This window comes from Cryptomeria japonica, chromosome 3 (assembly GCF_030272615.1).
Source record: "Cryptomeria japonica chromosome 3, Sugi_1.0, whole genome shotgun sequence".
NCBI classification, from domain to species: Eukaryota; Viridiplantae; Streptophyta; class Pinopsida; order Cupressales; family Cupressaceae; genus Cryptomeria; species Cryptomeria japonica.
This window is the reverse complement of record NC_081407.1, coordinates 529,575,014-529,647,102: the sequence shown is the minus strand read 5'-3', so window position 1 is coordinate 529,647,102 and position 72,089 is coordinate 529,575,014.

The window sequence follows — 72,089 nt, the reverse complement described above, 5'->3', positions numbered from 1 at the left end:
TGTATCACATCTATCTCTCAGTCCCGTTGGTTGTAAATGCCTATTCAAACCATAAACTCTTCTAAAAATTCTGATGTCAAGTAAGAAGCCCATGGCTACCTTGGCCCAACAAATTCAAGATCTCAAGAGAGAAATATATGACATTCAAGCTTGATGAAAAGATTCAATGACCCCTCTTGAGATAAAAATTCATGATATTAAGAACACTAGACTTCAAGAAATGCTAAAACAATTACATAAGGTGGAACAAAAATTAATTGAAAATAAAAAGCCACCTTCACCAAGACAAAAATACATCTATCCCCTAGATAGACAGTTTACATCTTTAGGGCAATCTATTTAGTCAGCTTTGGAATAGCTTCTTAAGAACAATCGTATCATATTGCCTAAAAAGACCACATGGGGATGTGAAGTTTTGAGTGATTATTGTACATACCATAGGCATAACAAACATAAGACTTCAATGTGTATGGAATTAAAACATAAAACTCAAGACCTCCTTGATGATGGTGTTATTGAAATTGAAGATCATAATAATTCACCTAAGGAGAAACTAGATGTCATTACCACGCATGATCAAAACTATGAACCTATGTCTAGCAATGGCCCACATGTAGCCTCCATCTCTTCCATGATGCCTCCATCTCCTAAGGCTTCTCAACAATAATCCATATCATATCTGTCATGCCCAACTTTTGGGCACAAAAACGGAACAACAAATTTTTTTCTTTTGACAACATGAACTCGCAACATATCCTACATTATAATAACTTTATTAAAGTTTTGTCTTATCTAGGGTGAAAATAAAATTGTTTACTAAGGTTGGGTTAATTAACCAACTTGAATGAGCGACTCTATTTGGTGGAGATTAGTTAGTGTCACAGATTAGTTAGCTAGCTCAATTACCTAAATCAAGTTGTCGCTAATTAAAAACGAGGGTTAATTGGTTATCTTAATGTATTAAATCATTCCCGACATACAATGATAATGTTATAAATTAATTGATGCACAAGCAAATTTATTATTTAAATCCAACCGATAAGGGTTCGAATTCCTATAATGCCATTTGCCCACTAAAACCGATATTAAGCTAAAGCCAATTCTAATTTTCCCTAAACCCTTAATTTTGACGATTTAATTTTAATCCGGCCAAAACCGGACTCAAGGGCTTAAGGTTCATAAAATTAATTTTACAATTTCTCCTTTTAAATTTTCCCCATGCACAAATACAACCTAACATCCAAATATATTGAGGAAAATCTATTGATTAATTAAATAAATTAATTTGATTTAGTATCTAGTGTTCCAAATATATTAACTCCTTACTTTTAAACCCCTTTGAATTAACTATATTAAAATTTTAATTCTCTAAAGAATAAAAACATATAATAATTCAATTATTAAAATAACCCTAATTATTAATTAAAATTAAATTTTAAAACTCCAATTTAAATTTCCCATCTCCAATTTAAAATTCTTTTAAATAAAGAATTCCCTTATTCATAAAATGCTAACCCTAACCCTAAATTGGGTTAGGGTTGCATTTCTATTTATTCCCATTTTTATTTTATTTTCTTATAAATTTATACCCTAACCCGAAATGGGTTAGGGTTTATTATACCACTTTTTTTTGTTTTGGAGTGTGTGTGTGATTACAGGTACGGGGCGGATTAGGGCATGGCAGAGGGTTTCGAAGAGGGTGGAGGAAGTGGCGCGGGGATCTCCCAGACGCCGCTGTGCATACACACAGTGGCGGGCAACGCCGCCCACTGTGTGCACACAGTGGCGGGCAGCGCCGCCCACTGTGTGCACACATAGTGGTGGACGGTATAACTACCGCCCACTGTGTACACACACAGTGGCGGGCGCCGCGCACTGTGTGTAGCATAGTGGCGGCCGCGACCGTTCCACTATGTTTACACATAGTGCAGTGCCTTCCGCGCTGCCCACTGTGTGTAAACACAGTGGTTCGGCTGGTGCCCTCGTTTTCCCTTTTTTTTTTGTTTGATTTATATATGATATATTTTTAAAATATATATATATATATATTTATGTGCACATATTTATATATATATATATATATGTAAATATATATATTTGTATATATATATATATTTATATATATATATATAAGCACTGCTATAACCAGAACATAAACATATATATATATATATATATATATATATATATTTTTAAAAAGGTATCCATAGAGTATGTTTTCAGATGCAGGGATATATATATATATATATATATATATATATATATATATATATATATATATATATATATATATATATATATATATATATATATATATATATATATATATATATATATATATATATATATATATATCAACCTGATAGGGTTAGGAACTTGTTTTGAATTATTTTAACACAGAAGCATGCAATCCTTTATATTTTTTTTTTGTAACAAGAATACACAAGTCCAAAATATGTTTCTTCTTTTGTTTATTGTTGCAAGGATATACACATATAGAAATTTATACATATTTATATATATATAAGTATATATTTTTCAATATATATATATACTTATATATTTATAGATATATATAAATAAATGTTAAGACAATAGGGTTGGAAACCCTTATTTTGTTTTGAAGTTCTAACACCTAAGCATACAGACCTTTGTCTTTTAACAACAATATGAATAAGTCTTATTTTTCTTCTCTTTTTTTTTTTTAACAGTCTTACAACATGTTTTCTACAGCAATGTATGAATGCTAGTTCCTTTTCAGCTATGCCTAAACAGAGTTCAAATCAATATAATAGCAGTAAATAAACTATACAAGTAAATATTTAAACCTAATGCATCCCTTTCTTTTTTCTTTAAATTGCAGAAAATAAACAAGATAACAGACTTCTTTCTGAGACAAGATTTAGATGTAGTCTACAACAACATAATAGGCATCAAAATTTAAGTAAAATTTACATTGCTTACAGAATATTTAACTACAATGGCCCACATTTAAAATGGGTGACTAATCCAACCAGTCTCTCATTCTTAATCTTTATACAGAGAATAAAAGAAAACAACTTAAAGCACTTGATTTACATATATTTTTTTTCTGCAACAATTCATAAAATTACATTTTTGCTTTTCTGCATCTAAATAGAAAATCTGTATCTGAATAAAAATCTGCAACTCCTAGATTCTTTTCCCAGCAACCTGCATGTAAAATTTTAGGGTTGTGACCATGGGGTGCTCACCTCCTAGCCTAGGTTTACTAGAAGCCACCCCCGAGCTTGGAGAATCAAGAACTAGACGGGGTTACAACCAAGCATTATAACAAGCAAAGGGGAAAATCAACACAACAGACACATCCCTTCCCAAGCTGAAACTCCATCACAAAATGTGATGCCTTACTAGGGTGGAAGTGGACCAAGTACCCTAGGGGAGAAATCTGCTAAATAGAACTTATAGCCAACTCATGGCACCCATGAAAGCATAACCAAAAATCATCCTTAATCCCTACACCCTTATGACCCCCAAAAAAGGCAAACATGCCATATTTGCTCCCCCTTATGACCCCCAAGAGAAATAACACAAAAGAAGGCAGCAAGGATCTCATGGACAGACCCTTGAGATCACTCTCAAAATGAGAGCCTCTCACCCTAAGGGTTGTCAAGCTCCTTCCACCCCCAAGACCAATCTTTCCTCCCAAGGAAAGGATGGTCTTGAACACTCCACAAACACCACAATACATAAAATAGAAATAAACAAGAAAACACATAGATTTTTACAAATACAACACAAATAAAGAGTTACAGCAATTTCCATTCAAGCATTCTATAACATTTTTACATTTACATAAGAGGGAACAATAACACCAACCTTGACCTGCCAAGGGAAATCTAGGGGAAAGCTTGATGAAGAGCTACCCAATCCTCAATCTTTTCTCCAATTCCTTAGCCCCAATTTTGCTATCCTAAAAACTGGTTTTCCTCCAAAATTTCTCCAAAAATCACCAAGGATGGAGAGTGGGTGATTAGCTCACTAAGCTTCCATTCTTAGCCTAAGAAGGCCTCTCTCACTCCTTCCAACCTCTTGGATAGAGTGAGGGATCCCCCATTGGGTTGGTTTTCCCTAAGTCTTACACACTCCCTAACCTAGGTACCTAGAGAAGGGAAGTGGAATGGGGAAGAAGGATTACTCCCTTCAAGAAGGTTATCCTACCAAGGAGGGCACTCCTATAGATGGAATTCGTCCATCTTGGGAAAACCACTTTTTTGGGTGGTTAAACAAGTCCTAAGGGAAAGACACATGGCCAATTTTGGCCTTCACCCATAGGTACCCCATGAGGCCTAATAGAAATGCTCTAAAATTGACTCTAGGAGTTGATTTGACCCTCAAAAAGTCCACTTGAAGTTAACCTACGGGTCAACTCTGAGTTGACCCTCCTTGTGGCTCACTAACCTAGATTTCTTGGTTCCTTCAAGGATAATTAGGAGATATAACAATTAACAAAAAATAAAACTCTTCAAAAAGGTGACATGACAAATTGCCAACATAACATACTACATAGGTGTCAAGTGACACTACAAAATAATTCCACATCACAATACACACGTGGCAGTTGTCCCTTGAATGATTTAAACAATTCAATAAATACAATTTACACTCATGCAACATTTTACATTTACGAATAAAATACAATACATACGGGGTGTTGTCTCTCCAAATAGACAACCCCTGGTTTTACTAACGCACATAGGCCTAGGCTTGATTCTCCATAATATTTCCATGGTCACATGGATAATTTCCTGCACATCTCAATTTAAACATTAGTACTTCCCAATAGCCTCATATAATATAAAACACATAATTAGAATACAATACATTCATTCTGCAAAGACTGGTCATTATAAAATATGATTTGTCACAAATCAAAGTAATTCATCATAATCCTCAAAATTTGATCCATCTGCAAGATATGCAAACATATTTCTAACATTATAACAAATCCTAAAATTCAGATAATAACATACATCATCACAATATTACCCTAATCTACAATCATATAATATTCTATAATCCACAAGGCATGGAAATGGAGCATCAAATATATATCAATATTACCAAAAATCGTGGGACCATATAAAGTTCTATATCCATAGTGTGTCAAAACTAGCATCCATAATAGTTCCAATATGAAAATAATTGAAGAGATAGGATGGGTTGGGCCTCACACCCTCCCCCTCTAGGCATGAAAGTCCTCCTGGAGCTCATCAAAAAGATGAGGGTACTATGATCTCATATGTGCTGCATCCTCCCATGAAGTTGTAACCTCATCATAGCAATCCCACTGGACCCTAACCTGGTCCAGCTCTCAACCTCAAAGGGCCAATGTCCAGCGAGCCAAAATGCAAATGGGCTCCAAAGCTAGCTGCCCGTCCGACTCCACCTGCAAGGCATCCCAATCTAAAATATGAGACTCATCATAGATATACTTTCTCAAAACTGACACATGAAACACATCATGGATGCGTGATAGTCTAGGTGGCAAAGCTAGGTGATAAGCAACTGGTCCTATCCTCTCAAGGATCTCAAAAGGTCCAACAAAGCGAGGTGTGAGCTTAGAACCCTTTCCATAGCAGATCGGACTCTTATGCGGTCGCACTCTCAGAAATACTCTGTCCCCAACCATGTAACTCCGGTCTATCCTCTTTGCATCTGCATATTTTTTCTGCCTATCCTGTGCCTCTCTAAGGCGTTGTCTAATCAAAATTACCTACTGCTCCATATCACGAACCATATCAGGGCCTATGGCCACTCTATCCTCAAAACGGTCCCAACTCAAAGGTGTCCTGCATGGTCTACCGTACAAAGCCTGAAAAGGTGGCATCCCCAAAGAAGTGTGATGCCCATTATTATAGGCAAATTCTACTAAATGTAGGTACTCCTCCCATCAGGTCTAATGATCCATGACGTACATGTGGAGCATATCCTCTAACACCTGGTTAACCCGCTCTGTCTGTCCATCCGTCTCTAGATGATAGGCTGTGCTGAAATTGAGCTTGGTGCCCAACGCCGCCTGTAATGCCTTCCAAAAGGAAGAAGTAAAGAGGGAATCCCTATCAGAAATAATCTTGCGTGGAACACCATGAAGCCTGACAATGTCCCGCAAGAACACCTGTGCCACTGCTGGAGCTGTGAAGGTAGTCCGGACTGGTGAGAAGTGGGCCACTTTGGTCAATTTGTCAACTATCACCAAGATAGCATCATGGCGACGAGATGACATAGGAAGACCAATGATGAAGTCCATGGATATAGTATCCCACTTCCACTCTGGTATAGCATGGGACTGGAGTAACCCACCTGGATGGTGGTGCTCCGCCTTGACTCTCTAACACTCAAGGCATCGGGCTACTAACTCGGCGATAAGCTGCCGCATTCCTGGCCAATGATATAACTGCCTCAAGTCAGCATTCATCTTCTTAACCCCGGGACACACTGCATAAGGGGCTCTATGAGCCTCCATGATAATGAAATCTCACAAACCCCTAGGAGAGGGTACATAGATGTGCCCTCTATGGTGTAATAAACCATCAGACTCTAAAGAGTAGTCCACAAACTTCCCCTCCAGGGCCCCCTGAGTTTGGATCCTCTAACAAACCTCTAGATACCAACCATCCTCTAGAAATTGCTGCAAAATACAGTCTCTCAAATCTGTGTTCATGGATATGGTGTAAACCTCATGTCATCTCCTACTTAGGGCATCTCCAACCACATTCTCCTTTCCTTTGATGTAGTGAACATCAAAATCATACTCACAAAGGAACTCCATCCATCTCCTCTGACGTGCATTAAGGTTAGGCTGGGTGAAGATGTACTACAAACTCTGATGGTCTGAATGAAGCTCGAAGTGATGACCTAAAAGGAAGTGTCTCCACCTCACAAGTGCATGTACAACTGCTGCAAGCTCTAGGTCATGCGTAGGGTAGTTAAGCTCGTGAGTCTTAAGTTTCCTAGACTCGTATGCTATAACCCTACCCTCCTGCATAAGAACTACTCCCAATCCATCTAAGGAAGCATCTATGCATACCATGAAGTCGGTCGTGGGGTCTAGCACAATAAGAATAGGTGCACTAGTAAGTGCCCTTTTTAGATCCTAAAAAGCCCTCTCACACTTCTCTGTCCACTCGAATTTCTTCCCTTTTTGCTGGAGGGATGTGATGGGGTGTGCAACTCTGGAAAATCCCTCAACAAAGCGTCTATAGTATCCTACTAAGCCCATGAAGCTCCTGACCTCTATCACACTGGTAGGCGCCGGCCAATCCATAATGGCTCTAATCTTTGATGGGTCAATTAAGATCCCATCACCGGATATAACATGCCCTAGGTACTTGACCTCTGATCTAAAGAAAGCACACTTCGACAAACTGCCGAACAATTGGTTGTCCCTCAAACACTGCAAAACCTGCCTCAAATGCTCCTCATGCTCCTGCTCATTCCGGGAATAGATCAATATGTCGTCGAGGAACACTATCACAAATTGGTCGAGGAAGGTGTAGAATACCCCATTCATGAGACTCATGAATACAGCTGGAGCATTCGTAAGACCAAATGGGACCACAGTGAACTCGTAGTGGCCATATCTGGTGCGAAACACGGTCTTGTGGATATCACTTTCCACAATCCTCAACTGATGATATCCTGACTTCAGGTTTATTTTGGAAAACACTTTAGCACCCTGAAGCTGATCAAACAAGTCATCGATCCTCGACAAGGGATAGTGGTTCTTGATGGTTACTTTATTCAATTGCCTATAATCCATGGACAACTGAAGGGATCCGTCCTTCTTCTTCACTTAGATGACTAGTGCACCCTAAGGGGAGATGCTAGGACGAATGTGACCCTTCTCTAAGAGTTCCTCTAGCTGCATCTTGAGCTCATTAAGCTCAAGAGTGGACATCCTATAAGGTGCTCTCAAAACTGGCTTGGCTCTCGGTACCAAATCTATGTGGAAGTCAATCTCTCTGCTAGGCGGCATACCGGGTAGCTTAGCTGGAAACACATCTGCAAATGCCTCAAGGATGGGATGATCATCTATGGAAGGCTCCTTCTCATTTTCTTCCTCTTTGTCACTGACCGTGATAGCAAACAACTGGCATCCCTTCTACATGCTCCGCTTAAGCTGCATAGAAGATATCATACGAAGAGACACGGGTCTCTGAATCCCAGTGATTACTATGGGAGCACCATGATCATCCTCACACTCAACCTTTTTCAAGCAACAATCCATCTTGGCTATGTGGGCGTAAAGCCAATCCATGCCAAGTATGATGCCATAAGATCCGAGTGGCGTAACTCTAAGGTCTACTAAGGTGGTGGTATTACCAATCTAGAGCGGACATCCCCTAAACTCTGAATCCACTGACACTCTAGCCCCTGAAGCTAACTCCACTTCCCAGTTGACACTTTGCCTTACTGCCACTAGCCCGCAATGCTCCACAACCAATGGAGATATAAAGGAGTCAGTCGCTCCTGAGTCAAATAATATAGAAATACTACTACCTCTAATCTTACCTGCAGCCTCGATGACTGTGGCCTGGTGCTCTGCCTGGCGGTTGTCAACCGCTGCGAAGAATCTATGGGACTTGCCCATATCCCCAACTATAGGCTCTGATGTTGCCATCCTCTAATTTCCTATCATCTGACCCTATGGACACTCTCTCGCCATGTGCCCCATGGCTCCACACGTGAAGCAAGCACCGCGTGCCTGGAACTGTGCGCCCTGCGACTTGGAAAAAGGATGCCCACCTGTCTGGCTAGAACCACTGTACCCACCCCTGGAGGACTGCTGAGCCCGTGTCGGGGGTGTGTATGTACCTTGTGCTCTCTGGTCACACCTAGGACCCTGTGACTGCCACTGCTTGGGCCTGGAGCCCTGCTGTCCCTAAGGGGGCCTCTATCTCTAACTTTGCTATGGAGGAGGGGGCTTATAGGACCCCGAAACATTTCTGTGGTTGCCTTTCCAATGGGGTTTCTGAAACCCGAAAGACTGGGGAGCTGGGTTTTGGTTCTGGAACCGATCCCTCATGTATTGTGGCTTGATCTGAATCTCCTCGGCTATAAGGGCCTTCTCTACGGCAACTTAAAGGCTTCCTGGAGTAGCCATTCTCACTGGTCCTGCTATCCTAGCATTAAGTCCCCTGAAAAATCGGTTGACGAGCAGCTTCTCATCCTTCAGGTAATCTACATAAGGTAGGAGCTCAATAAACTTACTCTCATACTGGGTCACTGAGAGACCCTTCTGCTGGAGGTCGTGGAAATCATCGATCTGACGCTGCCTGAAGTGCTCTGATAGGTACCTCTCTCTGAACCTCTCTATGAAGATTTCCCATGTGATGGTATCTGCAGTGAGTCCACACTTGAATTCCTCCTGCTTCCACCATGTGGAGGCTGTCGATCTTAGAAGGTGGGCTGCAACTCATGCCTTCAGATTGCTTTCATAAGATCGCAATGCGAAGCACCGATCTAGGCTCAAAAGCCATGCCTCAGCCTCTACTCCATCAGTAGTTCCTCCAAAAGATGGTGGCTGGAGGTGCAAAACCTCTCTAATCAGATTTCCTGGTTCCTGATGTGCTCTCTCAAAGTACACATGTGCTACTACTGGAGGTGGTCCGGGTAGGTGAACAGACTCCGACTCATGCTCTGCCTCGCCCTCTATGGGATTAGGAGGTGGACTCCTACTCCGTTCCCTCTCTACTAACCTATGACTCCCTAAGTTCTGATTGTCTGCATGACGGTCCACTGCTAGAAGCCTATCCTGCACGATCCCAATCAAGTTCTGAAGAGCTAGCAAGATGTCTCGGTTAGGGTCAACTGGTGGTTCGGGAGGCACTTCCGGGTTCCCTTATGGAACCGGTTCCTCCTATCAACATCCTCGCATTCCATACGTGTACGCTTAGGACCCCTTCCGCGCTTGCGAGCTTGTCACGTAGTCGGAGGCATCCTAATGAGAAAATAAAAATAAAATAAATAATTAAATAATTTAATTTTCATATATTTATATTATTATTTTTTTTGGAAAATATTTGATTAATTTAGATAATTAAAGCGAAACGTAATGGAGAAAGGTTCCTAGTGTCGAAAACCTTGCTCTAATACAAAAATGTTAGGCACGACAATATCCCTCAAATAATGAACCTAATGATGAAACTTTTCATGTTGATCCTCAAGGACCATCCTATCCAATGGTTGAGAAAGATCCTATCTCACTGGAATCCCATGATGATCCCCTTATACCTTTCCATTTCTTCCAATATGATACCCTTCCATCTCAAGAGAAAATAATCCTTCCTAAACAAGATCACAATGCCTCTTCCACCTTTTCAAACAATCCTATTCAAAATGAAGAGTCAAACACCATTCCTACTCTATCCAGTGGTCCTCTTGGATGTCAAGATCAAAGTATACCTTCATCTCCTTGTCATAATACTCCATGTTCACCTCAAGGATCCATCATTCCTATAAAGCCCTCTCATGATCCTACAAGTCAAAATATTTATAAACGCAAAGGGATAGACCTTCACAAGCAAGAATCCCTCCACGTTAAAGAAAATATTAAGGGTCATGGCCTCAATGACATTCCTCAAGATGTTGGTATCCCTACTATACCAAAATCCAAGTACACATCTTCCCCTTCATCTCTTCCATCCATTTTAGGACCCTATATTCCTAAATCCCTTGTACAAGATTAACAAAGGCGTACATCTTCGCGTACCTTACATCCATCTAGAAGGACACAAAGGCTCACTGAGAAAAACAAAGCAAAATCAAAAGCCATATGGGTTCCTAAGGAACTTGTAGAAGCAATGCATTCCAAGAAACTGCAAAAGCATGAAAAATAAAAAAAAATCATGTGGATCCCTAAGCATCTCCTTGAAGCACAACAGTCTAAAGAAAAATCCAAATCCACAGCCAAGATTGTTGTTCCTCCATCCAAACCTTCCAAATCTATTTCTCCATCACCTCTTTCATCCATTTTGGATCTGTATGTCCCAAAATCCCTGGTTGTTCCTCTATCCTCCAAATCTCAAAATCTGAGATCCACTTTTCTGCCATCAATCCACCATCCCTTAAGATGTGTGCCAATGGTGATCCCACAAATGTTTCCATTCGCTCTTGCGCCAAACTTTTCATATTTGATCCATTATCCAACACCTCTTTTTCATCTTCCCATACCACTTATCCGATCCTTTGCATAAGACTTTACCCTAGTTTCATCAACAAATCCAAAAACAAAAGAAATCAACATTGAAGATGTTGGACATATACACTTAGCTGAGTCCTTCTTGGAAAAACATCTTTATGCTGGACCAATGAACTACCTACACAAAACTCCCTGACCCTAGGAACAACATGCACCTTAAACGATACTATATCTAAGGGTTGTTTTAGTTCAGGTTTTTCTTTTTGCATTGCATATCATTTTATTCAAAGCACTGCATCGCATATAGTTTCTTTTTTAATGCATTGCATTCACAAAAATTTTGCATTTGCATATAGCAACATTAATAAAACAAGGCAACTGTCCACATTTATCATTTGTTTGCATTCAAGACAAATAAGGGTTGTCTCCTTTCTTAGATATTCAGACATGAAGTCCTTGAGGTCATAAGGTCATTCATTTTTAACATTACCCTGTGATGATGCTTTCCTTATCGTTGGGTAGTGATTACACTCTTTGAGACTTGTTAACCCAAAATCTATCAATTGCTATATCTCAAACACATTAATAAAATCTCTAATTCATTCTAGACACCTAGTTGATCATATGACTAGTGAAAAATCTAAAATTCTACTTCAGCGTCATTGTAATTGTCACACCAAAGTAGATTTCATTACTTACAAGTCAAGGCAAGAAAAAATAAAAGAAAAAGTGCTATGCAAAATATCCATCTCAAGGCAAAAGAGTAATGATATATAATTTAAATATCACACATACAAGTGCAACAAAAATCTTGACTATGGGAACATGCGAGTAACTCCATTAGGGCTATGGATGCCTACTGGCAATGGAGCCATATTTGATAAATTACAGTCTATAACCTTGTCGGAGGTCTGAAAGCTTGCTGGCAGCGAGGCTCTATTAGGGATGGATTTGAAGTTAGAATAATCCACGTAGCTATTCATATAGGATACTAAGGATCTTTAGTGAACACAAGAGAAGGAATTAACTCATCTGCACTCACATGGGCAAAAGAAGATCAAAGTTTCAAGAACCAATGGGGAATTTTTTTGCATCTCCATTTGTAAATCCTAGTCACTAAGTGTGTTAGTTTTGATGTTCCAAGGGACCTTAAGGATCGATTGACCACTTATCTATGAAATTTTTTGTACCTCCAATTCGATTGGTGTATTACAAAGTGCTAAACAAACACGGTCATCTTGGTTCAAATAGGAAATGCATCTTCATCATGCATATTGCATTAACATAGGCCATATCAAAAATTCATTGTCTCCACATGCATTTTGTAGATCATCATTTCATATAGGTCTGCATACTGAGGGCATAGCTAAAAAAATAAATAAATAAATAAATAAAATAAATCAAAAAAAATAAAATCTTTGCCAAGCAGGTGAAAACCTGGCAAACAGACACCTTGGTAAAAAAAGAAGAAGAAAGGATCTTTGCCAAGCAGGTGAAAACCTAGTAAACAGGCGCCTCTTGTACTCAAGCACTCCATCTATCAATGCAAATTTGGTATTTTCTATTTTCATTCCTTCTTTCTTGCATCTTTGCTTTCACTTGTCCATATCTTTTAGTCGCTTTTGTGACATCTGGTTCTTTTGGAACCCTCATGGCTTGAAACCGATCAAAGTCCTAGTCTTAGGGTAATCGACTAATCAATTCACATGTCCTAAGCAGTATCAACCAATTCATCTTTCTGTCGGTAGTACCAGGTCATCCAATCTAATTTAGTCACCTGTCTCCTATCCACTACACAGTTTTATCACTGAGTAAACAAGCAAAACAAGACTACTAAAAACAATCTATTTGAGATATGATTGAAATTTTTCTTTGTGTTGTCTTATAAATTGGTTTTCGATTATTATTCCCTCTGATTAACTCGAGGAAGTCTATCTTGACTAAGAGGAGCAAGGATTGGGGGCATAATACTTTTTTTTATTTTCTGCTTGTAGGAATGAATCCGATGATCTGGAAACATCTAATTAAGCTAGGTGTTTGTGATAAGTACTTTCATATCAAAGTGAAATCACCACACATACCTTGACTCCACTTATTTGTATGCTACAGGGAGGTTGGATTCATTTTCTTGTCTACTTTGAGGAAATTTATTTAATGTGAAATCCGGATGCATGCGTAATCTGTCCAAGGATATGAACGAAAAAAGGGTCATTGTGGACAAGATAATTAATATTGCAGATGAAAAGGATGGAATTCTATTTTTCCTATTGTGTTTGTAAAACACTCAGTGATGAAAATTAAGCATGCCAAATCCAGTGGCTAGGTTTAGGTCACATTCATTCTAAATTTATGCATTTCAAGTGATTTCAGCATGATAACAATGATCTGTTTATCTTTTGAATGAGAGTCTAAAGTAATCGTCATTTCTTCGATCGAGTACTTGTGTATTGAGATGTTATCTGCATACATGAACATCTTATATAGATCCATACATTTCATTATATATTTATTTACATTCATATTATTGCATGAAAAATAAACATTTGCATTACTAGTTACTCATTTTCATCATTTATTTGCATATGAAAAAGAAGAAACAAAAAAAGCAAAAATATCCATATTCATCTACATTACATACATCCATACTGAAAAGATATGCATACATATGAATAAATCATATAAAAATAAATCTCATAATCAATCAACACAAATACGATGAAATCAAATCAAGAGCTCGTATATATCGTCATAATCTCAATGTCTAAGAGTACAAATGATATCAACTGCAAATACAATCGAAGAAAGAATTGTATAGGCTACAAAAATGGGGTATATAACAAAATCTAAGAGATATAACAAATCTATCTCTCTGCCTCTCCCTCATCATTGGGTGGAGGAGGTGGTGCCTACTGATCGATGTCCTGTCTAGGTGCCCTAGCTCCCTCAAACCGAGCCATATATTGAGAATATGGAACAACGTGCTGCGCTACTGGGACCGCTATACTATAAGTTGTCACATAATAGGGTTAATGACTCGTATAATGCAAAACCTCTCACTAAAGAGCATCACGCTCTGCTCTGACCCCTACAAGTTGTCACTCTCGCTTTGCAAGTTGTGTCTATGCCACTATCAACTGTGACTGCAAGCCTGCCAACCTCGATCTCAAAGACTGTACTACATCTGTTGTTGGCATATGATAAACCGGTATGATAATATGATAATAATATATGTTGTCATTGATGTCAATAAGTACAGGTCAACTGGTATGAATATTGGAAGAAGTTGTTATTGATGATTAAATTGGAGAACCGGTATGAAGAGATGTAGTGAATCGGTGTCAGGGTTTCACTAAGTGTGACTACCGGTTGGTAGTCTTAGCTCTAGGGTTTTCGGTTTTGGCAATCTATCTTTTGTGATGCAACTGGTGATATTTTGTGATGAGTTAGCTAATAAATAAGGATGAGATCGAGATGCCACATTAGTTTTGTGCATGTGAAGGATTTCCTTGAGGATCTTGCATGTGAAGATCGACTGCATTAAATGTCTACCTCGGGAATGAATATTCTTCTTAGCGGTATGAGAAGAAATCATGATGGGTTACTAATTTCTATGTGTGGTGAAGAATGGATGATGCAAAATGACTTCTCATCTATTTGAGATTGTTTCATTCTATGTAATATGTTTGGACGGTCAGGATTGGACCGCTTGTAATTGTAAACCTAAATTGATTGGGGTTTAGGGTTTATGCTACCGACCTAATTGTTGTCTATAAGGTTGATGATGTATGTTATTGTAAGTGTTGGCAAAATTTGTGTGTGTATTCGAGTGATGAGATACTTGCCAGACCAGTGAGTAAAAACTACAGAGTGTGATTGTAGAGTAGAGGAACTGAAAAGGATCTGCCTTAGCATGTAGTGCTATTATCATATTAGAGTTTTACCTATTGTCTTCTAACCATTTCAATAGTAGGAAAATCCCTTGATCAGGTAGCTTTAACAGGCTTATTGTAAAACCTCTAACTAGGTGACTCAAGTTCATTGAGTTCTTTAAATCCTCTAGCAAGGTAACCTTTAACAGGGTATATAGCCATCCCTTAACTGGGTGATCTTTAACAGGATCGGTTCCTAACAGAACCTTATTGTAAATTCTTTTACCGGACTAGGCTCCTAACAGAGCAGACTTTAAAAGAGTTCAAAACAAGCTTGTGGGTATTCATCCCCACCGTGGTTTTTCCCATTTGGGTTTCCACGTGAAAAATCTATGTGTCATGAGTTGTGCATTTTTCATGTGATGATTGAGTATTCTTTATTTAAGTGATTATGCATACAGAGCTAATGGTTATGGTAATATTGATACAACACTTGCACATGTGTATGGGTGAAGTAGTTATCAAGTGTTGAATGATATTTGAAGCATTCAGTTTTACTGGTTTAAGTTGTCTGAAGTTTTACTGTGTTTAATCGGTATTGTCATGGTTAAGTTCAGTGAAGAAGACAACCAGTTAGCATTGTTTTAGCTTGATAAGTTACTGGAGAAGTTTTTGTATGTACTAATTCACCCCCCTTCTCAGTACCAGTTAGGATATTTGTTGTTCATCATTATTCATCATCTATTACTCCCTACTCTCTCCCAACATCTCCCACTCCACCTCCCTGCTCATCTCTCTTTTTCCTAACCTATCTAGGAGTCACTCTCTCCTCCTCATCTCCACCCTTTGCTTCCCTAGCACCGCTAGCCTCAACCCCAAGATCTCCTAAGGATCCACCCTCCCCTCTCTGTCAATGCCTAACTCTTGCTGGTACCCTACTGCTACTAGCACCAGGATCACCTCCTGCCCACCTAGGTACATCCGCTCTCTCTCCCTATATCTTCCCTCGTACCTGACCCAATAGTTGTGCCTATACTGGTGCATCATCCTCAACCTCCTCTATAAGAGGTTCATGCTCTCTCAGATTTATAAATCAAGGGAATGGATTTCTTTGAAACTAATCTCTTTATTGGGGAAATGTTCCTATGTCTGCTACATCCTCTAAGTAATCCCATCTCTATGGTTGTAAACCCACTAACTCCTGCATTCTCAGAGCATATGATAGTCTTGGTGCCCATCCTTGTCTCTCCTCCTCTCCATATCATGCATATGCTGTGAACTCCTAGGATATACCTTGCAGTCTCCCATACTACCTCATTACCCTAGATACTACAAATTGCTCAATAATAGACCCCAATTTGCTAATGAGAGGTTGAGTCATGGACATGTCCTTCCTCTGATCTCTCCAATAATCCCACAACTCTAGACCCCTATATGGTCTCCATACTACAACAATCAGATCATCTAGTTGTCTCCTCCAATAGTCATTCTTGCCCAGGTGGGGCTGAGTAACATAACCTGAATAATGACATACAATAGGTTGGTGCACCTCTCTAGAATAATCTACAATAGGTTTGCATATTGGGATGTGCTCCCATGTCATATCTGTAGAACTAAAACATGTGTTGCCATGATCTTCCCCTCTGGATACATAATCTCATGCATATCATGATGCATATGAGCAATTAAACATGATCCCCACCCTAATCTCACAGGATGAGTCAATAACCTCTCAAGCATTCTATCCCAACCACATAAAAATCCCTGTTGTCCTCTATCAGGCATCACAAAACAACCAATCATACCTACCAAAATAGAAGCCAGAGGGTAATTCTCACCATATCTACTCATCAAATCATCCCACGTAATAGCATGTTAAAGAATAGTCTTGTCATGGAATATACATCTCAATGCCAAAACACTTGGTCGTTGCATAGAATCATATCAAAATCCTGTATATTTCCTCTAGCGTGATAGTCATCTCTCCAACCGGTAGATGAAAGGTGTTATGATCTGAATGAAAATGCTCAACTAAAGCAGTCAACATACCATGATTCACATGGATATCAGGCATCTTTAATAGGTGTTTGAATCCATACAAACCAATATGATCTCTCTCTGCATCTGATAACTCGTGAACTAGCCTCATCATCGGTGAAAATGTATAGCGAAACTGAATATCCAGCAACTGAATCTGCAAAATCTAACATACAAATTGTCAGCACGTGATCAAATTTTTACTAAAAATATGTTAAACATGCTCACGAATCTAAATATACAACATTCAAAAACAAAAAATGTTGTTTACATTCTCAAAAATGCTTGTTTTTTATACAAGTTTTCATAGACATGCGGAAACTTGTACGAGAAAATATTACATCCCACATGAGTAAAAATTCTCATATGACAAATGATATCTTCTCGCATGACTAAATGGTTTTATAAAAACATTTTTGTACGATTCATGGGATAACACTAGACGATAAACCCTACTTTCTTAAATGATAAACTATCAAAGGACAGATACTCATATGATAAATGGTCATGAACCGCACGACAAAATGACATAAACGACTTCAAACAAAAAATAATCTGTAAAAATTCAACAATAATTCAAAAAATAAGAAATGCACAAGTTAAAGATCGATCACTTACTATTGGGTCGTAGTTCTGTGTTTGATTATGTCATCTTTGCGCTCGAATTGATGCTCCTGAATTGGAATTTCCATTTTTCTTCGCAGGAGGTTTTTCAAATTTTAAACTTTGAGAGGTAAAAATGAATTGAAACTGACACATTGAACCCCCTATATAGCCCAAACCCTAAATTTTCAACTTGCTCTAATGGATGTAAAACTTGTAGCCTAAGCTAAATCAACCGTCCTGAGTCCATTTTCATGATCAAAATCAAAATCTGACATCATTTCTCTAGTCAAAATTTTACGATGTTAACCACTTAGCACTTTCATCCTTAAGTCAATTTTTGAATCATTTTGTGCTCAATTCTAAATCTCAATTTTTATTCTCAAAACAACTGATTTTAATCTTCAACATCAACCTTCATGCTCAAATAATTATCATCACTAAAAATTGCTTACAATCGTTGTACCCTCGCTATCTCTCAATTTCACTCCTAAGGGGGCATACTCATTGCACCTTTTCAATGATTATCATCATCAAAAGTCAAGAAATTTTTCAAATCCTCTTCATAAATTCGAGCAAAATTCTTTTCAAACAAAGAAAATCAGTTAAACCTTGTTACTAGGGGCATCTTAACTAGATCACATTGTATAAAGTTGAGATTCTTCGATGTCAAATAAAGCAATCTCTAGGGGCATATCACTCTTTGTCCTTATCTGAATCAATCTTCAAATCGGTGTTCAGTTTCATCACATCAAAATCAAGCTGGACATTTTCTCTTCCTAATCGGTTCTTGTTCAATCAAGTTCGGAATCAGTTTTATCGCTTTGCTCAATCGATTCTTGTTCAATCAAATTTTGGAATCGGTTGTGTCTCTCTCTCAATCTAGTTTGATCAAGTTCTAGATCGATGCGCGTTTCTTGATCAATCAAGTTCAAGAATGGTATCTTGCTCTTTGTTGATTCTTGTTCAATCAAGTTCAGGATTGGTATCACTTTAATCAAATCTGTTTAGTTTCATCGCTTCAAATCAAGCTGAACATCTCGCTCTTCATCGGTTTATGATCCATCAAGTTCAAAATTGATATTTATTTGATATCAACTATTCTTTGAACCAACGCGCTGCTCGCACATTAATTTCAAAGAGGGGCAAATGTAATATCCTAAAAATGGTCACCTAAACCATGGGCCCCTAATCTCAACAACATCACCAAGGTCCTAACCAAAAGGCAATTAAATCAACCTCGAGCACCTAATTAATTAATTCTTAATCATTAATGTTAAATGGCAAATAAATCACTCAATATTAATTAAATATTTATTTAATTAATTAAATCGTTCCAAGTAAATCATTTTGATCAATTATTCTATTTATTTAATTAAATATCCTAGCATATTTAATTAATAAATAAATTTGCCATTTAATCATAAAAAAAGGAATTAATTTACAAAGAGAGATTTATCACAAAAAGAGGAATTAATCTACAAAAAGAAAGAGTTAAATTGAAAACAAAAGAAAAGAATTAAATTGAGAGAAGAAATCAAACTTAAGATATTTGTTTTTTCTAAAATTGAGATAACTTGGAAAATAAGAAAAACAATTAAATTGAATTAATCATTTTCTCTAAAATTAAAACTCAAGGCTTTTAAGAAAGAAGTCCAGTTGCATTGAAAAGCCTTTTTCTAAATAAAAATCTTGAGCAAATGAAAGAAAAGTGCATGGAATCACCTATTTTTATCTCAAGTGCATGGAATCAACTAAATTTATCTCCAATGCAAACTCGAACTTATATTTTGAATGCATTCAATCAAACTATAATTGGAATCTATCTCAAGATTAACTGAATCTGATCTCTCAATTATTTTAATTATCCTAAAAAGTGATTTTTATTGAGGAATCTCAACCGCTCATTGCTAATCGATCTTGACCGTTGGCCTCTCTTTTGAGTCTCTATAAATTCAGCCTTCATCTCTCATTCAAAACACCCTGGAGATTTACTGTTATTATGCAGTTTTTGCTCTGGAGTCATTGAAGATATTATGCTTTGAGATTATTGCATCTTAGTTTAGCTTTTGGCATATTTAGTTTAATTATAATTGCTTGAATTCATCTATCTTAATATTCATTCATGTAATTTAATCTTGCATACATTTAACTTATTCTTGTGCTCATATAGATTAAATCCTTTGTCTTGGTGTAGTCTAGTCACTAGAATTTCTTATACAAATCCGAGAGCAAGTCTATACTCACATCTTTTACAAGGCAATAGGTTGATTTGTTATGGTTTTCATATTCATGATTATATCTGTCTAACCATGCATGCAATGACTTAATTGAAGTGTTGTGTCTTAAATCTTGTAGATTCTTATCCACTTTTCACACACACAGTTGACAATTTAAATAATTAAGTTTTTTCAGCAAAGTACATGTAATTTGTAAATTTTGTTTTCATTTCTCTATATTCTTACGGGGATATTTTTTCCATGAGTTATTTTTACCATGTTATTGTTGGTATTTGACTAAACCGGCAAATATTGTTGGTGATATGCAACCAGTAAATGATTGATTGGTGAATGTGATGAAGAGATTGAGATTCATGTTTGATGACTAAGTCTTGTGTTGTCATTAATGGCAGTAATGTTTTTACAGTCATCTAAGTATTGGAAGCCAACCAGTAAGGTATAACCGGTATAGAAGACAATTTAAGAGAGAACCAATAAATAGGTCCTCAACTGGTAAATAGGGATAGAGTTGCATTCGGGAAATCGGTACAGGTGATTCATAAAGAGTTGGATGACGCGGTTTTAAACTAATGATGGAGATAGGTACTTGGACCTATGTTCATGACCGCATTGGCAGATTCAACTGAACAAGCAATATTTGATGTACAGAGCAAGAATTCTGATGAACACTTAACAGGTAGTGATAAAGTCACTTAAATCGGTAAACCGACATAGGTTTTGTCTTGTTTTTGATTTTTTATGTCCGTGGCCGATATAAGTTCAGCATGCAATGTTAGTTTTTCTAGATTCATTGAACCTAGGAAATTGTTCCAAGGTTGTTAGTTGACTAAGTTGATGTCTATAAAAAGTGTGATGACTTATGAATGCATGTATGAGATCGAAGGTGAATATTGAGATTCTGATTGTGCGGTGATTAGTGAAGCTCTGTATTGATGTGTTGTTGAAGTTTTGAGGAAATGAAGTGGATCTAATCAGACACGAAAGTATTACATGAAGATCATTTGAACTGTTGTTATCCTAACAGTTACAACAACAAAATCCCTTAACTGGGTAGGTCCTAACAGGCCTTAATCTGTAAATTCCCTAACAGGGTATGAGTTTAAATCCTCTTGCAAGGTTGATCCTAACAAGTCAAAGCTCCTAAAAGGGCTCATCATATTAAATCCCTTAACTGGGTGACTCCTAACTGGTATTCTCCTAACAGGGCATATTTGTAAGACCTTTACCGGTCAAGATTTATATTTTGTAGATAGTGAATCTTGTGGGTATTAACTCTCACCATGGTTTTTCCCTTTTGGGTTTCCACATATAAATCTCTTGTGTTATGTGGAATTTTTTTTATTGGGCATTATCTTATGTGGTGATATTCCTCTTATGCTTGTTAAGTTTTAAGTTGTTTAAGTTGGTGATCAGATTCATATTATTTTTCCTTGCATTGATTCACCCCCCTCTTAGTGCCTCATAAGTTTATCAATTCATATCAAAGCCAAACTTATTTGATTCTTAACTGCTTGAGAAGGATTCCTAAGGAAGACATGGGGGATATGATTTATAAAGAGATATCTAATAAACTTGCAGAAACTAAGGAAGCCCTAGAAACATTGAGAGGCAAGTATAAAGCTTCACTTGCTAAGAGAAGAGACCTAACTGGACAATTGTTGGAGGTTTTTGAGAGTAGTTCTTCTGATGAAGAAAACATAGGTGCATTGGTTGATGAAGTGGAGAAATTGAATGATGAGAAGGCTAACTTGAGGAGAGAGCTATAAGCCCTAACCATCTAGATGAGTTGGGAACTTGAAGCAAGGAGGGCAGTAGAAGACAAGATCAAAGAGAAAGAACATGAGATCTTTAAGATATATCAAGAAAATGGCTCTCTATATGCACATTGGCATGAGGATAAAGAAGAAAAAGAATAAATAAAGGAAGAACTGGATATGGCAATGTCTCTTAGAGAGACTCTTATGAAAAGGAATGAAGACCTTACACAAGAACTTGCTGATGCTAATGAGAATCTTGAAAAGTTTAACAAAAGTTCTACCATTCTTGATGAATAGATCCAATCTCAAAGATCGAAAGGTGACACAACTGGGCTAGGTTATACTAAATTTGAGAAAGGTGAGTCTTCCGATACTAAGAACAACATGCATGAAGGTAAATCGCACCTAAGACTTAGAAATCCACTGGTAAGAAACCTTATAAAACTGTATGTTTCAATTGTCATAAGCCAGGACATAGTGCTAATGTTTGTAGAAGTAGATCTAATGTTGCTAATGGTTATAGACCTAATAATATCAAGGATATAAGCCTAAAACCTTTAATGGTTATTGTTACACTTGCAACATGCACGGGCACAGAGCTCTTGAGTGCAAGTTTGGAGCAAATAATCTGGCACCTCACATGAGTCAGAGGTCTGTTGGTGGTTGGCAAAGAACCTTTAATGACTGAAGAAGTCCTAACTAGCAGAGACCCTATGCTAACCGGTCTAGTCCCTATGAGATGGAAAAGAGGATGAATGTGGTTTGCACAATTTGTCATAACTACAGTCATGTAGCTATGAACTGCAGAAGAAGGACTGGTAGAGGCAATGCTGGACCTTGGAGAGCATCTGGTATGGCTTGTTATCATTGTCATAAACTGGGACATATTGAAAATTTTTGTAGAGCTAAGGTGAACCAGCTGGTGAATCAACCTATTGACCAAAAAGGGAAGATAAAAGTTGATGTGGAGGAGACTAGATCTGAAATAAACAAAATCTAGAAAAAGAAGGATGATGAGAAAACTGAAGACAAACCATCAGAAGATCCTAATTCTTCACCTAGTGTGGAGAACCCTTCACCAACAAACTAAGTTGTTAAAAATCTTAGGGGGAGCTTAATGTTAGATCTATTTAAGAACCCCTTGAAGGACCATGAGGTATGTTAAATATACATACTTTGATGCATTATGATATTGTGAAGTGATTTTGTGATCAAACTGGTAGGTTTGATGTGTTATGAGAACCAGTAGTATGTTGGAAGATATTTTAGGGTTTTAGCGGTAATGACATTTAATGCAGTAGATAATGGGAAAATAAAAGGAACTTTTTGAATATTATTTGTCACATTGCATTCTTGTGGGCACTCAGAGAGTGAATAGAGCATAGTAGGGTTTTTCGTTTGCAGCATTGACAGAGATTTGAAGTGATCTGGTGTGATTTGTGATCGACAATCTGTGAGAAAGCTTTGTCAGTGTTTGGAACCCTAGTGCAGGAGCAGTAAAAGGAATTTATTCAGAAATCTCATTATCTGCTTATCTTTCTAAATCATTGAAGATGGACACCCCACATCTAGTTGATGTGACCAATAGACCCTATCCTGAATTTAAGAGGCACCTGTTTAAGTCTGAGGCAATTGATCCCTCTGGATCACTATCTAGAGTTCCTTATGGTGTCTTACATGTTGAAGATGTTAGATCATTATATCATTGCAAACTGGAGGATCTTGGTAATTGTTGGTATTATGGATATGTTGCATTGGTTTTGTCATTGATGTCAACACTTATCAACATTTATCCTTCTAGGATCTTTGGTTATGTTCACCAGAAATTTTAGTGACTTATGCATAATCACTAGTATTTGGTTCACCAGTAGGTTATATTATTCACTATCACTTAGGATGACTTGTTATCATTTGGAGATCACTTGGTTATGTCGAAGACATGGTTTGGACACTTGGTTTTGGTGATTTGATTATTGGTCTAATCGGGTTGACATATTTGATGTTATCGGCAAATTGGTCTAGGTTATGGACCGGCACGCGTTATCTATTCCAAATCAGCACGACACATTATGGAGATGGTTTAATTAATTAGTATTATTGTTGAGCCAACATGATGCATCACATCTTGACTTACTAGTTGTAATTGATTTTATTGTAATATTCTTAGTGAGCTGACCTACACATTTGGTCTTAGGTTTTGGTATATATGTAAGATCTCATTTGTGAGATAATGTAAGGAAGAAGTGAAAAATAAGTAGAAGGTATATGGTTATGGTATTGTAACATGGTATGTGTGAATATTGAAGATCATATGAGCAAACCATAGAGAAGGTTCAAGGAAGGTTTGAAGAAGACAATCAGAGCTTAACCGGTACTAAATCCAGCATTGGAGATGCTACTTTGAGCAGTACATTATCATTGGATTTAATCATCCAATTGTAGTCAGTAAGACTCCCATTCTACTGATTGAACAGTGAGCTCTAGGCAGTTGGCCTTTCTGCACGTGCAAACCCTATTTGTATACACATACTATCAGCAGTAGTATCATCTGATTATGGGTAAGATTTCCCACCGTGGTTTTTCCCCTTATAGGGTTTCCACATACAAATCTCTATGTTATGTGTTGTGGATGTTGTTTCTCTTTCTGTCTTATGCATTAAGTTTCACCAGTATTGATATTAACTGTTAATCTATTTACTGACATTAAGTTTGGTTTACCAGTATTAAGTATCAAGTTTGATTAATTTATATTTGGGATGCAATTATTAGACAACTGATTCACCCCCACCCCCTCGCAGTTGCCTCCGAGTCTTAACAGTTGGTATCAGAGCTAAGTCCTCTTTTTTGCAGAAGTTTAACAACTTGAGGAGATTCTATGGCAACTAACTATTTCAAGAAGGATAGTCCAAAACTTGATGTAACTAACTATGGTATATGGAAGATCAGAATGGAGACACATCTGAATTGCATTGGAAAAGACATATGGGATGTTACATAGAATGGCTATGTTGGTCCTCTTCCAAGTCAACCTAATCCACCTATATTGGGTAAGGATCAAGAGAATGATTGCAAAGCAAGAGAAGCACTTTTGAGTGCCTTGTCAGATCAGCAAATCATGGGATTATCAGACCAATCTACTGCTAAAGCTATTTGGGATAAATTGGAGACATTGAATGAAGGTGACTCCACTATCAAAATTGAAAAACTTGAATGCTTCTGGGTCACATATGAAAATTTGAAAATGGAAGAAGATGAAATAATTTTTGCTTTTATGGAAAGGGTTAATGAATTTGTTTTGGGAATACAATGTTGTGGAGGTTCCTTAAGTGAAGATGAAATTTTTTCTAAAGTTTAAAGAGCATTGCCACTGGAATACAAAATGAAAGTAACTGCTATTAATGAGTTAAGAACTATGCCTAATACATCAGTATCTAGAGATACCTTGGTTGGAAAACTTTCAGTATTTGAGCTTGAGGAATTTGGTCTTGTTGCTACAATTAAAACAGATTTAGCTTTCAAATCATCATCATCTGTAGCATCTTCATCATCAACTAATAAATCTGATTGGAAAGCACTTTATGCAAGACAACTTGAAGACATCGGGAGGGAAAATGAAGAACTGGAAGAACTTGAAGCACTATTTTCAAGGAAAATGCCTAAAGGTCCTATTGGAAGTAAGTATGAAGGTAAAGCACTTTTTAAATGTTTTAACTGTAATATAATTGGTCATATGGCATCTAGATGTCCTAACAGACATGTAAGATTGAGAGAAGAAGCTAAAAGAACATATAAGCCTAACCCTGAATATCAGAGATACAGATTTAAGAATAATAGAGACAAATCATGTTATTATGTTGATGAAGGAGTTACTGAAGATTCTGATGAAGAACCAATAGACAATGGATGGGTTTTTGTTGCAATAATAGAAGATGAACCAGAACCTACTGTTCCACTGGTAGAGCAGAATCCAGCAGCTAAAATTGAAGAAAAGGATGAATGGATTATAGATTTTGGATGTTCACATCATATGACCAGTGATAAAAGTAAATTCTTATCTTTTTAGGAATACAATGGAGGTCTAGTAAGATTTGGAGATGACAAAGCTTGTTTGATCAGAGGAAAAGGCACTATATCTTTGATGGTAAGCACAATACTGACAATGTTTATTATGTTGAAGGTTTGAAGCATAATCTTTTGAGTGTTGGTCAATTAGTTGAAAAAGGATTTCAATTATAATTCAAGAATGGTAAATGCAGAAGCATGAATAGAACTGGTTTGGAAATTGCAACCAGTAATTAGACTAGAGGTAATATCTTTCATTTGAATAACTATGAAAAGACATGCTTGATTGCACATATTGATGAAAGTTGGTTATGGCATAAAAGACTCTATCATGTGAATTTTTATTGCATTGTAAAGATTAGTTCCTCTAACACAATAAGGGATTTACCTAAGATTGTAAAACCTCATAATTTGGTATGTAAGGAATGTCAAATGGGAAAACAAGTTAGAACAAATTTCAAGAGTATTCCTAAGAAAACCAATGATGTTCTTGATTTAATTCATACTAACTTATGTGGTCCGGCAAGAACAAGAAGTCTACAGGGAGATAGATACTTTATGCTAATCATTGATGATTATTCTAGAATGTGTTGGGTTACCTTTCTCAAGGAGAAATCAGAAGATTTTGGGAAATTCAAATTATTCAAGGCACTTGTAGAGAATGAAACCGGTAAGAAAATCAAATTTTTAAGGTCGGATCAAGGAGGTGAATTTACATCTAAGGAGTTCAATACATTTTGTGAAGTGAATGGAATTAGAAGACAACTATCAGCACCTTGGAAACCTTAGCAAAATGGAGTTGTGGAAAGCAAGAATAGAACTATTCTGGATGCAGCTGGAAGCATGGTATCATAAGAAAATCTACCTCATGTGTATTGGAGAGAAGCAGCGAATACAACGGTTTACACTTTCAATAGAGTTCACATCAAAGGTGAAACTGGTAAGGCACCCTATGAACTATGGTTTGGTAATATTCCTACTCTTAAGTACTTCAGAATATTTGGAAGCAAATGTTACTGTAGACGTCTAAAAATGGTCAATGCTTGCGGAGTCATATTTTAACATTGGCGCATTGCCTTATTTTAGGTTTTTGCATCGCAATTACATTTCTATGTCATGCACTTGGTCTTTATCATTTGCAAGCATCGAGTCCTTCTTCTGCATTCTTCAGTTGTCTCGCTTTCAAATTTGGTCTTGTTGACAACAATCTTCAATCATGATTTTGGTCAATCTTATCTTGTCGCATCAATGTGCGTGCTCGTTTGTCGTATTTTGACATCGTTAATTCGATTTCATTTTGGACATCGTCAATCCTAATTAGGGTTTTGTCCTATTATCAATCTTGTCATCTTGTGATTGATTTGTCATCAATCATTATCGTTATCAATCTTGTCATCTTGCGATCGATTTGACATCAATCATTGTCGTTTTCAATCTTGTCATCTTGTGATCGATTTGTCATTGATCGTGGTCATTTTCAATTTTGTGATCGATTTGTCATCGATCGCCATCTTTCTCAATCATGTCAATTTGGATCAATTAGTCATTGTTCCTCGTCAATTGGTGCACTTATCAATCAAATCATTTGTCAAGCATTGGTCCTTTGTCAGTCAGAATCATGATCAAATCGAATCGATATCAATGATCCTTTGTCAAGACCTAATTGTCATTCTTGCATTTTCTAATTCATCTTCTAGGGTTTCATGATTTATTCATTTAACCTTGTTTGTCATTTCTCCCTTTAGGTTAAGTAGTTTATTTATCCTAAGTCTTCTTATCACAATTAAATGTTTATTTAATTGGCTAATTAATTCTTCCCTCTTTGTGAATTAATTAATAAATGAAAAATTGTTAATTAATTCACTTAATTCCTAATTTCCTAATTTTCATCAATTTCTAATTCCTAATTACTAATTCATCTAATTTCAATTTTCTCCTATATTTCTCCTAATTTCATGGGAATGACATAGCAAATTTGTCATAATTTGTCATAATTGACAATCAATCAATTTTGACATAGTAATTTGTCATAATTGGCAATCAATCAATCTTGCATAGAAAGTGCAAATTTGTCATAATTTGTCATAATTGTCATTCTTGATTTGAAATTTCCATTCAAATCTCTTCATGCTAATCTTGTCATTTCTCCAATTTCTCTATAAATTGGATGAATTTCTTCAATCAAGGTCCCTGATCCCTGATCCTTGGTTGAATCAATCACACTTTGAGTATTCTTGCGCTATTGTCTTGTCTACTTGCTTTCACATCATGCTTATGCACTAGTAGGTGAGATCCACAACAAAGCTATTTGAAGGAGAAAGAAGGACAATGGAGCCACATGAAGGAGACATTCAAGTTTACAATGGTTTGCATTTGAATTGATGTCTTGTTTTCATGTCTTTATTGAGTGTTTTTAGGATTGTTATCATTGCAATTGAGTTTTCGTGATTGAACTAGGCTAATATTGATTTGCTCTGATGATTTCCAGAATTCCTATTTACATTAATTGGTGAACCTGACATGAACTAACCCCCTAACCATGCTTTTGAGTGCTTTTGAGATGATTTGCAGGTCAAAAACCCAAGAAACAGGGTAATGCAGGGCTTTTTGAGAACTTTTGCGCCTGTGTAGGAGCAATCTGCGCCTGTGTAAGTAATCATGCACCTGTGTGAGTAATCTTGCGCCTGTGTGAGTAATCTTGCACCTATGTAAGCAATCCTACACCTGTGTGAGTAATCTTGTGCTTGTGTAAGCAATCCTGCACCTGTGTAAGCAATCATGCACCTGTGTGAGTAATCCTACACCTGTGTAAGTAATCATGCGCCTATGTGAGTAATCTTGTGCCTGTGTGAGTAATCTTGTGCCTATGTAAGCAATCATGCACCTGTGTGAGTAATCTTGCACCTGTGTAAGAAAGACATCTTGTGCCTGTGTAAGACATTCTGCGCCTGTGTAAGGCCAGAAACAGAGGTAAAAAGCACTGTTTTTACTTGCAAATTGCTTTGTTTTGCATTCTGTTTCTGCATTTTGGTTTTGCTTTGGTACTAATTCTCTATGTAGCACCTTGGCATTATGCATGACAAAGACAACAAATGAAACTACTAACACATTTTATGCAGGTTCGCTAGTCAAAGACTAAGAAAATCAAACTTCTGGCTTGGTGGTTTTGCAGGTTGCCTTGTACTCCAACTAAACTTTGTGTTTGTAATTCATAATTAGGCACCTAGTATGATTGCTAAATAGGATGGAATGAATGTGTGTTTGCTTTGATTGTTGAGTTTGACATTGGAGTAGGAGAGTATGCTCTCATCCTTCTTAGGGTGATCAGAAATCCAGATCTTCGATACCATTCTCAGGGCTCAGATTGTTTGTTACCTTTAGAGGGCTTGCCTTCCTGACCATTTGCTTTCTTTTGCAAGCAAGTGACAATTGTGAGAAGGGAATGACCCAAAGTGAGTACAGCTAGAATACCTTGGCATTCTAACTCACTATAAATAAATACCTAATGGGCGAAAGCTTTGAAGGAAGGGTTACGTGGGAATTGTAGTTACTTGGGAAGTGATGACCCTTGGACTCTTTCTCATATCAACATCTAAGTAGGGCCTCAAGGTCTAAATCATGCTTGCGTGACTAAATTTGTTTGGTATCTTGGTGGGCTTAATGTCTCAATCATGCTTGCATGACACCAAGGAGTAACGCTTAATAGAAATCCTTACTAGACACCTTGTTTTTAGAGGCCAAAAATCCTTCTAGTTGCTTGAGAAGGACAAGTTCGGATACTTGGAAGAGCTACTAAGTTTTCCATGGGGAGATTTCCATGGGGACTGATGCTTGGCTGCCCTGAGAAGTGAGTGTCATGGAGGGGAGCCCGTGGGGTCAAGCATCTATGTATTCTCCTTGAATCTCATAATGAGTCTACCTCTCAAGTACCTACTGTCCTTGCCTACCATAAGAAATGTGTGAATGAGCATGATTGTCTTGAGTCTAAGTTAAAGTATCTTGTCTTCTTTACTTTTCAAAAGTTGAGTTGTGTTTCATTTCAAAAACAAGACAAATTGATTCAAAACAAGGTTAAACACAAGAGTATTTCATTCAACAAAGTTCAAAACACCTTCAAACATGGTTGTCAAAAATTTGTCAAAATCTTGTCTCAACATTCATGTCACTTAGATTTAGGTTCATCCTAGGTTTGCATTTTGCAAAGTCATTGTCAACTACCAAGGTTAGGTTTCACCTAGGTCATACCCCTATGCATATCAATAAGGGTCATCCATTTGCATGTGTCCTCTTGCATTAGAGTAATACCATTTCATAATTCAACCTTAGGTTTTTGCCTTAGGTTGACATTGTCATACATTTGCATTTGCATACCCTAGGTTTCTTCATTAAGCTTAGGTCATTATCATATCATATTAGGGTCACTTGCATAGTAATTGTCCTTTAGCATATAGTGTCAAAACTAGGTTTTTTCATACTTGAGTAATCCAAATCTTTGATAAACCCTAAGTCATTGTTAGGAAGTCTAGACCTTATCAAACCTTTTCTCTTTTTGTCATTATTGTCATTTGGTCAAACCTAGCTTAGTATCCAAGCATTTAGGGCAGACATTGTCATTTTGTCCTTTGTCACTTGGTCCTTTTGTCCTTCGAGGTCTAGACATCATTTCAATTTCCTAAGGGTCTCTTTTTTAGATTTGCATTCCAAAAAGTTTGTCAAAATCTTGAAAAACAACAAAAACATTAAGTTGCATTGTCATCCTTTTAGGTTGCATTTGTCAATCCCATTAGTTGCATTGCATAGTGACATGTTTGTTGAAATGAGATCTCAACCTTCTTATGAAGCCATGTCATCACAATTGAGCAATCAATCATGTCAATCCAATCTCTACATGTCTCAGAACTTGGATCAAACTTATCATAATGATGTAAACGTCCAAATACAAAAACTAGAGGAGAAACTAGCTCAAGAAGAGGAGATATTGGAACAAAGAGTGAAAAACATTGAGAAGAATAGATCACAAATATCCAAAATGTTTCAAAAATTTCAAGGTCAAAATCCAAAGATTGAACCAATTGATGTAAGATCTCTTCTTGAACGATCAGACATACCAGCTCTCCTCTCCCAAATAGAGATGATGAAACAATTTCAAGAAAGGAGAAAACATCAATTTCAACATTATGTGCCTCCACAATAAGAACAAGAAGGTGTTTACTATCAATTAGATTTTCAACCAATACAACCAATGGTTCAACCAATTGTTCAACATATACAACCAATACAACCAATGGTCCAATTTTAACAATATGTCCAACCAACTATACAATGTCCACAAATGGTTCAACCAATGGTGGAATATCAATGTCAACAACCACAACCAAACATTCAAAAACAAAGGTTGCAACACACACCAACCCAAGTTTCAAACATGTCAGAACAATTGAACCAAGTCCAATATCAAAACATGACATCAGATCAGAATCAACTCCTTGCCAAACAAGTTCAAATTCCAGATACAACTATGTCAAAACCTCGAAAGAAAGGTGGCTTTATTGCAATGATCTTAAGGAAACTACCAAGTGAGTTCTTTGAGGAAGATCAAGATAATACACTTATGTCTAGCAATGCCTCATCCCCCCACAAGCAAATTGACTCTCCAGTGGCATCTATCCCTACACCTCTAGAAGTTTCACAAGAACCTTCCATATTGTCCTCATCAAACAATACACCCAAGGATACAATTATCCAAGGGCTATCCATCATTGATTGCCAAGATAATCCAATTCATGATGCACATCCTTGTCATGTTTCAGAAATACAAGACCCAATGCCACCATGCACTTTATTGCCATTACCTATTTTAGAGGACCCCATTCGAAGTCCCTCTTCCTCATGTTCAAGCATTGATTCCTTACCAAAATCCATCACAAATGTTCAAAGTTCATTTCCTTCATGCCAAACCATTGATCCCTTATCAGAATCCCCCATGCATATCCAAAGTCTAACCCCATGTCAAGAGGATAATTTAGAGCATAAAGAAACGCGTGTTAAAACAGATCAAGATCAAGATCCCGAAACCTTATCATCCCATCCAATTGTTGACCAAGATCTCATCTTCCCAGAAACTCATGATGATTCCCCTATTCTTGTCCATCCTATCCAAAGTCCTATTGACACTCCATTCCTCGGGCAAGATCAAGATATCCCAGTTCATCCAATCCCAAATGATCCCCTTCCATTTCATGAACACAATGTCCTTTCAAATCCCATTGACATTCCACTTCCTGAGAAAGATCAAGATATCCTTTCCATCCTTTATGATGATCCCATTGAAAGTCAAGAGCAAAGCACCTTTAAAGAGGATTCCAATGATCTTCCTCCTTGTCAAGATCAAATTATTCCTTCAGATCCTCCACAAGATCCACTTGTTCCTCCATCTCCTTGTCTTAATGCTCCATATACACTCCAAGATCGTATTTCTTGTGATGATCCCATTATTCCTCCCATTCCATCTCTTGAAGAGCCTGTCATTGAACCATGTCCACAACACAATTCTAGTCCCCCTCACGATCCTAATCCCACTCATGATTCTAAAGTGTCAGTGCAAGATGTTCATGAACCCTCGATATGCATAATGGGTTCTTCCACTTTGGTGCAATCCGATCCACTTCAAGATCTCATTATTTATCTCATATCATATCCACCTCATAATGGACTCACGTCTTCTTCCCAAAGAAAAGATTATCCTACAAGTCAAGATATTCATAAAGGCAAAGGAGTAGATCTTCATAAGAAAGAATCCCTTCATGTTAAAGAAGATCTTAAGGGTCATGTCTACACAACTCACTCTCAAGATGTTGGTATCCCTCCATCACAATCCAAACATATCCCTTCCCCATCATCCCTTCCATCCATCTTAGGTCCTTATATCCCTTCATCCTCTATGCAAGGTTAGAAAAGGCACACATCCTTGAGTAAATTCCCTCCATCCATGCATTCCTTTCCCCCTCCAAGCAATTTGGATGCCAAGTATAAATGTCATAAGTCTAGCAATCCACATGTATTCAAGGATCAACATGTCCAATATAATCGACATGTCAAAACAAAGAACAATATGATCTATAAAGAAAAAGAAATATCCAAAAGGCCACAAAGGCCCACTGAGCAAAATAAAGCAAAGTCAAAATATATATGGGTTCCTAAATCCCTTGTGCAAGAAATGCACTCCAAGGAATCACAAAAGCATGAAAAATCAAAAACCATGTGGATCCCTAAGCGGCTCCTTGAAGCACAAAAGCCTAAAGAAACATCAAAATTGGCATCTACAATTGCTATTCCTCCATCCAAACATTCCAAGTCTATTCCTCCATCACCTTCTTTATCCATTTTGGGCCCTTATGTCCCAAAATCCATAGCCTTTCCTTCGTCAAAATCTCAATATCCAAAATACATCTTTCCTCCACCAGTCCATCACCCCTCAAGGTGTGTGCCAATATCGACCTTGCCAACATTTCTATCCACTAAAGCACAATTCTTCCAATACCCTATCTATTATCCAATGCATATTTTCCATCCTTCGATCCCTTTGATCCAATCCTTTGCATAAATCCTTGCGTTAGTTTCATCTTATTTTCCATGTCCTTATCCTACCAACATCTTTGAGCATACTTTTAAAGGTCATGGTCCATTTTTTTTCAAGGCTACTATCCAAACAAAAAGACGCTTGAGTCCTTCTTCCATCCCCTATCATGTGTCCATCTTCTATTGAAAAAGTCAAAATCCAAAAAAAAGTAAAAAAAAGTGAAAAAAAAAAGACAAAAGAAAAAAAAAAAGTAAAGCAAAAAAATAATTCATCCACTGGTGAAAACCTGGCAAACAGGCGCCTTGGGCAAGTATCGTGATGAAAACCTGGCAAACAGGCATCATGCGTAATTTATGAACTTCTTGCACACCACACTTGGGGACAGGTTTCATCCTATCATATCCTTTTGTCCTTCATTGTTCCATTATCCTATCGAACCCATGTCATACTCCTTCATATCCTATTGCCCTTCATTATCCTATCATACCATGTCATACTCCTTCATGTCCTATTACCCTTCCTTGTCCTATCATCCCTCATGTCCATTTCCTCTTTCCACCTTTGATCTTGACAAGGCTGAGGATCATCATGAGCATCATGCATCTTGTTTGCAGCTTTTAGTCCATCATAGCTTTTGGTCTTTATCCATTTGCTTATTATAACCTTTCATCCATATTCCCTGTCTTATTGCAACTTTCTACCACTATCCCTTAGCCAATCTCGACCTTCAATCCATGTCCCTTATCCTTTCTTGGTCTTGCTTATCCTATCCATATCTTATCACTATCCATACACTCTTTTTCATTCCTTGATCTTGATCTGACATAAGGATGCAAAATTTAAACATGGTTTCAAACACCTCTTGACATGTCCCTCATGCCATGTCACTGCTTTACATTGTCATATCCAGTCTCTTGTCCCATCACGCAATAGCCCTTGGAAATTGCATCCGTATTGTCTCCATGATAAAAGGCCTTTGTCTTCCCTCTATCCACCAACATTTCAGAAAGCCTGTTTATTCACCTGTCATATTCCTTGCCTTGCTAGACACTGGGGGCAAAATCATAAAAATTGAAAAAAGTTCTGAAATAATCCAAAAAAATTGAAAAATGTCCTAAAATAATCCAAAAAAAAATTTGAAAAATGTCCTGAAATAATCCAAAAAAAATTGAAAAATGTCCTGAAATAATCCAAAAAAATTGAAAAATGTCCTGAAATAATCCAAAAAAATTGAAAAATGTCCTAAAAAAATCCAAAAAAATCAAATAATGTCCTGAAAAAATCCAAAAAAATCAAAAAATGTCCTGAAATAATCCATAAAAAGCCAAATAAAGTCCTGAAAAAATGAACACAAATTTTTTTTTCAAAACATTAAAATCCAAAAACAAGCATTTTGCAATAAAAAAATATCCCCTTTGTGCATAAGACAGATCACTGAGCATCCCTCCAATGACACGCAATCACACATTGTGCTTTAATGAAATCATGCATAAATAGATGAACTTTTTCAATCAAACCAGACATTCAAACTGATTAAAATTGTCATATCAATCAATCAACATCAATATCATTCGTCCTTGGCACATTATCATGAGTCTTATACAGGGTGTGGTATGCTCGAAACTAGACTGTGTCCTGTCTTAGACGGAGTACCGCATGTCCTGAAACCAGACAGCATGATCATCCAATCAACACTTTCAACTTTTGACAATGAAGATCAATATGTTTGTTTGACTTGTTGGAATTAGCGAGTCTTATCATTTATTGATTTATCTTCGATCATGTTCCTATGTTGCTCGATGATGTCACTGAGTGATTTAGAGTGACCGGGATGGTTCATGGTCCCTTTCTTTTTTGTTGTGATTGCTGTTTGTGGAATGATTGTTACAAACTGGGGCAACTATATCCTTGGGTGTCTGTGATAAGTACGTTCACTTTGTGAACACCACACATACCTTGACCCTTGATGTATGCACCCTAGGATGCTTCACTCATTCCTTGTGTGCAATGTGTCTGTCTTTTGCAAAAAGGGTTGCGTTTCAGCTCTGGCCTTCAATGCCATGATGCTCTACATCCATTTTGCTACATTAAATAAAGGTTCTCACCTACTTCTGTGCATTTGTGAAAGCAAGTTTTTCTTCATCTCTAACTGTCCTTTGTCTAATTTCTTCTTACTAACATTTCTTCCATTAGTCTTGGCAGTCCGTTCGATCCTATCATGTTCTATCATTCTTATTGATCAATTGGCCTCTTTTTTGGATGTTTCCAGCCAATTCCTCGAGGGGGCATGCATATGTCATTGTCATTATCTGGGGCATTTTCATTATTGTTCTTTGAAACAACACTTAATATCGCATTGTCTCAAAGAGGGGCAAAATGTAGACGTCTAAAAATGGTCAATGCTTGCAGAGTCGAATTTTAACATTGGCGCATTGCCTTATTTTAGGTTTTTGCATCTCATTAACATTTCTTCTATGTCGCGCACTTGGTCTTTATCATTTGCGAGCATCGAGTCCTTCTTCTACATTCTTTAGTTGTCTCGCTTTCAAATTTGGTCTTGTCAACAACAATCTTCAGTCATGATTTTGGTCAATCTTATCTTGTCGCATCAATGTGCGTGCTTGTTTGTTGTATTTTGACATTGTTAATTTGATTTCATTTTGGACATCGTCAATCCTAATTAGGGTTTTGTCCTATTATCAATCTTGTCATCTTGTGATCAATTTGTCATCAATCATTGTCATTATCAATCTTGTCATCTTGCGATCGATTTGACATCGATCGTTGTCATTTTCAATCTTGTCATCTTGTAATCGATTTGTCATCGATCGTGGTCATTTTCAATTTTGCAATCGATTTGTCATCGATCGTTGTCTTTCTCAATCATGTAAATTTGGATCAATTAGTCATTGTTCCTCATCAATTGGCGCACTTATCAATTAAATCATTTGTCAAGCATTGGTCCTTTGTCAGTCAGAATCATGATCAAATCAAATCGATATCAATGATCCTTTGTCAAGACCTAATTGTCATTCTTGCATTTTCTAATTCATCTTCCAGGGTTTCATGATTTATTCATTTAACCTTGTTTGTCATTTCTCCCTCTAGGTTACATAGTTTATTTATCCTAAGTCTTCTTATCACAATTAAATGTTTATTTAATTGGCTAATTAATTCTTCCCTCTTTGTGAATTAATTAATAAATGAAAAATTGTTAATTAATTCACTTAATTCCTAATTTCCTAATTTTCATCAATTTCTAATTCCTAATTCCTAATTTCCTAATTTCTAATTCATCTAATTTCAATTTTATCCTATATTTCTCCTAATTTCATGGGAATGACATAGCAAATTTGTCATAATTTGTCATAATTGACAATCAATCAATTTTGACATAGTAATTTGTCATAATTGACAATCAATCAATCTTGCATAGAAAGTGCAAATTTGTCATAATTTGTCATAATTGTCATTCTTGATTTGAAATTTCCATTCGAATCTCTTCATGCTAATCTTTTCATTTCTCCAATTTATCTATAAATTGGATGAATTTCTTCAATCAAGGTCCCTGATCCCTGATCCTTGGTCGAATCAATCACACTTCGAGTATTCTTGCACTATCGTCTTGTCTACTTGCTTTCACATCATGCTTATGCACTAGTAGGTGAGATCCACAACAAAGCTATTTGAAGGAGAAAGAAGGACAATGGAGCCACATGAAGGAGACATTCAAGTTTGCAATGGTTTGCGTTTGAATTGATGTCTTGTTTTCATGTCTTTATTGAGTGTTTTTAGGATTGTTATCATTGCAATTGAGTTTTTGTGATTGAACTAGGCTAATATTGATTTGCTTTGATGATTTCCACATTTCCTATCTACAGTTACTTTAGGAGAGATGCGTATATTGGTAAATTTGATCCAAGAAGTGATGAAGCAATATTTCCTGGTTATTCATCTAAGAGAAAAGCATATAGATGTTTTAATAAAAGATTGCAGAAAATCATTGAGAGTGCAAATGTGAAGATAGATGAACACTTTAGAAGAAATTCAAGGTCTATGGATTTTGAACTGACAGTTGAGATAATCACAAATGAACCTATACAAAGTGCACCAGTACAGAATGTTGATTCAGTCACACTGGCATCATCAAAGAATTCCACAGTGACTAAAGAACAACAGCAAGTGAACATACCCAAGTATGTAAGATTGAATCACTCTGAAAGTTGGATAATTGGGAATAAGTATCAAGGAGTTATGACAAGAGGAAGACTGGAAAATGAAGAGGTATGTTTAATTTCTCAAATTGAACTAACATCTATCATTGAGGCATGTGAAGATAAACATTGGATTAAAGCTACGTAAGATGAATTGGAACAAATTGAAAAGAAAAATACATGGACATTAGTTCCCTGACCTAAAAAAAATGTAATTGGAACTAAATGGGTATTCAGAAATAAACTTAATGAAGATGGTAAGGTTATAAAAGAAAAACAAGATTAGTGTGTAAAGGCTATTCATAAAAAGAGGGAATTGATTACAATGAAACCTTTACACCGGTAGCTAGAATTGAGGAAGTCAGATTATTTCTTGCATTTGCAGCATGCAAGAACTATAAAGCATATCAAATGGATGTTAAATGTGCATTTCTGAATGGTGATCTTGAAGAGGAAGTTTACATTGAACAACCTGATGGATTTTCATTGACAAATGATAAAGATATGGTTTGCAGATTAAGGAAATATTTATATGGATTGAAGCAAGCTCCTAGAGCTTGGTATGCTATATTGGACAAATATCTTATGAAGCTTGGTTACACTAAATGTAATGCTTACAACAACTTATATTTCAAAGTGACTAATGAAGATATTTTGGTTATTGAAGTTTTTATTGATGACATCATTTTTGGAGGAGAAGATGGATTGTGTAAAGACTTTTCTAATAAGATGTAGGTAGAATTTAAAATGTCTATGATTGGGGAGATAAAATTCTTTTTAGGATTACACATTTAACAGACTGATAAAGGTATATTCTTATGTCAATCAAAGTACTTGAAGGAATTATTGAAGAAATTTGGTATGGAAAACTCTAAACCAGTAAGTACTCCTATGGCTACAACTGATAAACTATCATTGAAGGATGATTCAACTCTTGTTAATCGAACAAGATACAAATCTATGATTGGAGGTTTACTGTATTTGACACAAAAAAGACCTAATATAATGAATACAGTGTGTATTGTTTCAATATTTCAAAGTAATCCTAGAGAAAATCATGAATTAGCAGTGAAAAGGATTTTCCGGTATTTACAAGGCACAACAAATCTTGGTTTATGGTATCCTAAAGATGAAAATTTTGATTTATGTGCATACACTGATGCTAATTGGGCTAGATATGTAGATGACAGAAAGAGCACCACCAGAGGGGCATTCTTTCTTGGTAGCAGATTGATTTCATGGTTGAGCAAGAAACAAAGTTGTACATCATTATCAACAGCAGAATCAGAATATGTTGCAGCAGCAACGAATTGTACTCAGGTATTATGGATTAAGAAAATGTTGAAGGACATAAAGGTAAAATGCAAAGAACCTATAATCATCTATTGTCATAATTCAGCAGCAATTGATATATCTAAGAATCCAATATTTCACTCTTAAACTAAACATGTTTCTATCAAATACAATTTTTTGAAAGAGAATGTTGAAGCAAAAGAAGTGAGATTGGTATATGTGAATACTAAAGAGCAGATTACAGATATCTTTACTAAGCCTTTGCCTAAGGAAACTTTTGAATATCTTAGAGAACAACTTGGGGTTATACCCTCACCAGTAGAGACTTAGACAGTTGATGCTTGACATCAAACCGACAGAATTTACAGAGAAATATTTTTCCGTCTTTGATGGACGAGAGCTACTTCTCAGGGGGAGTAGTTGGATAAGTTGGTTACAATAGTTGGTATTTGTAATTGGTTCTATGAACTGGTTGTATATGGTATTTGTATTGCTTTGGTATTTTATTTCAAAGGGGGAGAGATATCTATGGAAAAACATTATCCTTTGGGGAGAGATTATTCATTGAGGGAGAGATACATACTCTTTGCATTTGTATTTTGTACTCTCTGCATTTATATTTTGATTTCTGGTATTGATCTATTCTGGAGATTGTTTGTTTTTGGTTTTTGGCATTTCTGCTTTGGTACTTAGATGGTTTTTCCATCTTGTGTTGCCATCAATGCCAAAGGGAGAGATTGTTGGTATTATGGATATGTTGCATTGGTTTTGTCATTGATGTCAACACTTATCAACACTTATCCTTCTGGAGATCTTTGGTTATGTTCACCAGCAAGTTCAGTGACTTATGCACAGTCGTCGGTATTTGGTTCACCGGCAGGTTATATTGTTCACCGGCACTGAGGGTGACTTGTTATCATCTAGAGATCACTTGGTTATGTCGAAGACATGGTTTGGACACTTGGTTTCGGTGATTTAGTAATTGGTCTAATCGAGTTGACATATTTACTGTTACTGGAAAATTGGTCTAGGTTATGGACCGGCACGCGTTATCTATTCCAGATCAACACGACACATTATAGAGATGGTTTAATTAATTAGTATTATTTTTGAGCCAACATGATGCATTGCATCTTGACTTACTTGTTGTAATTGATTTTATTGTAATATTCTTAGTGAGTTGACCTACACATTTGGTCTTAGGTTTTGGTATATATGTAAGATCTCATTTGTGAGATAATGTAAGGAAGAAGTGAAAAATAAGTAGAAGGTATATGGTTATGGTATTGTAACATGGTATGTGCGAATATTGAAGATCATATGAGCAAACCATAGAGAAGGTTCAAGGAAGGTTTGAAGAAGACAATCAGAGCTTAACCGGCACTGAATCCAGCATTGGAGATGCTACTTTGAGCAGTACATTATCATTAGATTTAGTCATCCAATTGTAGTCAGTGAGACTCCCATTCTACTGATTGAGCAATGAGCTCTAGGCGGTTGGCCTTTCTGCATGTGCAGACCCTATTTGTATACACATACTATCAGCAGTAGTATCATCTTATTGTGGGTAAGGTTTCCCTCCGTGGCTTTTCCCCTTATAGGGTTTCCACCTACAAATCTTTGTGTTATGTGTTGTGGATGTTGTTTCTCTTTCTATCTTATGCATTAAGTTTCACCAGTATTGATATTAACTATTAATCTATTTACTGGGATTAAGTTTGGTTTACCGGTATTAAGTATCAAGTTTGATTAAGTTATATTTGGGATGAAATTATTAGACAACTGATTCACCCCCCCCCCCCCCCCCCCCTGCCTCTCAGTTGCCTCTGGTTCCTAACAGTATCTCTGCTATTTTTATCAGTATATAGAATTGTGTGATAAGAATGGTATTTTGAAGGAACAATTGAAAAGGGTTACCGAGAAAGGGTTTCACCATGCCCTAAAATCCATTGTTGATTTTGATAATGAACTTGTGAGATATGTTCTTAGAAGAATTCATGACCATTTTATGTGGCTCGATCGACCACATAGAATTTCTAAGGAACTTATTCACACAGTCACCAGACTTTGTGCCACTGGTGAGGTTCTTGTACTCAGATTCATTCCTAAGAATGATGTAGAAAATTTAACAAGATATAAATGGGATGGAAGATAAATGATAGTGAATAATATCAATAATACAACAATAAAATATGCCTCAATGGTTATCAGTTACTAGATCTGTTACTTTAGCAAGATGAACAACATCCCTGTTGCTGCTATTCAAACTGCCCAATGGATGATAAAAGAGAATGTTGATTATGACTTGTTAGAGACGTTGAGAAGTCAACTTATGTTGAACCTAGAATCCATCAAGAAGGATAAGAGGTTAAGGTTAAGTTTGGGCAGCTAATTCTTGGTCTATTCTTTTATTTTCAGAAATGTTTCCCCAGTATTGGTGATATCAAATGAATAGATGGCACTCCAACATTGGTGCAAATGAAGAATAACATAAGAATGCTTGGTAATGATTTTGGTAAGATTGCATGGGGGTATTTTAAGGACTTTCAAAAGAAAATGCATGCAAGGGAAAGGATACTGACAGAGGTTGTCAACTAGTATGAAAACACAATTTTCTTTATGGTTGATATAGATACCTATATGATGGAGGCAGCTAAGCCCCAGACTACATGGGTGATTCCCATGGGATGTGAAGTGGACAAGGATCTTCTAATTGCATATGCTAATCATTTTATTGCCCAACTGGTAGATACAATAGAAGAGCGTTATGGCACTTACAAGGAGAAATCCCTTCAAGTGCATTCAGAACTTAACAAACCGGTAATAGAAAAGAAAGATAGAAAAGAAGTTGAAGCATTTGCAGAGCAAGAAGGATTCACAAAGGAAGCCATTGCTAAAGTAAGAGAAAAGAATGCTGCTCAATAGGCCAAAACATCAAGTGCAACAATCGGTACCCCCCACCGGTGTAAAGACAAGAGCTAGAAAGGAGAAAGTTGCAGAGAAAGAAAAACCAACAGCTATTAAGAAGAAGAAACCAGTAGCAACAAAGAAGGAGAAACAGTCAAAGATTCAGTTCTCGAGAAAAGGTAAGATTGTTGAACCACCTACTGCACCAGTTAAGACTAGTAAAAGGAAAAAGGAACAAGTACAAAAACTAGTAAATGTTGATGAAGAAGAGACCAAGTCTGAAGGAGAAAAGACAGCCCTAAGGGCCAGCGACAAAAGGTCTAAGGGTGTTTGTACTTCAACTGTGAAATCTTCAAAGAATCTGGTAACAAGCTCACACCTTTTTAAAATTTAATAATAAACATTAAAGAGTGTGATTTATTGACTAGTGTGAAGAAACTATGAAATTTTTAATGAAGATGAACAAAGACAGATAGAAGATACAATTATTTTTATGATGAATAAATACAGCAAATCCCTAATTGAATTGCAAGCGCAGATTCCCAAATCTTTATATAATAGGATTGATGCAAGATGGCAAGAAGCCATGAAACAAGACAGAATTTATTGAATATTTTCTTAAGAATCTACAACCTGAAGCTACAAGAGAGGAGATAGATTAAATTTTTGCTAAGGCAAAGTCATCTTTTAGGTCAAAGAAAAGGTTGACAAGAATGTTAATTGGTGAGACCCAATCAGTCCATTAGGAGACTAAACAAATTTTGAAGAAGGTACCAGGTCTGATTCCAGATAAAGAGGAAGAAGATAAGGAAGATGAACCAGAAAGGTTTAAGATTGAAGACCTTCCAAAAGGTGTTAAAATAACTATTTTTGAGCCTGATGAAATTGTGATGGATAATCAACCGATGAACACATAAACTGAACCTGTGATTATCCCTGATGATGATGATACTGGTAATAATGATGATGTTGATGCTACTGACAATGTAGATGTGCAGGATGTTGATGTTCAAATGTCTGAGCAACATGAACAAGAACAGGGATAGGAAGAAAAGAAAAATGAAGAAGAAAAGAAGGATGAGGAGCCATCGATAGTAACTCAAACTATTGATACACAACCCCCACCAGTATAAGAAACTAAAAAGGATAAAGAAAGTGAAAAGAAATAGGAAGTGACAAAAGATAAGCATGAAGATGCAGAAAATAAAATAGAGGATATTGTGCCTAAAGTGACACCTTTCTCACTTGATTCTAGAAAGAAAATTGTTGATGAAGATGATGGTGATGCTATAAGCATCAAAGGACCACTAGACATGGACAATTTGAGCTCAACTCAGTTGATGGAGATTGCAACTGCCATGCAATCTTGGGCCAAGAAGAAGAGGATGAAAGAACAACAGAAGGAGGAAGAAACAATAAAGAATGTTGTTGAGATCTTGTCTAGTTTCCTACTGGAGATTGATACAGATAATTTTGTTACTCCTATTGATAAGCTTGGACAACTTGTTTTTGATGCCAGAGAGAAAATGAAATCATTTGAGGATGCATCTTATATTAGTGTTGAGAGGGATTATGATAAGAAAATAACTGAGCAATTGATGAATGAAATTTATAAAGGTAAAGTTGCCTTGACTGTCAATAAGGACTATTTGAAAGAAGGACTTGAAACCAAAGGTAAAATCCTCTCAACTATTTCCAATTTTTTATTGTTTTGTGTTGATTTGAAGAAGAAGGAGGAAGTTGAGAAATAACTTGAAGTTCTTAGTGAGTCATTCAAGCCCCTTAATGAATCTACTATCAATTTTGGAAGATTGGTTGTTGAACTTCAGCATAGGATGAAATCTTATGAAAATGAACAAGTTAAGAGGATCATATCATTGTAGGAATTACAAACATAGCTGATACCGAATGTGGAAATCTTGCAGAGAGATTATAAGGAAACTAAAGCCATCCTTGCAATACCGGAGATGAGTACCATATATGCCATGTAGGATTTTGTTGGATAGATAAAGACACATGTGGAGATAACTAGCACTATTCTAGAGACCTGGCATAATGATTTGAAACAATTTAAGTCTCATTTTAGTGATGCTTTTTCTAAAATTATATTGTAATGACATTATAACTTTCATATCTATATATGCTAAGCAATTTTGATGTAACATGTATTTATCTTTCATGTATTTACTTCTTTGTTTGGCATTGTTGTCAAAGGGGGAGTAATAGTTGAAGATTCAGTCAGAATTTTGTATGTAAAAGTAAAGGCACAGTAGTAGTATAAGTCTTTTAATAGCACGGAATTGCCAAGGGGGAGTATATGTCATGAAGTCAATTTTTGTATTGCACAATTAGTTGACAAAAATTTTCCTAAGTGTTGCCATCAATGCCAAAGGGGGAGAATGTTGGCATTTCACTGAACTGGCAAAGACTGTTGGTGATATGCAACCGGTAAATGATTGATATTGTGTCCTTAGGTTATTGTGTCCAGGTTTATTTTGGCTAGGTTATTGTGTCCTATACCCGACTAGGGACACTAGGAGTTCTAGCATAAGATGATTATGAAAGACTATTAATCTTAGAATAAGCAAGGTCATTGTGTTTGCAATTGTCCCCTACTCTCCTTCTTCCATAGTGTCACTAACTGCTTCTTGTTCTTAATCTACTTCCAATTTGTCTATAGAAAAACTCTACTTCTTTCCCCTTAACCTGCTAATAGCTTCCTCCACAATTTATGATCTTCAGAAGATAAAATTGCATGCTAAGAATTAAACTCCTTTCCTTGTATATTTCCTATGCAACCATTTCCTTTTGGGAAAACATATTAAATTCACATTCATTGGTGTGTCAAATATTTTAAATCTACAAAGAAAGATACTAAAATGGTGGTGGAAAAGGAAACATGAGAATATTGATGATAGATACAAAAAAAATTCCATAATGATTGTCTTGGCAAGGGGGCAGCCAGCCAACCCAAAAATGACACCTATACATCTACTCATGGGTACTTATTTAAAGCAACATGAAATCAACTACCCTAATTATATATAGATGGCAAGAGAAGTATTTAACGAAAATTCTTAAGGTGGATCCCCTTAATGAGAATCCCAAGAGGGTTACCCTTTTCATCCTCTAACTTGTAAGAGTTACATTTTTGGCAATTTATAATTCAAAATGGGTCCACCCATAGCGAACCAAACTTTGCATGTTGTCTCAGCTTGGTGGCTTGTTCATCATACTTCAGTACGATATCACCTTCCTTGAATTTTGGGTCTGAAGCCTTCTTGTCAAATGATATCTTTACCACTTATTGATGACTAGTTAAATCATCAAAAGAGTTTTCTCTTTCTTCTTCTACTCTTAATAGTTTGGCCATTCTAGAATTTGGGGGCCCATTTTCCTCTACTACCAAAGATTTTAGTAATTGGAGTGAAGGAATTTCAGTTGAAATTGGTAATACAACCTCCTTCCTATAGACCAAATCATAAGGGGAGGTTTTCAATATCTGTTTCGGGATAATACAATCAACTTATAGGGCAATCTTCAAGTGCTTGTGCCACTCTCTTTGGTGATTCACTCCTATTCACTTTATCAATTTGATCAAGTTTTTGTTGGTTGATTTTGCAAGCACATTCCCTTGTGGATAGTAAAATTCAATTATGTCTTTAGAAAAATCCCATATTTCAAAGCAAATTCAAACACCTTGGACCCCTAGAAAGCCCTCACGTTGTTTGATGTAATTGTTTTTGGTGGATCAAATCTGGTTTTGAGTTCCTCTAGAAAATTAACTATTTTAAGCTTAGCAGCATTCTTCAAGGCAGTGGCTTTAGACCAGTGGGTAAAATAATCCATAGCAATTATAATAAATTTATGACCTACACTCAAAGGGGGGTTGATCATCCCAATGACGTCCAAAATGCATTGAGCAAAGGGCTCATTTGTAACTGTCGTTTTTAGGGGCATGACTGAGTTTTTTCTCTTTCCAATGAAGAATTGGCACTTTGGGTATTTTTGAACGCATTGATGGTAATTTTCAAACATGGTTGGCCAAAAATAGTTAGCTCTCATATTCTTAAGGGTCATTGTTTTGGTAGAAAAGTGTTGTCTCGAATCACCATAGTGCATTTCTGTTAAGATCCTACTTGCTTGAGCTAAATCAACACACTAGAGGAGAACTCCATATAAAGTCCTAAATATGAATTCCTTGATTAGGATGTACTTGGTGCCTTGGAGTCTAAAAAATATCTTTTCAGAAGGGATTTGTGAGGGGTATTTTTCCATACTTCATGAAATCAATACGGTCATGGAGCCAATCATTTGTGCAAGATATCTAGCTAATCAACATTGATTCTTTGAGTTTATCATTAGGTCCTTTAGGTTCCTTCTCATTAGCCAAGTATTCACAAAGTCTTCATCTATGGATGACCTTAGTTGAGTGAATTTCAATTTCATATTCAAGGATCTTGGTAATCCAATCCTCCCTTTTTTTCATGATTTATCCTTCCATAATGTACTCGCGTACACTCGGGTGAGAGACATACACCAATACCTTATTGGCTTCGATTAGATGCCAGAATTTTTTGAGTCCCTTAACTATTGTGAAAGCTTGTCTTTCAACAAAATTATATGTAGCCTCATATCCCTACAAATTCCTTGAATAAAAAGCGATCGGGTGCTCCCCCGTGGCTTTCTCATCTTTCTGAGTTAGGACAATTGCTATGCTACATTCACTTCCATACACATACATAATGAAGACTTATAAAAAATTAGGGTCTACTAACATTGGGACAGAGGCCACAACTTCTTTTATTTTTTTTAAGGTCATTATCCCTTCTCAAGTCCATTTGAAACTCTATTCCTTTCATAGAATAAGGGTGGTTGGTCTCATGAAGCCAACAAAGTCAAATATGAATTTTCTTACAAAATTGACCTTCCCTAGGAAAGATTGAACGCCCTTTTTGTTAACTGGTAGAGGCAATTCCTTGATTTCTTAAATTTGATCGAGGTCGATTATGATACCTTCCTTTGAGATGATGTGTCCGGGGAGCTTACCCTGACGAACTCCGAATACACATTTCTTGGGATTCAAGGATATCCCAAATTCTTGGCACGTTTGAAAAAATTCTTCCATGTGATCAAAATTGTCTTCCTTCCTCTTGGAGAAAATAGTAAGATCATCTAAATAGATGGGATAGTCTTATTTATTATTTCTCCAAAAACTATATCTAGTGCCCACTAAAAGGTAGCCCCTATATTGGACAACCCAAATAGAATCTTGGCATATGCATATGTACCTTATCGGGTAGTAAATGTGGTCTTATGCTAATCTTCAACCCTCACCCAGATTTGGTTGTATCTCAAGAATCCATCTAACAAGAATTTTTTTTATAACTAACAACTATCTATAAGATTTAATCCATCAAAGGGAGTGGGTAATGGTCCTTGAGGGATGCTTAGTTTAAATCCCAAAAATCTACACATAGTCGGATGTCACTATTCTTTTTCCAAATGGGTACCAAGTTATATACCCAAGTGTTGTGCTTGATTCGATACACAATCTAGGAGTCCACTAACTTTTTCAATTCCTAGACCATGAGAGATTCAATCTTAGGATTCATCGATCTTTGTTTTTGGCGGATAGCCTTATCTTTAGGTGATAATTCAATTGTATGTTTGATGACGTTTGAGTCATATCCTTTCAGGTCACCATAACTCTAGGTTATGTCCCCTTCATATCTTTCATAGAGGAGGGTGAGGCGTTCTTTAGCATTTTGTAAAATATTTTTTCCAACTTTAATTTTCTCTCTTTCAACCTACGACCAATTTTCTCTTATCATTCCTCGCATCATGATAGTTGAACAGGTTCTCAAGAATGATTAAGCCTTTTGGGAGCTTGTTCCCTTTTAACTGAATAATTTAGTCTCCATAAGCTTCCTCAATCCTTGGTGGCAATTCACCCACGAATTCTTCGGATTGTTGAAGAAATAAGGCCACTTGAGCATCTCTCTCAAAAACTTTCTAGTTTTTCTTGTTATCTAGGATTGCTGGCCTAACTACCATCTCTATAAAATGCATGTTGTCCAACAAATTAGTCACTAGGTTGAATTTTGTTCTGATCAATGCTAACTAGTCAACCATCATGTTCTACTTGTAGGGGACGATGAGGATATTAAATGCCCAAATCTCTTAATCAAATTCCAAACCTGATGTCTATATGATCTCATTCGCACATTATTTGTGGCAGAAGTACCACACACTTGTTTGACCACTAGTTCTAAGTTTTCAAAGACCTTCAATTTTTTAATTCCCATTCACTCGACTACGTCGAGGCCTCTGATCAAACCTTCATATTTAGCTTCATTATTAGTACAAGGAAGATGGAAGAAAAAATACCTCAACATATCTTTACCTTTTGGAGATGTTAGGCGTATTCCTACCCCTAATTCAATAAATACATCTGGCACCATCAAAAAATAAGGTCCATAGTTCATACTCAGGGTTGCCTTCCTTTTTGGGAACAAATTTTTCCTCATCCCAAGTGATCTTGGGGATTGGTTGATCTTCATAAGAAATAACATACTTTCCTAGGCCCGTGGCATGGAAATTATAGAAAGGGTCATTTTCAATGAACTCATTCAAGAGGATTTCTTCATTTTCAATTATTTTTCCTGTAGCCTTTTCTTATTCTATCATTTCTACATAATACATCTCTTCCTTAGTAATGGTGGTATAAGTGGGCTTGAAGCTCATCACAACATCTTCCACTATATGGTTGACATGTAGAAGTTCTGATAATATTTTCATTTTTGAACCATATTTAGTTAAAAGAATTAGGTGAGACCAATCCAAGGACATATATTGGCCAATCTTGGCTATGAAATCTTGGGACAGGCAAAGGCCAAAGATGGGAGGAATATCAATTATGAATACCTCTTGAGGGACAGTGATGTTGGGGCAAAAATATAGGGTTAGGGTAAGATCCCAAATAATTCCCAATGCTTTTACTTTCTTACCATCTAATTGCATTATTCCCCTTTCTAGCAGCTCATATTTAATTTGAAGGGCTTCAACAATTTTCTTATGCATAATTGTGGTACTAGCTCTTGAGTTTATCATGGAATTATGCAACAATTTATCTCCTACTAACAATGTAAAAAAGAAAGGCATAGGTTTTGGCTTACCAACTTGTTCTTTCTTTTGGTCTTCACTAGTATTGACAAAGGAAACATGTGACAGATGTGTTGTCTTCAAAATCTGATTCCCTTTAACATCCTCAAATTAATATGGTTTAAAGCTTGGTGCAGAAGAGATATCAAAGATAAGGAAATTTTCAAGGCAACATATGACAAGGTTTGGATAGACCTTCTACACTTCGGGCTTCCTCGGAGCCCAGGTGGGTATACCTTTGTGAATTAAATTCACACTTTTGAACATAAACCCACAGCAAACCAGTCCAGAAAACCAGTGGATTTATTCACCTTGAAATCAACTGAAAACAAAGGATAGAAATTGTACTTAATCTCAGCATTTCGATCAACAAAGCATGCAATAAACAACTTCGATTAATACCAATGCCTTATCCAAGGTCACAGAGTCATCTAAACTCAGATAAAACTCCTTAAACAACACATCTCTATATTACCCATCGGTTTGGTTTCTATTAATCCTTATATATGCCTGACACATACAAGAATTCAAGCATTCCAAACTAAGCTATGGTCCTCAGAATTCAAAGTTCCTCCCAAAGAAATTACTAGTATGAGTGATCTCGCGTATTTAATTTCCCTCCTAAAGAGAAAAGCTAACAAGCACTTATACTAAAATTTCTTTGCAATTCCATTCAAACGGAACAACCCTTGATTATTCAGAATGAAAACAGTAAATAAAGTTATGAACAAACTCGAAGACAACACAAAGCTTTACTCAAAACTGATGGCCTGTATATTGATATTTAGTTCAAAGAGTATTACAATAAATTCTGATTCTCCATTAGACTTAGAAAAGCTCAGATAAATTTCTGCAGCGTTTTCTTACAAAATTTTGTGATCACTTTTCCTATAGTCCTGGTATCCATTTATAACCACATGGATGCACAAAGCTTCGGACCTTTTGAGGAGAGTTTGTTACAAAATAAAGAAGTTACAAGCTTTTCGTAAAAGCAGTTACAAGCACTTTTCAGCCTCTGCAGTTATTTCAACCTGTTATTCTGTTGCAACCTCTTCTGTCTTTTCAGGGGCGCTCTCCAACTGTTCTGGATCCTAGGTGGCATATTTAGTTGCCCACTCACTATATATTTCTTCTGTCGGCCATGAAAAATTAATCACATCATCTTTATTTTAAGTCAACCTTTTCCAAGAATTCCTCAGTTTGTTGACTTCTGAATTAAGAAAACCATAATGTGACTTAATTTTTTCTATCTCTTGTATTGTCACGACAAAGAAAGAAGTATCATCAAGATCAATGATTCCTTTGACTCTTGCTGACAATTTGGCTTCTATTTCCTTAAGCCATATCTGCTTGTCTTTTAACTGATCCGGAGTAGAAAAAACTCCTGGGAGCAACTCACAAACTTGATCAGTGTATTCCTTCTTAAGCAATTTAACCCTTCTATCCACATTTTCCACCTCTGTTGCCAATTGCATTAAGACCTTAGCGACATCAGAAGTGGATTTGATAATGGGATTAGCTCTTGCTTCATCATAGGATACACACATGAACTCTAGATCTTGCTCCCTAGGTCTCCATCTGTCAAAAATGGGTGTCAAAATTGCCTTATCTCTTCTCAGCTCATTCCATATCTCCATAATCTTTCCCACATTGTTGTAGAGCAATGAGGCATTTATTGTCTCTGCAAAACTGGAGATTGTGGCCCTTACTTTCTCCTCATATTTCCCTGCATACAAGGCCTGAGCCTGCTTCAGGTTTTCTAATTCTTGGGGTGTGATCTCAATCATTTGAGAGGTGGAGGTTGCTGGAGATGGTGGAAATTCAATAATAGGGCTAGTAGGCGGAGGTCTTGCAGGAGAAGAGGAAATCATCAATGTTGAAGACTCACCTTGTTGGTGCTGTCCCATCAATTGGCTCTGCAACTTGGCAATGATGCTATCTTTGCCTCTTACCTCCTCCTTGGCACTTTTATAGGCCTTTAAAACTGTTTCCAACTTAATTTGGAGGGCCTCCTTTTCTTTGGCTTCCTTCTCCACCACTGCAACACTGAATTTTGCAGTTTCTAACACAGTACTTGCAGCCTCTACTACCCCTGTACTCTGCACTCTTTTTACCATCATTCCACCAAGGTAACTTGACCCTGGGGTGTCTTTGCCTTTCTTGCTCTCATTTCTCTTGAGAGACCACATGACTAGTGCAGCATTATCCTTATTGAAGGTAACACCTTCCATGGGTTTGGTCTCTTTTCTTACTGCATCTAGCACCAGGGCATCAGCAATATCCCACTCTGGCAAGATAAGCACTCCAGCTTGTGCTACTAGATCTCTTCCCTGCTCAGGAGTGATGGTTTTGAATTCTTCCATCATCTCCTATTTTATTTCTTCCTCCACTGAGGCTAGATCTTTATTAGGCTGCTCAGCCTTTCTTGTCTCACATCTAGCATTATATCTATCTATATGTTGTTTCCAAATGAATTGCATAAATGCTTCCGATGTGACAAAGTTGTCATCAGCTAAAAAGGCACTACTTGCCTTTCTTATCTCAGGATCCCACTCCTGGCCTTTAAGTTCAGTGGAGGTAATATCCATTTCAGCATCAATGGGCTCTTCTGGCATCCCTTCCTCTACTTCATCATAGGTGTATGCAATTTCCCCTAAGCTACCCAACTGCAATAGGTGTTCAGTTGCTGCTTGCTCATCTCCTATATGGATAGGGGATTGGGATGGGGAATACAAAGGTATGTCTGATTGCACTTCCTTCCCCATCCTTTGCCTTTTTGGGCTGTCTTGGATGTCAATGACATCTTGTATCTTCCTCTTCCCTTTGGATGTAGAAGGCTCCCCTGTTGTAGGCACCAACACACTGTAACCTGATTTCTTATGCAATGTGTAATCACTAGGAGGAATTGGCTTGCTGGAAGTTGAACTACTTAAGATCACTCTGGCCTTTTCAGGGTTGCTTTTAATCACAGCTTCCCTCTTCTCCTTTAGTGTTTGCATTACATCTTCAAAGCAAACAATCAAAAACTTTATTTTTTCTTCCAATGGGAAGAAGCTAGACAATGGGTCATAGCTAGCATCAAATTGATGCACAAAATCCAAGGCTTTCTTGTAAGCCACCCACTTTTCTTTCCTTAATTCCTGCTCATCTAAATCAAATTCATTTCTGATGAGGTCTTCAGGAAATTGGAATTGATGAGGCCTACCTCTGCATGCTACCTTCTTCTTGAACACACCGTTGAAGAAGTCCTCTGGATCAGCACACCTGGACACTGCAATAGATAAATGGTAAGGTTTGAGGAAATCCTCAAAACAATTCCAGCCTCCCTTTGTTATTATGAATTGGTGGGCTATGGTAGCTGCAGGGAAAATAGTCCCTTTGCCTCTGCCTGTTAACTCTGCCTCTTGTAAGCCACCAATTTGCCTAAGGATCTTCGCTATTCCCACTTTGAGAGGGACCTGGTAAGGTAACAAAAATGGAGTACCTCTAAAACCAAAAACTTTGAAAACTGTGGAGACGGGATATAAATAAATGTCGCCCCAGTTATGAACAATCTTGATGTTCTCTGCGAATTCTTTTGGCCTTATGAATTCCAAAAGAACCTTGGGGACTCTTGGGTTATCAAAGCATAAGAGAGTTCTTATTTTGGATGCAAAATATTTGTCAAACTTCAAAAAACTAGCATCCTCTTTGTCCCATGACAACACAGTACTCCATAATTGTACTGGCATTTTTTCTCCTTCCTTTTCCTTAACCAGGTCTAGTCCACTGGCAAAATAATCACCACCTTTGAAGAGAAAAAGGTGCATTAAGAGTGAATACCATCCGAAAGGTCTGTCCACCTTTCCATTCTTTATTCCTATCAAGCCTCCATAGACAGCATCGGCGATGAAGGAAGCATAATCAAATGTGACAGCAAGAGAAGGATTCAAAATCTGGGCAATCATTAGCAAGTAATGATTTGGCATATTTGCTTCAGCATCTTCTCCTAGGACTTGACAAAGTGCCCAATACATTCCTTTAGCCCTCAGGGTAAACATACTCAATGAGAAGGGCTCTTGTGTATTGGGTCCTACAACTGCTAACCCTCCTATTTTCACAAAAAGCTCCTTGAGAGGCCCATTCCTGAGATGACTTCTCTGTGCACTGTAAACTTGGGCTAATGATGTGAAATTTATGGGTTCCAGGAAGTTTGTGAACTCATTAAGCCCAAATGTTGTCCTTAATTCTTCAGCATTAATTTCCACAAGGGTTTTCCCATTTACATCTCGGATGCATCTTGTGACTGGATCATAATTCAATGCCATTTGGGTTAGCAGGTCTGTATCCATGAATACCCCTGGGACTACCAATTTCCCAACATCTAGTTCCCAGATACTATTTTGAGGGGCAGGAGAATTTCTCATTCCAAATCCGACTTTAAACAACCCCAACCCGGACAGTCCCACCTGTGGGTCTCTCAGCCAATTACCCTTGTCATACAATCCTTCTCCTATCTTCAGACGGGGAGCCCTGGGCACTAACTCTTTGGCCTTTGATGCCTGATTGGTTGACAATGTCAACTATTCTAAGAAATCATCACATACACTTCTTTCCAAATAATTAACCTTGCCGGAAAATTCCCTTTTAGGAGCCATTTTGAAGATGCAAGAAAATGAATATCACTCTAAAACAATCCTGCAATAGAAGAATTATCTTACTTAGAACACCACACAAGAATTGCTACAAAATATAAGAGAACCTGATTTTTGCTTGAAGGAAATTGCTTTGCAACTGAAACAATTTGCTCTGTATCTGAAAAAGATAACTCTGCGTCTGCTCTTCTGCAAAATATTTTAAAAGATATCTTCACTTGGTAGTTAGGAAATCAAATATTTGTACTCAGGGCCTTAACTATAACATTGATTCCGCATGCTCCGGTCATCCCTTCGAAATTGAATTCATATGAGAATTTGTATTTTTCGCTCCAATGGGTCATAACATTCCTGCAAGTGTTCCATTTTGTTCTTTCACAACTTCGTGAAGCATAACCATCGGGCAGCTTAGTCCTGCGAAATAGCGCCAACCGTTCGATCAAAATAAACTTGATCGAGCATTAGATTAACTAACGGCTTTGGCCTTTTTCTGGGTCCCGCTTTTTTATTGGCTGCATAATACCACATGGTGTCGAACCATTGGCCTTGAAATTCCCTTCGCATTCCACTTTATACTGGCCGCGTGTCTTTCCTTTTATACTGACGTTTCCACCTTGGCGGGCCCACACTTTTTCTTAGACCACGTCATCATCATGACACATGGACGGTTCTCGTTCATTCTCGCTATTTCGCGGGCGTAAAGAGTGAGCATCTTACCCTTGCAAAATAGCGTCGACCGTCGGATCATCTCTGAAGTTGATCGGCATTTAATCCTTTGAAAAGGCTCTTAGGAATGGTGGGCCCGCTGACTCGTCACGAACACCTGGCATCCAGTCACCTGCGGCGCTGATTTGTTGCTCTGTCATTCACCAGAAGGAAACCATGGGGGCCCCACTTTTGTCTCAACAGCCTATAGTCCAGGTCATCATCATGACACGTGGATGGTTCTCATTCATTCTCGCTATTTCGCGGGTGTAAAGAGTGAGCATCTTACCCTTGCGAAATAGCGCCGACTGTCAGATCATCTCTGAAGTTGATCGGCATTTAATCCTTTGAAAAGGCTCTCAGGAATGGTGGGCCTGCTGACTTGTCACGAACACCTGGCATCCAGTCACCTACGGCGCTGATTTGTCGCTCTGTCATTCACCAGAAGGAAACCACGGGGGCCCCACTTTCGTCTCAACAGCCCTATAGTCCAGGTCATCATCATGACATGTGGAATGTTATCGTTCATTCTCGCTATTTCGTGGGCGTAAAGAGTGAGCATCTTACCCTTGCAAAATAGCGCCGACCGTCGGATCATCTCTGAAGTTGATCAGCATTTAATCCTTTGAAAAGGCTCTCAGGAATGGTGGGCCCGCTAACTCGTCATGAACACCTGGCATCCAGTCACCTGCGGCGCTGATTTGTCACTCTGTCATTCGCCAGAAGGAAACCACATGGCGCCAGGTGTTATTAACAGTTGTACCCACCAGGTCATATCCACTTGTGGCCTAACTCACCTCTAGGGCCCGCCTTTTAACCTTTAACTCGGATCTGCTGACTGTTGTGATTTGTGCCACGTGCCACCACTTTACTCGCTGCTAACAACCAACTGGATCATCTATGTGGCATGCCATGTGGTTTTTGCCATTTCGCGGGGTATAAACTACGCGCAACTTCGCCTAGCGAAATAGCGTGAGCCGTAGATCCATCCGCGAGATGCGCATTAGTTACTGGGCCCAACAACTTTAGAAGAAAAGCCTACAAGGCATAAATTTTTTCAAATAATCAACGTAACCGCCTAGGCAAACAACAAGGGGGGACACTTCCTATGACCCCACAACCCATAACTTAAGTGAATAAAGTAACGACAGATTAGAAACCAGAGGGTTTAAAACAAATAAGATAGGATCTAAAAATCAAAAACCCTTAAACCCCTAAGGTCTAGAACAAAGATGAAGCACTTGGAATTACACCCTATTCGAAAAATTCAATATACCATAGCCAATCATGGGAAAAGAAAAAACCCAATTTTAAATAGTGATAACAAGATGTTGTCCCGGGGTATTTGGTTCCTTTCCTTCTTTTTGTTCTACAAGGTCTTCAGCCTGAGCCAGATTTTCTTAGTCTTCCAAGGCCTCCTTTAGCAGTAGATTTTGTTCAAGAATGGCTAAGATTTCCCATAGAGATATATTGGCAGGAGCCTTTTTCAATTGTTCCACCATATTCATTGCCAGGGGTACTGGAACTTTGGGATCTTTTGGTTTACATGGAAAGCTATCTTGGGGCTTCTGTGAGAAAGGTGCAACTGTGACATTCTCTAAGTTTTTTGAAGGTCACACGTGGTTTTGAAACCTGGAGAACATGTTTCCCAGTAAATCTCATTTTTAATCAAATATTATAATCTGATTGGATGTATGGCTTGGATGCCTAGGAATCATTGATGAAGACTACATCTTCCTCCTCCATCCAAGAGAAAAGCACATGATTCGATGCAATAACTGACTCTTGTTCTAAAGACGTGCCTTGCATTTCTGTAATTAACATTGCATTATCCACTCTTGAGGATGAGGAAGAATAATTCTTGAGGTCTAGTGAAATGCCTTGGACTCTTTTCTCAGCTATCTTCTATTATAGGTTCCCCCATGAGTAGTTTTGGGGAGCGTGCACATCATTGTAGGAGAAACACCATGAGTTTGAGTCATCCACAAAACTATTTTGTCCTAGTAACAACTCTTTTTTATTATTTAGAGAAGTGTTAGCACCACTACAATCTGGTTTGAAGGTTGTCCTTGTCTTTCTCCTCGATTCGTCCCTTAGTACTAGTTCGATTGGTATGGGAGATTTGTGTTTTGATAATTTTGGAAGGGTGGTTTGGCTGGGGTAGCATGCTAGCACTTGATATTGGTTATCTCATTTGAGAAGGTCCGCATGATATTTTTCATGTCATTCATATTTGTGACTAGAGCAGAAGTGGGGGCTATATAAGCTGCGAGACACAACACTTCAATTAAGTCATTACATGTATGGTTAGACAGATATAATCATGAATATGAAAACCATAACAAATCGACTAATTGCCTTCTAAAAGATGTGAGTATAAGATTTCTCTCAGATTTGTATAAACAATACCAGTGACTGGACTACACCAAGATGAAGGATTTAATCTTTATGAGTATGAGATAAAGCTAAATGGATGCAAGATGGATGAAAGATTCAAGCAATATGGATTCAAGCAATAATGGATTCAAGCAATATGGATAAACTAAATATGGAAAAAGAAATTAAACTAAGATGCAATAATCTCAAAAAGCAAGCACAATATATTCAATGACTCCAGAGCGAAAGTGTATAATAACAAATTCTAGGGTGTTTTGAATGAGAACTAAGGGTTGAATCTATAGAGAATCACAAGAGAGATCAAGAAAAAGCACAATTTAGGATTAATTAAAATAATTGAGAAATCAGATTCAGTTAATCTTGAGATAGATTACAATTATAGTTTAATTGAAATGCATTCAGATTAGAAGTTTGAGTTTGCATTAGAAATAAGAATTAATTAATTCCATGCATCTGTGATAAAAATAGGTAATTCTTTGATTTATTCAAGAAAAGAGTCTTTTCAATGCAACTGAACTTCTTTTTCTCAAAAGCTTTGAGTTCCAATTTTAGAGAATGATTAAATTCCTTTTAATTGCTTTTCTGATTTCAAGTTCTCTCAATTTAGAAGAAGAAATAATATCTCAAGTTTGATTTCTCTCTCAATTCAATTCTTTTATTTTATTTTCAATTTAACTCTTTCTTTGTGATTAATTCCTCTTTTGCAATAAATTAATTCCTTTTTATGATGATTAAATGGTAAATTTATTAATTAATTAAATATGCTAGGATATTTAATAAATTAAATAGGATAATTGATCAAAGTGATATTCTTGGAATGATTCAATTAATCAAATAAATATTCAATTAATATTGAGTATTTGATTTGCCATGTGACATTTGATGATTAAAGAATTAATTATGTGCTCAAGATTAATTTAATTGCCTTTGGTTAGGACCTTGGTGATGTTGTCGAGATTAGGGGCCCATGGTTTAGATGACCATTTTTAGGGTATTACACTAATATTCACCAAGGGTGGTAGTATTAGCTTGGGATTTCACATAGTTTTTGACCTAGTTACTGGTCCTTGGCTCATATAACTTTTTCTAGCTTCCAATCAAGCAATTGTGGGTTTAGGTCCCACCAGAAGTGCCAGAAAGTACTATTGATCCCCAATCTAATTTGAAGACCTAAAGCAGGGAAGTCGAGAAGTTCCATAGATGTGGGACTTAATTCTCTATATGAAAACAACCTCTGAGATTTTAGAAGCTGGCTCTTCATAACTGTAAATGGGTGAAAAGGGAGGAAGAATTGAAAAGAAAACTAATACTAAGGTGATATGCTAGAATTATAAAGCTAAGAACTTCTCTAACTAATTCACAAACAAAATACCCTCAGAATGAGTGGAGGGATTGATTAAGGCTCAGAAAAGGATACATTCCCTTCATTTACTATTTAAGATATTGATTTAGCTGTATTAACAAGATATGACAACGGAATATCATTCACAAGTCATCAAAAGAGTTTAACAAAAACATGATTTAGTTACTTGAAATTGATAAAAAGAAACCATAAGAGTTGCAAAACATCAAACAATAGTTTTGACATAATACTTTAAAACAAATCTAAAGATAACAACATGGAAAGGCCAAAAATGACACATTATGTAAGTCTTTTTTCTCTAAATTGAAAAAATGTAGAAGTCTCTCCTCTCTTTGGAAATGATCCCTTATATTATGAGACCCTAACCCTTGTCACCCTAAGGTGACAGACAGTCATTAATGTGGTCATTGTAACTACCTTCCTTTTCAATCTGATCCTGATTCATATCTTTGGATAAGTGCACTAGGAGATCTCAATGCTCTTATTCTCTTGCAAAAATGTCAGCAACATTAATTCACCCTTATTGTCTAGTGTTGATGACAATATCCTCCTTGGTGTGCGGTCCAAATCAAATCAAAATTATGTTTTCATCTCCTAGACACGTGGCAACATGGTAGAGGAAAGGGGACCCCCGATCTCCGAAAACCTTAGAAGTTTTGTGAGGAGGCTACATGGAGAGAATTTCATCAAGATGCATCAAGAGGGGGTGTGCAGGTCTGCCACAAAATCCCGCAACAAGGCCATGTATCATAGCGCAAACAAAACTCCAAAATCCAACAAAAAAAGGAGAACCAATGGGGCACAGACACATACTTGTGATTTTTTGTTCATAGGTAAACAATTATTTTTTCATCCTAGAAGAGAGGATATCAAACGATGCACTAGATTTCCTTTAACCTACAAAAAGAAGGAAGGGTCTTAGGATTTCACATAATTGGGGAGATTGGCATCTCCACACCAATACCACTACAATCTATGTATATGGAAGTCTAGTGCAACCACATGTGCTGCCAAAATTTGTGCCTTGGAGAATAACATCCTTTGAAGTCTCATGGTAGCTCAATGAAGCTGACTATATTCATTTCAGGAAGCCAAGGAAACCTTCACTTTTTTACACACAATACAAGTTTTTTGACTTAACTGCTACAAATAAAGATGGTTTTAAGAGGATATATATAATTTTAAAGTCTTACAAGATGAGATTTGAGAAAGCAAGAAATATTGATGTAGAAGGCTTTATGAGGGGTTTGAAATCAGATTTGAAGTGTAATATATTTTATGAAGAATGTGTAATCAAATTTTTTGTTTCTATTCAATAATTTTATGAGAGGAAAAGGGCATGAAACATCGCAATGAAAGTTGAATAGCTAAGGAAGAAAAGGAAATCCGATTTCTTTGTATTTTTTAATAATAAAACAAAATATCTTGTTAGAATTGAGAATTTGATTGAGAGCGCAGAGGCTCTACTCAAAAGAGAGGAGGTCAAGAAAGGAAAGCAACTAGAAGTTTATGTTGATAAGAGTGAAGAAGAGGAGCCTACTACCAAAAAGGTGAATATGATTGAGCAACCTGCTAAGGTAAAAGGAATGCAAATAATTGATCTTAACAAAGGTGCTCAAGTTGTTCAACAAGATGTGCTAGAGCAAGTGTCTTCACCACATTTTGAACATACACCTTCACCTCCTCTTTCTCTATCTGGTCAAACATCAAGGGAGATATTCCAAGTGATGCCACCAAGAAGAACACTTGAGAATTTGAAGATTACAGGTGATCCCACTGGTGACATCAGAGCCCTTGCTTGTAGCCAGTTTACCAATGAAGAAGATTTTATCAAAAAAAAAAATCAATATATTTTACTTGCAAGGAAAAGGGAAGAATACTAAAGGAGAGTGAGAGAAGAAATAAATAAGAGGCTAACTTCTGAATGGGAAAATATTGAAGAGGATGTGCTAAAAGAGTTTGATTTTAGTACAAATAACATAACTCTAGAGTAGGATAAACAAATGGTTAAAGATGCAATAATTTTGTTATTGCCCAAATGGGATATTGTCATTGCATTAATATTTCACACTACAAGGAAGGAGAAGAAAATAATATATATCTGAAGAAGAAGTTGAAAAGGACTTCTCTAGTTTAGTTTTTAGTTCTAATTTTGGATTCTTATATGTTTGGGCTTTAGCCCCTAATATTGAAAAGTTTGATTATTTTCAAAGTTATGATCAATTCAGAGGAATTGTACTAATAAAGATAGTGGGAGATACTTCTAGTCCTAAGGCTACAAACCTAATGGTCAATACTACACTTTTTAGCAAGGATACAATTGATAGATTATATGCAGATCATGAAGCCTTGAAGCATTAATACATGATATCAATTGTTGAAAATCAAGAGCTAAAGAGAGAAATTTTAAATGGTAGAACAATCCCCATTATTCAGGCCCCTACTACTCCAGTGCCAAAATTCATAGATAGAGAAGCATTGATGACATAAATTAGAGAATTGAAGGAAGAATTGGAGAAAGAAAAGTCATCAATGAATCAAGTTTCAATGGATATGATCACTAGTATAGTTGAAAATAGGTTAAAAAAAAGAATATGAATATTGATGAGCCATATAAGAGGTACTATGATCTTGTAGCAATGAAAATCAAAATTGATCAAGATGTTGAAAAATTATAGCCAGTAAAGTAGAAATGGCATGTAAGAACACAACAGATGGAATACATGATTCAAAGATCAAAACATGATCTAAACAAGCTGCATGTGCTTAAAGTTGTCTTCAATAATGTTTTGTTACTTGAGGAAGTATTATCTTCAACACTAACATTGGAAAATAAATTGGAGAGGAAATTGAAGATCATTGATTAAGATGAATGCAATGTGCTCCCAAGTATAAAGGATGGTCAAGGAAAAACAAATATCTTGATCAATGAAAATTAGAATTCAAATCATCAGCCAAGGTGATCTCAAATGTGTATAAGGATGATGAATTGCACATGGGCCAATTGAATCAATTGCTTGATGAAATGAATACATTTGAATTTGTATGTGATATTTATCAAAATGATTTAAGAGAAATTTTAGATCATTAATTGATTAGTTAGAATATGATGATTGATGATTCAAAGTATTGTTGACCAAAGTACTTAATGAGAATGTGGTATTGATTTGTGACATAGTTGCAATAACCACAGGTTGGGAGACATTCACAACACTCACTTATGGCATAGGACCTTGATTTTGGGTTGGTGAGGTTTGTTTACTACTCTTTTGAGTGGATTTGTTTGACATAGGATTTGTGTTGAAGTGAGAGGTTGCATACTAAAGAGCGGATTTCTATATTGGAAGCCAACCGTAAGTGGTACAAATGTATTAACATTGGTAGTTGTTGTTCTTTCTCTATTGCAACATGAGATGGAATGTAATGTTGAGAACCAATTGTTGCTAATCTATCAGCATATTTATTCTAATTTCTAGGGACCCTAGAAATATTGAAGACCTCAAAACCTTCAATTAGGTCCCATGTTCTATGCTTGTATGACTTGAGAAGGTTGTTCTTGGTGATTCTCTAAGCTTTGATCTGATTTACAGCCAACTCATTGTCTCCATGTACCTTCAAGGATTTGATCCCTCTCTTTTGTACCATTTGGAGACCCAAAATCAAAGCTTCATACTCAACCACATTGTTAGTGCAACCAAAATGAAGTTTGAAAGAAAATTAATATTTCTCCCCTTTAGGAGAAATCAGTAGCACACCAGCCCCTACACCAAATTTTGTTCCTTGATCCATCAAAGAACATATCCTATAGTCCATGCATGCCATTGTCTTCTTTTGAGAGATTGGGGATAGGGGCATCCTCCTCATGGATGCAATAGGTACCTAGGCCTGTGTATTTGATATCATCAATGGGATCAAACAGAAATACATTTGCCCATTCATCAAGTAGCAAATTAGGAACCTCTTCCAACTAAGTTGTTGGCTTTCTCACTAAAATTTCTTCTTTCTCCTCATGGAGGGTATAATTCATATTGATTGGACTTCGAGTATAGGGCTCTATATGATCATTGGTAATAGGCTCAGCCCTAATGGTTACTTTGGTACCATATCTTATCCTAAACAACATGTGAGACCAATCAAAAGATAGGTACCCACCTATCTTAGCAATAAATTCCCTAGATAAATAAATGACAAAATAAGCAGGGAGGTCAATCACTGAGATGTCTAGCAACACACTACAAACTAGGCAAGCATGCAAGGTTAGATTTAAATCCTTAATGACCCCAATAGTCTAAACTGATGTTCCATCAAGTTGCACAATCCCTCTTGTTATGGGTTCATACTTGATACCTAGGCAGTCAGTTATCCCCTTAGGAATAATTTAACTACTAGCCCCACTATTTATCATGCAATGATGAACAAATTTATCTCCTATGATTAATGATAGATAAAAAGTAGGAGCTTACTGGTTTTATTTGGATTCTCCACCTCCAAAGGATGCACCAAGCTTGTAGAAACTGAAGAACTGCAACCTTGACTGGTACCCTCTGCAACATGCATCCCCTTTATTGCTTCTTGAAGTGGGTCCCTCTGAGATGGGATAGCAAGAGCATCCCACATAGATACATTGATGTTGACCCTCTTCCTTTGTTCAATAATATTAAAGGGGATGGCAGCCTTAGCAAGGACCTTTGTAGCAACAAGGTTCGGTTTTGATATTAAAGGAGCCTTAAGTGACTCCCCTTGCATGACCTTTTGAGTCAAATCTTGCTCTTTATTTGGAAGAGCTACCATATCAGGGGTCTTTGGCATTGTAGTCTTCATGGCAACTTGTGAATTTTGAGCTGATGTGGTAGAAGAAACACTAGGGTTTATTGCCCTATTTTTTGACCTTGTATTGTTGGCCACATTGTCCCCACTTGTCTGATTTATTCCAAAAAAATCAGCCTCCTGCCAATTCATAAAAGTTGTATCTCCTTGTGGATTACTTGAATAATCAATAAATTGTTGTTTTCTTGATGTTGTTGGCTCATCTTATGCTACTAGGGCTTGAGAAAACTCACCATTCTAACATGAGGTCTAATTGTGTGCCTGATTGCATGGAATACATCAATCTTGTTCTTGAGAAAGATTGTTCTGTGTTGGCACTAGTTCATTTGAGGTACTTGTAGCTGAGGGATTCAATCAATTCAAGGGCCTAGCACTTGTCCATTGGTTTTTCCCTTGGAAATTGGATCTCTATTGTTGATAATTCTAATTTTGGGGTTGATAAGGCCTACTGTTAGCATTCGGCAATTGTCTCTTGACTGAGACCAATTCATTCCTGAACCCTTGCATCTGTTGGCTCATTTTTTGCATCAAAGCTTCCATAGAAGCCTTGAGCTCTTGAATTTTAGAAGGTGGAGGAAGTGCAAGTGTGAGTAGATGGCTTGTGGGAGCCACTAGAATAGGAGACAAAAAAGACTATTGGGTCGGAGCCTCTAGAAATAAAGGCATTGGAAGCCTAGGGGACAACTTCCCAACCTATATTAAATTATTTTTTACCCTTATGGTAGTATCATATGCTCTTGGAATGTTATCTCCTCCCATAGATTGAATCATAGCAGCTCTATCACTATTTAAAGCCTTAATAAAATACAAGAGCTCATGGTTTTATGAAGGTTTTACTAGTGATGGGATTCTATCCCATGTCTTTTGAAATCTATAATTAAAATCACCGATGAACTCATGGGGTTCTCTTTTGATTAAAGTCAATTTCTCCATAAGTGACAAATGGTCTTTTTTGTCTTCAAAATGTTTGCATAACTTATCCCCTAGTTCATCCCAATTATGGATTGAGCCAGAGGGAAAACCCCTATACCATTGTAGGGCCTTTCCCTTTAATGAAGAGGCTAGGAGTCTTACTACAATATTATCTTATGTCACATCGACTATGGTGTAGATACTTGACACATATTGGATGTGTTATTTAGGAGTAACAAAGGTTTCCCCAATAAAGAATGGGATAGCCTTTAAGGCTACTATTGGAATATCACTTTTCACGGCCAAGACCAAAGGGCTACCACCATTAAAGGTTACAAAGGTGTGTGCTCTAGGGACTGCAATGTGAAATAGTGGCCTATTGATATGAATGGTAGGGATTTTAGGCTGTGATAATCTTGTAATAGGAGGGGTAGAATGGGACCTAAGGGGTGTAGGTGATTCTTCTTGAGTTCACCTTATAGGTGACAAAGAAATCCTACCTCTAGTTCTCCTATAACCTGAATAAGGAAGTTGAATGAATTGAAAAATACCTCTAGATGATGATTTGGTTTGTCTTCTTGGTATAAAGCTGCAGCTAGTATCACCGGGAGTCTGAATTTGTCCTTAAGAGTTGCCAAGTGCTTGATTTATTTCCTCAAACAAAAGGGATGCTAAGAGCAACATTGAATCCTTAGCATGAATGTTGAAATAGTTGTCCCACTGAGCATGCCAAAAACCATTGTTCTTTCTCTATTGCAACATGAGATGGAATGTCATGTGGAGCACCAATTGGTGCTAATCTATTAGCATATTTATTCTAATTTCTAGGGACATTAGAAATATCTAAGGCCTCAAAACCTTCAATTAGGTCTCATTCTCTATGCTAAAGGTTGTTCTTGGTGGTGCTATGAGCTCTAATCTAATTTACAACCAACTTACTATCTGCACATACCTTCAAGGATTTGATTCCTCTCTTTTGTGTCATTTGGAGACCCAAAATCAGAGCTTCATACCCAGTCACACTATTAGTGCAACCAAAATGAAGTCTGAAAGAAAAGTAATATTTCTCCCCTTTAGGAGAAATCAGAAGCACACTGGCCTCTTGACCAATTTTGTTCCTTGAGGTCGATCTCAGATGCCACCCCATGCCTCTTTAATGAATTTTGAAGACTTTTTGGCCATGTCATGTCACCATGATGCACTTGCACATAGAGACATCTTCTCTTCCACCCCTTTTTGCCTCTTTCCAATGTTGAGGGACATCTTCAGGGACGACATTTAGCATGCAATTTGATCCCTTATGTCGATCAGATCAGTCGACCTAGTCTTCCTCCCTTTTGCATATTTTTTGTAATCTAACCCTACGAGGGTTAATATTTCCAACTATGATTCAATTTTGAGTTATGCATCAGCTATAAAGATGATTTTTGTATATTTTCCAAGAGATCTCTCTTTTTTCTCTGTGAAACTCTTGTCTTTTGCATCTATAAAAAACATTGCCTTGCCTATACATTAATGAAATTTACTTGTCTTGCCTAATTTCAATTCTTATAATGTGTGTCTCTCTTACCTCATTGTTTTAATGCATTCTTGCTTGTTTTCTTGAGCTATGGGTGATTGTGTTAATCCCTCTTTAAGTGTTATCTATGAACTAGCTTGTTTCCTCTTTTCACCTTGCAAGAATTCTAACCTTCACTCACACTTAGCTGATCAATTAGGATAGAGATATGTGCATATCCTTGGGTAGTTTTATGAATGTTTTGTACAAATATAGGTAGGGAAGATCACCATTTCAGTCTGGGTGCAAACCTTATTTCCCTTCTTTCATGCATTTCCTCTTGCTCCCTTTTCCTTGTTGAGCAGGTAGAATAGATTTATCAGTGTTGGGTTGGTTCAGCAATTGCATCAGATTGAAGAGGAAGTTGGCCTTCTCCAAATTTTCAACCTCACTTCTGCAAGTCCCACACTTGGGAGGATGTTTCCATATTTCACAAGGTTGATGATTAAGGTTGATCATCACAGGATGCAACTTTTGTGACAATAGTAGCACCTTGAGATGTGTTGGCTAGAGGTACACTCATAGGAAATTTTTGAGATACTAGATATACTTGAAAAGTCTTAGATTCTATGTCACATGTTGAACTTGAGGTTCTTTGAGTAAAGACATGTCAAAATCAACAAGAATCTTGGCTCCATTCTGAGCTAGCAATAAGAAATATAAATTGGGATATGCCAACATAAGTGAGTTCATGAGAACTATGACACATGGATCTTGAGAAATGATATTAATTTCCTCTTGGGGTACTATTGCCAAACCTTTCTAGACAGTATCCATACAAAATTCATGATGTGCAAGTGGCAACAAAAATCCACTAGGAGGAGATTGGTAAGAACTAGATGATGACCCTAGGTTCATGTCACAAGTAGGATTATAAATGTGGTCAAATGCTGGTCCATTTTTCTCTTGTTTTTTGATTGTGTATCAACCATTTTAGGCTCAAGGAGCTGCATTTGTCTAGATTGTGATCTTGTGCCAACCATATGAGGTTTTGAGACTTGTCTAATGTTGACTTATTGAATGCAAAATATGACACTAAAATGGGATGTTATGACTTGATGACAATGCAAGCTATCTATCCTATGTTTTTGAGTTTTTTGGAACTTTTAGGGATGACAATGAAACCTAGGAAATGAAAAAGCAACATATATTTTTGGAGATATTTCATGTTTTTGAAATGATAATTTTACTAAGAAAATGACACTATGTTCTTGGATTTTTGATAAATTTGGAATGACAATGCGACTAGAAAAATGAGAATGTGAACCTATATATTTTTGTTTTGGATTTTTAATTTTGAAAAGACCTTGGAAAGTGATTAACATATTTGAACCTAATTAAGTGAAGAAATTCTAGACCTCGGAGTTTGGGTGATGATGACGATGGACTTGATAGTCTTACACTCTACTAGACTGATGATATTAGGTACTTGACTATTGATGAAAAGATAAAACATGTTAAAAAGGTCCAAAGTATCCTAACAATAAATATTGTGTTGATCTTGGGCTTACTTCATAGGACTCCAAAATTAGTTTGAGGTAATGATAAAACTAAGATATGCAAGATTGATTCAGGATGATGACTACTAAATGACCAAGGACAATCTATTTTGAATACTTGAAGTATTAATGATACGAATTGGACTAAAATTCAACTTAGGATAAATTTTTTGATTAATTCAATTCCGAGTAGCTGTAAAATTATATTCCTAAATGAAATGCAAAAAGGCAAGTCTTAGTGGTCTCATAAATTTGACACAGGTCAAGATTAAAAAATTTCTTGTGAATTATAGACTCCCTGGTTTTGATATTCAAAAGCATGACAGGGAAAATAAAATGCATGATAGATTATGACAAGTATGGTATTATCTATAAGGAATGCAATATCAATTTTTGCATATGCGACGAGGATTTTAACGTATGTGTAATTTTGGTTTTCTCTAAGTTTTGGGCTCAATTATTGATCAATTTGATAGACAATTAGAAAACATTTAATACATGGGTTGTTCACTTGGAATTTGACTCACTTGGAAGTGTATGTCAATAAGACAAAAAAAGTCAAAATTTTCACCGGTATAGCACAACAAAGACAGTTCAAACACTCTTTACAACTGAAGTGTCAAGTAGGGAATATCAAGATAGATTAGGCCCACACTTAGTATCTAAAGATGGTAGTGCATGGCACTATTATCTTTCAAGAGAAGGAAGGTTAGGGGGGCCTAGGGATGGATGCATGACCCAATCACCCTAATTGTAGAGGCCACAATTAGCCTATGTAACCCAAGATTTTTTGCCTAAACTCAAGGAGATACAAATGGTGAGTAACTTTAGGGTGTCATCCACATCCCTTGCACCAATCTATTTGATGACCAACAAGGCTTCTAATTAAAAAGGATTTTAGTCTGATTCAGGGACACCTATGTATGTACATTTGAGGTGAGACAATTGACTCTCTAGTGAACCTCTCTAGGGTCTATACATATCCTTCATAATTGACAAGATTGGTATGTAATCGCAAGATTGAGCTATAGATTTTTCCCTCACCCCCTTTTTATATAGTGACTAGAATGAAATACTGCTCAAGGTCAAGCCATTGGATAATGAAATCCCCATGGAAACCTCTCCTAAGAAATAATCTTATGAGTTCTCCTGCACCCAAGTTCCTTGGAGGCAAGGGGAGAGGATACTTTAATAAGATTTTTGTGATATACAAGATAGCGTGTAAAGAACCAAACAGTCACACAAAAAATATTCTTCTTTAATAAATTGAAATGTGCCTGTGGATAACTAATTATTCTTTCCATGGGCCCCTTCATGGTTTCATTGGGCCATTTCTTTTGTTCAAGGTTTTTTCCTTATTCCATCAAGCGTCAGATGGGTGCGGTTTTGAGAAGGCTCTTTTCTTTTTCTCTCACTAGGCTTCGCCATGATGCCACGTGTCCTCTCTTGGTGTTTTTGTTTTGTCCTCCAAAAATGGGCCCACTCGCTTCAAATCAAACCCACCACACATCAAGTGAGTGATATTTCTCTAAGGGGGGAAGGCAAGCACATCAACACTTCCCGCCTGCCTGCCACGTGTCTCATCCATGGGCTCTATAAAAGAAAGAGAGAATGGGAAGGAAAGAAACTCCACTTCACTTCCACACATCTAAAACTCTTGATAGGTCCATGCATCAGTAGGGCATGATTTTGAAAAAAGGTGTTGGAGTTTGTGTAGATTTAGGAATTCTATCTAGCAATGGATGCTCGTTCTAAGGTTGTGCATGGTTGTTTTGTAGGGCCATTTTGTTAAGTTAGTTATAATGGTAATTAATGACAATATAAGAGTTGGGATGCAAAGAAAAAAGGTGAGACCAGTCATGTGCCTGGGGAGAGGTGGGGGTTGTTATTTTGAGACGTGCACCCATGTTCAAGAAAACTATAAAGGGATTTTTTATATCATTTTTAGGGGATTCACATGGAGAATAAAATTTTAGCTTTGTAACTCAGACTTTAGCATTTTATTTTTTCATTGCAAACACGATAATTGGACTATGACAACTTTTGACCTTTTCATATGTCTGTTTGTGTTTCATGGGATAATGTTTTATGTCATTTTGAGAAAGAACTAAAGTTTTGAATCTGTATAAGCTTTTGGTAATATCAAGCATAACTTTTGTTGGTTGAAACATGTCTCAAACTCTTTCAATTCAGTATTAGTTATCTTTGAATTACATTATGATGCTTGTGAATTATTGTTGCAAATTGGGGTTAATGAGTTTTCAGCCTCTAAATTGTACATTTCATGTGTGGTTTACTATGCATCTAAAGTTTTAATGTATGGTGCATCACCTTCATTAGTTATTTTAATTTTAGTTCTCTTTCTCTCCTTTTTCCTTTTTCATTTGAAGAGATAACTTCTAAAGTCCCAGAGGTTGTTCATTGAGGCAGAATAGGTATCTTCTCATTGAACTTCCCATAAGGTTGTTGTCTTATGAGAAATTTTAGGCATTACTAGTTCTTTTTTTGGCACACCCAATGGGACTGAAATTTTTCCCAACAAAAGCGGGTGTATTATCACCTCACAAAATGGAATAAGTTTTTGCCTTAATCTTAAGAAGCCTAATTATTTTCCCACTACTATCTAAAAAATCATAGTATTTTCCCACTACTTTCCTATCAATCTATTATTTTTCCATTGTTATCTACATGTAAATTATTTTCCCACTACTGTTCACAAAATGACTAATTGCAGTATGACCATTACCCTTTGACAATATTTGCCTTATGAAAATATTATAATTCAATGTGTTTTCTAGCCTAAGATAATCTGAATCAAGTATGTAAAACCATGATCAACCTTTGAGAGTCAAAAAGGTAAAATGGAGGGAAAATTTGAATTCAAAATTATCCATATCATTAGGTTGACCATAGAATCCCTTTTCCATGCGCTCAATAGGGTGACCTTTTTCTATCACTTGTGGTATTTCACCAAACCTCCACCTTGCTAAAATAAAAGGGAGTTATATCGATAAAGAATCAAAATCCAGTAAGACCTGAGAATCATTTATCAAAAGATAGAGCTACATCAAAAATTCATTTGTCGATAAAAGGCAAAGAGAATTCTTCAAGAAATGAATATCATCTTAGTCAAAAGGATCTACCAAAGATAGAATAAGCTTTATCGAAAAGCAAAGATGAATCGAAAGGAAAGGGTATCGAAGGAACATTTTAAGGTTTCTTTGAAACATACTGATATAGCAACGAAAACCTAACAAGGAAGTATGACATTCCACAGAAAGGGATTATTTTATAGAAATATGGTGAACTCCACTAAGCAGTATTATTGCACCAAGAAAATGTCATGTCCACATGAATTTTCAAATTGAAGCATTTAATGACCATTCTGAGAGGATTTAAGGGTGGCACAAACAGAACTTTGAAATTCATATTGAAATCTATCTTTGTATCTATAAGAAAATTCAGAGGCCACCAAGAGTGGAGTGAAACAAACTAGATATCAAACACTACGAGAAGTCTAGAATTGTCTACAAGTACCTGAATCAATTCCACATTTTGCATATTTGGTGTTCTTTTAATTAAAAGGATAGAGTGGAAGGAACCTCGGAGAAACCTAGGGTTAGGAAACAAAAGGAGAAGAAAATTCAAGAGGAGGTTCAAGAAGAAATTAAAGCCAAAAGGCATAAACAAGAAGGGAGAGCCCTGAACCAAGACCTAATGGACCAATTCCTTCATTGTGGCCCTAAGTTCAAAAGGACAATGCACTTGAATCTTGACATGGAGCAATTGGGAGATAAGTTTGAAAGCCTAGGAGATGTGTGGACTCCACAAAGAGGGTATGAATTATTCTTATATCATTTCAGAAGAAGGAATAGACTGGAACCAATATGCAATCCTTAGATATACAATTTAGGAAAAATGGTGGCTCCTAATTTTTTTGTAAGTGTAGACCTGATAGTAACAATAGCTAATAATTATAACCCACAAACAAAGACTATATATAATGTTGCGAGGGAATCATTGCTACCAATAACCAGAGACTGTGTTTCTAGGGAATTTGACCTAGATCTCACTTATGACAAACTAATTGGCTTAGTCTATTTGGCCAATAAATACAGTAGATTGCAAGATGTTTATAAGATATGGAGGTTGCCTTTCATAGACCCAAAAATGAGGACGTGCTCTAGATATTTGATACCAATGAGAAACCCCCATTTGATGTTGACTTATTTGAAGAGTATTTTAAGTATACCTATTACTCAATTTTCCAAATTTTGGGTATAGAGGCTAAGCCTCTCATAGATATTGCACTGATGATGTTGGTTATGGATGTTCAAACACTAGATGCTCATCCTTTCAATTATGTCTCATATGTACTGAACTAAATTAATCACAGTTTGGGGGTTATAAAGAACAATCCAAATGAGATTTACTTTAAGCATTATTCCTTTCTTTTGTATATGTTATTGTATGTTGGTCAAATGATGAGCTTGTGGACAAATGACTTAAGAGTGATGGAGTATGAAAAACATGGTATTAGGAATCCAGTACAAATGTGGATACCTATACAAGATAGCAAATATCCATGGGCTCAATATTTATATTTTGAAGAGCACTTTGGTCAGCCACTTCTTAAACTTCCAATCCACCCATGTCAACACACATTCACCCCAAAGATCAAAAAATTCCATAGACCAAAGGAATATGATGAAAGGAAGATTTTAAACCATAATTGGGGGGTTTGGTATGCTTTCAAGGATTATACAAAATTAAGGGTTTATGGATTCGAAGGTGTTCCTTTCATACTTCTTAGGACAGCGCCAAATAGGATTGCCTATTTGAAAATTAAAAGGCAGTTAGCTACATCAAGTTCTATGCACCTAGGCTCACATGGAAAGAAATCACTTATGTCAAGGGCATTGTGCTTTGGAGAGTTTACAATATTTTACACCAAAGGGTATGATCTTATTGAGTCTAAGCTGGCTTATTATGGCCTATCACATGGTGAGCCTCAAAAAAACTTTGATCCTGAAGGATTCATTAGTCAAGCTAAGTGATCACAAATATTGTGCTCCTATGAGAATATGCCACTAGAACAAGATGGTCTCATAAGAAAATTAGATGAATCATTAGCCCTAGAAAAATTGGAGGCATATGGAAGAATTTAAAAATCTTAGGAATGGAGAAGAAACCATAATCTTCCTAGTCATGTCGCTTCCTTGAATATTAAAGACCCTATTGAAAAGATAAATGAAATGATTCTTCATATAGATGAGATAATTGAAGG